The sequence below is a fragment of the Equus asinus genome, chromosome 5, assembly GCF_041296235.1.
Source record: "Equus asinus isolate D_3611 breed Donkey chromosome 5, EquAss-T2T_v2, whole genome shotgun sequence".
Lineage (NCBI taxonomy): Eukaryota > Metazoa > Chordata > Mammalia > Perissodactyla > Equidae > Equus > Equus asinus.
In genome coordinates, this window is record NC_091794.1 from 67,824,532 (window position 1) to 67,881,488 (window position 56,957).

The window sequence follows — 56,957 nt, forward strand, 5'->3', positions numbered from 1 at the left end:
GAAGGTTGAGGCCTGGGTAAAGGACGGTATGTTCTAAGGCTTCAGAGCTGGTAAGTGGCAGGGCTGGGAATGAAGCCCCAGTCCTCTGCTGTCTTGGCTCGAGTCCCCGAGCTGTAGCTTCTCCGAGCTGCAGGGAGACTGGCTGCCCGCCCGTCAACCTCCCTTGATGCCTCCCTGTCCAGAACCACGCCGCTGGGTGCCGGCTTCCAGACCACCGGCCGGCATCCTGCTCCAGAGACAGAGACTCAAGGGCATCGCTGCCTCCCAGGTGGCTCTTGTTCCTCACCCCTAACACCCAGAGACCACCAGGTGTTCACCGGGAGAGCCCCGGGGTTCTTGTCATTCACTGGGGTTTTATAAGCTAAGGAAAGAAATGAGAGAGAGAGGGAAACCAGATTCTAATTTCTCTCCAGCAACTGAGGTTTGCAGGTGGGTTCCCCATATCATCTTCGAGCCCCACAAAAGCCCACAAAGGCAGCATCTTCCCCTTTTGTTGGTCAAGAAATGATCCACGGAGAATTTCAACCCCTCCTCCGAGGGCACACTGTGACTCCTGGCAGCCCCGGGTTTGAGCGCACATCACCCTGACTCCAAACTTTATTTTTAAGAGCTGTGCGACCTTGAGCAATGCAGGTTTCTCATCTGTGACGCAGTGGACAATAATAAAAATTCATGTTGTGGAAAGACTCACAGAGTAAATAAATCAAAATAAATAAAATAACTCCTACCTGTCAGGATTGCCGTCAGGATCAAGCGAGTTAATATGGGAAAGTGCTTTGTAAACTGCAATACACCATACAAATTTTATCATTATTATTATTTCAAAAAATATGGCTGCCCCGATGAAATAAAACAGTCTGTGGCATATATTTATGACAACACGCCTGAGAAACAATTTCCCTTCTGATGGGTTGCCTCCCTATCATGTTATTAAAAGGTTAAGGAAAATGAACACTGGAGGATTACGATTAGGTCTTTCACACATGAAACCACAAAATCAATAGAGCCCGGTAATCTGTCCTGTGATATGGAGAAATATGCCGAGGGCCCGGACCCATTACTCAAGGAAACGTCAACAGGTATCGACACGGATCCCGGCAAGGCAGCCCTGGCGGAGGCCTGGCCACGGCCTCCCTCCCTCTAGCGCCCTCCGGGCAGCCAGACTGGCATCCCCAGACCGTGGAGCAGTGAGGGAGCTGCAGAGAGAGGAGCTCGTCCCTCTCCCGAAGTTCTGCAGAATTTCTGTTTCTGCAATTGGGTCAGAGCTGCTTGGAAAAAGCGACAGCCTGAGCAGAGCAAGGGGTGCCTGTGATCGCAGCTCTTTGTGGTCGATGTAAAGCCATCTTTGTAAACCTGCTGGGACTGTCCTTATGCTGGATGGCGTCATCACTGTCGCTCTCGGCCAGCGTTGAGAGGCAGCCAGCTCTCTTCCTGGACACCTGGGCCATTGAGGCCCAGGAGGAAAACTCAGAGCAGTGAGTTCTCCTCCAACGGCTTATTCTTTCCAGCTGGAAAAGGATGCCTGGAGATCTCAAGGAGAGAGTTCTGATAAGTGTTCTGGGACTTTGCAATCAAAAGTCTGAGACTTGGGGGCTGGCCTGGTGGCGCAGCGGTTAAGTGCACACATTCTGCTTCAGCGGCCCGAGGTTTGCCAGTTCAAATCCTGGATGCAGACATATGCACAGCTTGTCAAGCCATGCTGTGGCAGGTGTCCCACATATAAAGTATAGGAAGATGGGCACAGATGTTAGCTCAGGGCCAGCCTTCCTCAGCAAAAAGAGGAGGATTGGCAGCAGATGTTAGCTCAGGGCTAATCTTCCTCAAAAAAAGAAAACGAGTCTGAGACTTGGCTAAATCTAGGATTAAAGTCTGGCCCTAAGGTGCCCTAAAATAGAATGACCTTCTGATTAACCTTTATGGTTGCATGATTCGGCATCTGTGTGCCCCTCCTCCCACAGGCCTGGACATGGACAGGCCATCATGGATGATAGTGTGGCAATAGTTACAATAGGAAGAGCAGCTTCCTATGTTGAACACGGCCAGTGTGTCAGGCACCATGCAGGAAATGTACGCATGTTGCCTCTAATCCTGATAACTCTCATACAAGTACTGTCCTCTCTATAGTGTAAAGGATCAGAGAGGCAAAGAAACTTGCCCAGAGTCACGTGGCTAATAAGTGACAGAACTGAGATTCGAGCCCAGCCCGTTGTTCCTCTGGTGTCCCCACCCTTTGGCACTGCCTCTCAAAAGTGCAAAGCCTCAAACCAGAAGCAAGTGCTGTGCCTGGACTGTTAATGTCGAGCAGAACTGCCCTCCCACCGCACAGACAGCCTGATGGATGGCTCAGGGGCAGTGGAAGTCATGGGAGAAGGTGCCAAGAAGAAGCCGAGGCTCAGAGCAGCCTGGAGGGGCCAGGGCTAGTTCCAGAGGGCTTGGAAAGAGGCCCCGCCAGCAAGGGCTGCACAGGAAGGACAGGCAGACTTGGGGGCCCATTTAGTGCCCCTGAGAACCCACTCACAGGTGGTTCTTCTCCCAGCCTCTGAGGACACAGATCGTCAGATTTGGAGGTCTAGAGACCCCAGCCACTCACTCTGCAGGCATCTAAGCACAAGCCAGCTGGCAGCAGCCTCTCTGGGTCCTTGCACCCCATTTCTAGTAGCTGGGCTCTAGTCACCACCTACTTTCTGGACTTAAGGGAATCCAGGTGACTCTGGCCCAAACACCTGGACATAGGTTTGCCCTGCCTCAGCGAGGCTGCCTGGATCTGCATTGTCCCAGTGTCACATCCACAGGGAGTGTCGTACTTACTGTGCGGGTGGGAGCCTGAGACTCAGAAGGGAAATGTCACTTGCCGAAGGCCACACGCAGGTGGTATGCAGGTGGCAGGAGTGGGTCCTAAACCTTGTTCTCTAGTGTGGATCCCAGGGCTTTTCTCCCATTCCAGTCTGCCTCATAGAAGAATCTCAAAGATGGGGCCAAGCTCTAGGCTACATCTGGAAAAGGCCACCTCTCTGGCCCTTCTCATACTTGTTCAAGGAAGTCCTTGTGGTTCAGAGTCAAGGTCCTGACGACTGGAGTGAACCCCCACACTTGATGGAGAAGCAGAAGAAGAAAAACGGCTGATGCTTATAAAATGTGCTCATCATGCGCCATGAGTTGTTCTAAATATTTTGTGTATGTTAACTCATTAACCTTCACAAGAGCCCTGGGAGGTAGATGCAATTAGCCCCATTTTCCAGACAGGAAAACTGAAGTAGGAAGCATAGCTAGGAAGTGCCGAAGTCCCCTGCTGTAGACTGAATGTTTGTGTCCCCCCAAAATTCATATGTTGACATCTCATCCCCAGTGTGATGGCATTTGGAGGTGGGGCTTTGGGAGGTGACAGGTCATGAGGGCAGAGCCTTCATGAATGAGATTAGTGCCCTTATAGAGAGACCCCAGAGAGCTCCCTCACCCTTCCACCATGTGAAGACACATGAAGCTAGAAGACAGTGGCCTGTGAACCAGGAGGGAGTCCTCACCAGACACCGAGACTGCCGTCACCTCGATCTTGGACTTCCCGCCTCCGGAGTCGTGACAAATAAATTTCTGTTGTTGATAAGCCCCTCAGTCTGTGGTGTTTTTCTACAGCAGCCCAGATGGACCAAGACGCCCACTCCTGCAGCAGGCAGCAGGGCTGCAGAGTCTGCACACCCACTGCTCCGTGTTCCCCTCTCGGGAGACAAAGAATTCCCCCAACGTGGCTCCTGTAGAGAGACTGCAGTGTCAACTGCCAGGGTAGAGAACCTCCGAGAAGAGCAACTGCACGCCTTGGCAAATGTGGTTATTTAAATCATGGGTCCAGAGCTAATGGACTCACGTATTCAGGATAAGTAGAAACTTGCAAGGTAATATTTTGAATAAAAATCAAAACCATATTTACTTTCACATAAGACTGCTAAAATATCTTGTTTGTACATCAAACAATTAAAAAAAGTTTTCTTGGGTTGGTCAGCCGGTGTGATTTAGATGCCCAGAAGATTCAGCCTTGATGTTGACTCTGCTGTTTATCAACCCGCGCAGCGAGCCAAGCTCATAAGGCCAGGGTTTCCTTTCAGCAAATGCCACAAGGTTGGACACTGGCTGCACACAGACAGGTATTAATGGTCCCTTCTGCAAAGAGGGCTATTATTCTGGTATTGCCCACTCTGGGTGCCAAAAGTTTCAGATCAATGGGCAGATACAGGAGCCCTTCCAAGTCAGATGTCTAGCTGGAGGGAGGGTGTAAATTGCAAATTATGAAATTTAACAGCCAGACATATCAATAATGATGCCAATAGTTAACATTTATTGAGACCCTGCTACATAGGGCACTGTGCTAAACGCTTTCACAATCCCGAACAGAAAAGTTAAATAACTTGACACAAGGCCACATGGCCAGCGAGTGAAAGAGGCAGCTTTAGGACCAATGTTCTGACTGCAGAGCCTCTGCTCTCAACACGTATGCAAGGCGAGCCTAGTGTCAGGTGTCCCATGTACTACACAGCTAAGCAGAAACATGCACAACAAACTGTGGGGATGCTAGGGTGGGTGCTGACGTCTCCTCAGCTGAGGGGACAGCCTTGGTTCAGGGAGAACCAGGTCGCCAGCTTTGCTGTGCTGGTAAGATCTGCTGATCTTCTTCTGCATGTCCCTGCTCTTCTCCCTCGCGCTCCGCTTCCGGATTACATCTTTTCCATGTGTCCGGCTCTTAAAAGCTTTTGAAGGAAGACTTGGGTCTTGGCACCTGCCAGTTCTCCAAGTGCATGGGAAGCCCGAGTCCTGATGGGAGAATTGCTGCTTTTCCTGTGAGTCTGCAGACGACGTCTCCCTGCGGAGTGCTGGTACAGTGGCATGCCTATCTCCCTAAGCAGAAAGCTCCGCCTACCTCTGTGACCATCTTCTCCAGCAGCAGCAGCTAAAGGAAGGTACTTTCACCCTCTCTGGGGGAGAAGGAGCCTCTTCCTGATTTAAAAAACAAACCAACCAACCTCATTAAACAAGCCACTTCCTAGATGTGGTAGCTGGTTTCCAAAGATGGTTCCCAGTGAACCACACCTCGCCGTATGCATACCCTTACTTAGCGCCCTCCCACTCTGAGCCTGGGCTGGCCCTGTGACTCACTTTAACCAGTAGAATGTGATGGAAGCAACGCTGTGCTAGTTCCAGGCTAGAACATTAAGAAGGTCTGGCAGCTTCTGCTTTTATGCTCTTGGGAGACCTGAGCTGCCATGTAAGAAGTCCAGCTACCCTGGGGGAGAGACCTTGTGGAGAGGCCTTGTGGAGGGGCCACCTGGAGAGCAGGAGGCCCTGAGGAGGACTGAGGCCTCAGTCAAGCTGTCCTAGCCAGACCTGAGCTGTCCAGTTCCCAAGATGAGTCAACAAACGTGAATGGAGAAGCCATCTGGGATGTTGCAGCTCCAGCAGACATCATATGGAACAGAGATGACCACTCCTGCTGTGCCCTGTTCAAATTCCAGACCTACGGAACTGTGAGTAATCGTAAAATAATTGATGCCTTAAGCCACTCAATTTGGGGGCAGTTCTATATGGCAACATCGGATAATAGAAATGCTGTGTGATACTGCGTAACATAAGTAATTGCATCAGTGATTCCAAAGTCTGACTATTGAACCACTTCGCTCTTTGTTTTGGGCCTTCCAAGCACAGGGGAGGTTTCTCAGAGTTCCTTCTCACCCCCTGCCACCAGTCCAATGACATCAGGAAAGTGTGTGGTTTCACTGCTTAAAGTTACCCAAGTCAAAATTCTAGATACGCACGATCACTCGAGTTTATTTTCTCTATGAAACTGGAAGCTCCATGAGGGCAGGGAGCCTAGGGTGATATTTACTGCTGCACCCTCCACTTTAGCACAGATCTCGTGCACAGTAGACACTGAAAAAATATATATTTGAATGAGTAAATGAATTGGTGGGAAGAGTAGCTGAGGCAAACAGATTGAGCAATCGTTCATTTGCCAGGCTAAGAAGTTTGAACTTGATCCAGTAGTGAGAGAATGAACAGATGAACAAGGAGGCTTAAATTTCACCATTTGCCACAGTTAATCCACAAAATCAATGCAACTACATAATCCATTGAGTTGTTTAAAGTCCCCCAGGGAATTAGTTTCCTGGCACGTTGCCAGGAAGAATCCCATTTTCCCTCCTCGCATATTTCTAGTGTTCTTGGAAATATCTGAAATAGAAAATGAGTAGTCAATATTTTCTTTTTAAGAGTTGCCTGTACTTTAATATAAAAACATTTATGAAAATGTGTTGCTCTGAGTTGAACTTGGATGTTGCATTGCCTTTGCCAATGATGTCAATGGGCAACATGAGGTCAGTGGAATATCCTAAGACTTTACCAAGAAAGTGTTTAATAGGAAATATGCTGTACTGTGCTCCAGTATTAAACACGTAATTACGTACAGACACAGAACCACTGGGTGACCTATGAACCAGCCACCTTGGCCCACATATGGATCCTGGAGACACTACTGCTTCGTGATCAACTTTCAGAAGTTTCCTCCAGTTTGGGGGCCCCATTGAAAGCATAATTTGCATCACTGTTATGGCCCACCTGTCCTCTAGTGTTTCTTCTTTACTCCTTATCCTCACATACGCTGTTGAGTCCTCTCTGATCAGCACTCTGGTCAAGGACCAGAAGCCAACCAATGTGCCCTAAATCAGACCCTAAATCACTAGCACCAGTCCAGTTGTACCTAAAAGGGCTCTCTCCCTGGTCTCCCCAGTTGTATTTGGCAAGTGCATCCCAAGTGATGGCAGCAAAGCCTGCAGAGTCAGCTCTCCGCTCGGCAAGCTGGCCAACCCTCACCTGGCACCCTGCTGGCGCCTTCTGTCTCCCTGATCTTTACAGTGCTGACCTATCATCGTTAGTGCTGACCTCCTGTTCTTGGTACACTGCCTATGTTTTCCTGAACTATATGGCTTACACTCAGTGTCCTATGTCCGTTCCTCCCTAATTACAGCCGGGGAGAAATATGTATCTATACTTTATAGACCATATACCATAGAAGAAACAGGGCACCTGTGTGTGTCAATAGAGAAATACACATCCGGACTGACGTACAGAGACATACGTGATAGAGGACACAGAATTCCCATATCTGTCAACACAAAGGACAAGCAGAACCCTGAAATAGACAGTGAGCCTCCTCTGTTGAATAGATGCTGTCCTTCTGCCACCACCAGAGCTGGGTCATAGACATTGGCTGCTTACACGGTTGTTTTCAAGGTGGCTCCGTTCCAGTGAGTGCGAGCCAATCCCGTGAGGTGGGCAATGGGAATTGTGGGAAGGAGGGTGTACTCGTTCAGGTTATACTAGGCAACGCACCAGAAAAACTCCGAAAGGTCCGTGGCTTAACACAGTGGAAGACTGTTTCTTGCTGGTGCGCGGTCACATCTGCAGAGAGCGGGAGGATGCCGCCCTGTGCAGCCTTGCAGGAGCCCAGCTGCCTGCGGCCCTGCCCTCCTCAGCACTGCCTTCCCAGGCCTCCCACTGCCACATCCAGCTGGCAGACGGTGCGCAAGAGAAGGTGGGATTGCACACAGGAGGGTGAAACAGCGCCTGTCCTTCTCCCGATGTTCCAGGCGACTGTAGTCACAAGGCCAACTGTGATTGAGAGGGGCAGCAGGATCCACAGTGTGGCTGGGTGCCTCGGAGGAAGGGGTTGGGGATCCAGGAACAACTATTTTCTTTGCCACAAAAGAGTAGGACAATTAATTTTGCTGGCTTTCTTTTTTTTCTCCTTATTTTTCTCGTTGGGAACAGAGCTGTTTCCTTGTCTCATCTGGGTCTTATTTTTCCCCGGATAATCCTCCAAAAACCTCGCTGCCCACTCAGCCCACCCACACTTCTTTCTGGTCCAATTTTGAACCACGCCCCGGTAGTGATCACACCCCCGTGTGGACAAGGATTCCAGTTTGCAAAACCACCTCAGGCAATGCAGGAACCACAGCGGTCTGCTGAGGGCTCCGGTACCATCAGGCTCCCCCGGCTGCAAGGGGGAAGCCGCAACGACAGCCTTGGAGATCGGGGGTCTCAACACTGACTGGGACTCTGGAACAACAGGAGGGAGATAAAGCCTGCCCTCCGGGACCCAGGAGGGTGAGCCTGGAAGACAAGGAGCTTACCTCAAGGTGGACAAGCCTGTGCACTTTGACCCACAGGCCTGCGGGTGACCAAGAAGGAAGCGGGTGCTGTGCGGAGCAGCGCTGCTATGAACCACCCGAAGCTCGGCCCGGGGACTCCATGTCCGTCCTTAACAGAGACCCGTAATCTCAGCCATGGTGCTCCCGCCTCTGCGCAGAGCTGCGGGGTTTCCCAAGCCCTCCACAAACAGGATGGTATTTACTTCTCTCAACAACAGAAGACAGACACTATGTTGCCGCCCCCTCCCCCAACCCCGCGCCTACCACCGCCCTAGTTCAGGTGTTCAGCATCTCTCCAACGACTACTGTAACAGCGCCCAGCCGGCCTCTCCGCTCCTCTTTACCTCCCCCTAGTCCATTGTCTGCACTGCAGCAAGAGTAGTCTTGCACAAAGAAAGCTGCGCCCTTCCCGCCCCCGGAAGCCCTTCAGTGGCTGCCCTCGCACTTCGGATACCATCCACCTCATCAGCACAGCCACCGCGGGGCGATAAGCTCCTGCCTGCCTCTCCAGCTTCATCTCTTTCCACGACACACGCTGAACTCTAGGCTCCCGCTACGCTAAAGGGCTGACCGTTCCCCACAAACACTGTGAAGTTTCTCACCTTTGTATCTTGCTTTTGCTGGCCTCTCTCCCTGTACTGCCACAAGCCGCCCCTTTGGTTCTTTGGTTTGTTAATTCCTGCTCACCCCTTAAGGGCCAAACATCACTGAGAAACCTCTGCCAGTGACCACACACACCCATACACACACACTTGGCTGCACCCAAACTGAACTGAGCCGGTCTCCATCATGGTCCTCATCACACCGTACTGCCCTGACACGTTGCTGTGTCCACCCCTCTCACCAGGTTGCCAGCCCTGACAGGGAAGGTCTGTCACCTGTTCATCATTAGGCCAGCACCTAGCATCACGGCTGGCACTGAGTAGGCCGTCAGTAAAGGACCATTGCAGCATGATTTCAATGAGCCTGTGTTTCAGACTAAGGAAAGAAACTGTTGCTCAGAGGGCTTAAAGGATTTGTCCAGGATATAAACTAATAAATGGGAGAAATGAAATACTAATCTAGGTCTGTCTGACTGCCAAACACGTCAGACTACTCCGCGCTACCTTCAAAAGGACCACAGATAATTTTGTGAGCTGAAAAAGTTGTATCTCTTGAGGGAATTTTTTTTTGCTTTGTTTTGTTTCATTTTTATTCCTTTTGAACCTCAGGAACCAGAGGAAAGCTATGGACTTTCCCCCCAGAAGAACACACACACATACTAAATTTTGTATGTAGTGTAAGAGTATGTAAGTCAGAAGAGGGAAGCTGTGGCTGCAGTGACAAATACATCGTAAAATCACAATGAAAGTTTAATTCTCACTCATGTACAGCCCTTTGTGGGTCAGCAGGGGCTTTCCTCCATCCAGTGACTCAGGGGTGAGGGCTCCCTCCACCACAACACACTGTGACCTCAACACACGCTCCAGATCGCCAGCACAGGAGAAGAGAGAAATGGAGAGGCACACCGGCTTTCAACGGCTCCAGCGTGAAGGTGACGCATGTCTGTAGTAAACTGCAGAATGTGCACAAATTATTTCAAACTGTGTACACATACACCTGTGCAAAGTGACCCTGCCACTCGTCTCATCAACAGGCATTGTCTATGTCTCCATCTCTTGACTGTCAGCTTGGCCATTCAACAGGACATTAAATTATTAAATTGCTAAGAACTGTCCATGAAAAATATGTGTATTATTATGACTGCAGCCTGAGGAGGCCATTCTCCTGGCATGACCTCAGGTGAGCGGCACCTGAAACCACCAGGGGGCGCTATGAGGTTGGAATGCCAGGACACCTAGTGGAGTCCAGAACCAAAGAACCCCAGGACAGTGCATTGAGAAGCCTTTCTTGAGAAAGTGACATTAGGGTGAAACCTAAACGATGAGTTGTATTTGGCTAAGTGGCACATATTCTGGGCAGAGGGAACAGCATGCACAAAAATCTGGAGGTGAGAAAGCACAGGATTCATTCACATAACTGTTGTCTCGAAAATTTGCAGATTCCTCCACGTGTCCGTGAGGTCGAGAAGGTGGAAGGGGAGCCCTATCTTGTAAGGATGTGACTTCTCTTAAATGCAAGAAGACATGAGAGAGGACATGGATCATGTTTTGAAACACAATTTTCTGCTTGTTTACAAATGATTAACTAACTCGATCAATTGTGTCAAAGTTCAGGTCGCTGCATCCTCTGGGACAAAGGTGAGATGGCGCCTGGTGCTCGGGCTGATGACAGGTGGAATGCACCCAGGATGGGCTGACTACAGAGCCGGGTTTGGGGATCCGGGCACGGCTGACGCGAAGGGACTGCTGCCCGCTGTGACTTCTCAGCTGTCCCCTGGCTCTCTTCCCTCTTTGCATTTCCAGCCCCCTCTGGGACTCTGGCAGACAGGGCAGGGTGGGGAGCAGGCTGGCACTCAACACGACTCTAGCCCCTGTCAAGAGAGGTTCAGGGTAAGCCTGTATGTTTTATACATTCAAACCTCAAAACCACCTTATAGTAATGAATTATTACCCCCATTTTACAGATGAGAAAACAGAGTCTTAGGGAAATTAGGTAGGCTGTTGAGGAAGTCAAATCCAGTGTGTGTTCCAGCCCAGCCTCAGGGCGCCTGCCCCTCCGAGGCCCCTCAGCCACGCCCGGGACATCCACGGCAACAAGATGGTCATCCGCCCCGTTCAGGCGGCGCTGTGTGGGCTGCAGGCCGGTTTGGGAAACGCCGGGTCAGTGCGGTCTGGACCCTAACTTGCTGATTTTGAGGCGTCGGTGACGGCTTCGAGAGCCTGGCATTTGCGTCTTCTCCAGCTGGCGCTGGGCGGCTCGCCTCCCGCTCCTGCGCCCTGCGCCCTGGGCGCGGCACGGCGGGGACCTCCTCCAGGCCGGGGGAAGGGCGACACCGGCGGGCGTCCACGCGGGAGACGCCCGTCCCACGTCTGTCACGGGCAGTCCGGATTGCCTCCAGAGGAGGTGAGGTGGACACTGGCTCGGACCACGCCATTTCAAGAGAGCCTATGTGACATCTTCCTTTAATCCAGTTTATGGCGAGGCCACTGGAGATGAGGGAGCAATCAGAGCGCTCTTCAGAATAACGGGAGGACGAAGGGGTCGCGTTCTGCTGGGCTGGGATAAAACAAGCTGGACTCGCAGGCGTGAGTGGCACCTGCCTCTGCTGTGCCGCTCCCGGCGCAAAGGAAAGGCCCTGGTGGCCTCGGGCCTTGTCGGCGGGGGAGGCGGGCCGAGGTGCTGTACGAGCGAATACTGGAGGCAAACGGGGCTCCCCCAACGCCGACCATCGAGACCCTCCCCTTCCCCACAAGGTCCAGGAAGCCGCCTGCTCCCCCCAGGACCATGAAGTGTGTTATACGACATAAGTTAGCTAACAACAACACCACCTGTTTGCACAATTCCTCTCTTACAGTTACCATTTTTATAATGCCTACTTGTGAAAAGAAACATTTTCACATTTAGTATCTCATCTGACTCTCCCAACTCTGAGTGACAGGTAGCCATAGCCCTCCCAATTTTACATATGCTATTATTATCCCTGTTTTATAGATGAGGACACTCGGGCCCAGAGACGTTAGGAATTTGCCCTGGGTCACACAGCTGGTGAAATATCAGAGAGAATTTGAACTCAGGTAGACGGACTCTCGGGCTCTCCAGCCTCTTACTCAAAATCACACAGCTAGAAAGACACTGTGGATTCAAAGCTCAGCCTGTCTGACTCCAACGCCTACATTCCGTCAGGAATAATAGCCGGCATGTCTGAGTGCTCGACACGGGGCTGTTCGAAGCACTCTGCTTGTATTCACTTATTTAATCCGCACCATTTGTCAAGTGAGGAGACTGAAGCGTGGACGTGAAGTAACTTGCTCAAGGTCACAAAGCTAGTGAGCGGCAGAGAAAGGGTCTGAACCCAGGCCCTGGAGCCCACAGTCCTTGTTGCCTCACTAACACCTGTCCCCTCGGCCGCTCACCCAAACGTCTGCCACACGTGAATAAAAGCCAAGCTGCTGCAGACCTGGCCGTCGTTCTGGTTGGTTCCCAGAGTCACAGTGAGTCTTCTGTCCGTGCAAAGTCTAAGGAGCTTGCAGTCACTGGTGGCCTCTGTTTATTTTGCAGAACTGTTTGCTCTGTGGGGACAGAAGTTGAGGGCAGCCCTCCCTGCCAGGGGCTTTCACGGATCCAGCAGCCTCGGCCGGACCACCCGCCACTGAGAGAAGATGAGGACGTCCGAGAGCGGGGCTTGGAGGGCGCTGGCACAGCTGCTGCTTCTCTGGGCCGCTCTGGCTTGGCTCGGTTTGCCTGGCTCCAGGTAAGTGATGGTTGCAAACGATTTCCTGATCAATTGCATGACAGGGAATATGACGCCACGTAACGCCGACCGTCTCTTTGTTGCCTGCCTGTTGAATAAGGAACATCTCTTGAAGCCATTTGCATGTATCTGAAAAAATAATATCTACAGCTTTCTTCAAATTATTCAGGAACCAAGAGGCTGACTTCAACAAACGTTCCCGTAAGAAATGGGCATGTTTAGATGTATTTTTTCAAGCTGAGAAGGATTGGACACTTGTTCTGTATCCTGAACAGAGCCTCGTGTAACTCTTTATGCAAAAGAAGTTTTGCTATGTATGGAATAAAAGAGCCAGTTCCTATGGATGCCCTCCATAACCCAGAGTGACCCACTCTTCCTGCTCACCGACCCACATTCTTTCGGTTCCCAGGCTGTCTCCTTTCCTCCCTCTCTCTCACACATACACACACTCTAGATGTTCCCAGCAGGTAAATGCCAGCTGATTTATTTAATCATTTTTTATGTCCATCGATAGGGTACAAAATAGGCTAAAGAAAACACCTGAGTGGAAGCTCACACTTGAGCTCCAGTGAAGGAGGCGCCAGAGACTTGGCAGGATGTCGAGTGTCACCTTGATGACGAGACGGCCCTACCACGGGATGCTGAAGCGCTCCTGCATCCCAGACCTCCTTGTGAGCAATCCTACGGAAGAAGGACTGTCCATGCCGGCCCTCTTATTCATTCCATAAATGCTACCTGAGCACTACCTCTCCTTTATTGTGAGGGGCTCCTAGTACCCACTGGACACACCCCTTGATCTCCTCTCTGCTGAGCGCTCACCAGGTTGGGCATCACCCTGAGACCAGGATGAGTCTTCACTACCCAATGGGCACTCAGTAAATCATAGCTCTTATGATTATCAAGAATCTTAACTTGGCGCCAAGAAGAACCAAGCTGCCAAGGCCTTCCTTGTGTGTACTGTGTATACAGAGAAGGATTCAAGACCCAAGGAAATGCGTCTGGAATGGAGGGTTTAAGGGATCATAGCAACCCTACCCACAGCATTGACCCGTATGTGAGGCCCCTTGTCCCGCTCTGAGGGACACAAAGAGCTCATGTTCTCGTGGAGAAAGCTGACGTGTGAGCACATACTATGTGCACTGTTGCCAGAGAGGATTCAGCGGCAGGCAGGAAATGAGAGAGAGTGATCCACTCCGCTGGGCATCAGGGCTTCTAGAAGAGATGATGCTTGAGCTGAATCTTTACATATGAAAAGGCGTTTGCAAAGGGCCAAGGCGATGAAGGGTATTCCAGGCAGAGGGAGCAGGAGAGGCAGAGGCATGGAGATGTGAGAAGACCTGGCTTGTTCTGGAAACTGCAGGCCTCCCTTCAGCAAGCCTTGAGCACAGGCCACGGCGGGAGTTCCCAGGACAAGATAGACCAGGAGTAAGCAGGAGTCCGATCATGGCTGGGGTTGGGGGCACTAGAGTGCCAGCTGAGGAGCTCAAAGTTATCCTCTAGGCAACCGGGAGCCATTGAAGGGTTTTAAGCAAAGGAGCAACCTGCTCACCTTTACGTCTGAGGAGGTTTACTCTGAGGTCGGAGGTGGAGATGCGAGCAGGCGAGCAGAGTATAGGCTGGAAAGCTCGTTTGTCCTTCAGCCACATCGTGAGATGCGTGTTGTTTCTGATTCACACTGTGTAGAAAAGCAAACTGACCCTCAAAGAGGAGAGGAGGTTCGCTCCAGTTTATGAATCTCAAACCCTTGCTTGAAGCCAGGTTCAGTTCTCGGGTCTCTTACCCATGATTCCCTTGGGCAGTCCTGACTGCGGCACGTATTCGAATTCCACACACAAAGTGCAAGAAGAGCCTTCAGTTCTGGCACAGAAAATGCTGGGACGTCCTCAGTATTAGCTAAGGAAGGTTTTGTTTTTAGTTATTCCTAAATAACTATTTCAAATCAAATGAAATAATCATCACATGGCCATGAGACCTTTTATTTTTTTTATTCATTTCTACTCTGTGTCAGGCACTTCAATGCGTTTGCTCTGATCTGGATGTAAGTGCTATTGTTTACAGTTTTTCAGAGAGGAAACTGAGAATTGGAGAGAGAATGGAACTGTCACAAGGCTACTCAATATGTAACAGAATATGGGTACAAATCCAGTTTTGTTCTGGTTCCACAGCCCTTGCATCTCCCTGCATCTTCCTGCCTGGCACTAAGGCATTATCCCCGTCCACCTGCCTTGTGTATCTGATTTGCTGGACTCCCATGCCATTTCTCTATCTCCGGGCCACAGGTTTGTTGCCCTGAGATATTGCTTTAAATTTCCTGTCTACAACTGCAAATGACAGAGAGAAGAGAAATTGAAAATCTGCCACCCAGAAGCTGCCCCTTCTAGCAAAGAGGAAGGATGCTATTTGCAAAAGGATGCAGCTGCCTAACAAATTGTGTGTGACGAGAAAGTTGTTGTGTCAGGGCAATTCCCCAGAAAGCCAAAATATATTGACGCACCCCATCTATATAAGCTGATGGCTTGCAATTTACTGCTGACCTAATCCCGCCGCACCCGGTGGATCCATCTTTATTTTGATCAGAGACTCCTGTTAGAAAGAGAGTGGGAGACAGGGACCCAGTGAAATATATTCTAATGCTGGCAACAGCATTACATTCACGTCAAAGAAAGACACATCTTTGCCAGTCCTTATGTAGAGGGATAGGACTTGTAGAAGCGTTATTGCAATTGCAAATATAAATGTCCTTCAAAAAGAAAAAGAATAAATTGAATGCAATATACGTCCCATGGTGGAAAAATCTAGATAAAAGGAAAGAACTAGATCTCTTTATGAATCAATATGGCTAGGCCTCAGAAATACAGTGTTGATTAACAAAAGCAAGTTGAAGAATAATGTATACTATATAAGTCAAGCACACAAAAGCAATACTATATATTGCGTGTATATATATATATATGTAAAAATATTTATAAGACTGGAAGGACACACACTCATTCATGACAATAGTTTCCTCTGAAAAGGAGGAGAGGGAAATGGCATTGGGCTGATGTAAAATACTGATGTGAAATTTATAGGAATATTTTTTATTAAAAACAGACTTCAAAGAAAGCATACCAAAATATTAATAATTGCCAATCCTGGGTTGCGAGTGTATGGGTGTTCATTATCTTATTTCCCGTGCTTCTTAGGGCATCTTTAATTTTTCAAAATTAAAATCATACAGAGATTTTGAACGACAGAAGCCAAGTCAGTTGGTCAAAACGTCCATCTGGCGTGTTTCTGTGGAAATTCACAGGCACGAGAGGCACGTGCTGTATCTGTACATAGAGGCCCTGACTGAGCCTTTCCTTACTGGCTTCATGCGATTCCCAGGAATTAAAGATGACATGTAATGCTAGCCTTTCTTTCAGATTTGCATGTGTAGTCCTAATAAACCACACACATCTGATGTAATTTACAAACATACTATTAATTCAGCTGATTACTTCATTATTTTGCTGCCTCCATAATGAAAATTGCGTGCAAAAATGAGAGATCTGGTGGCTACAACTACTTTTTACCAAGTTCCTTCTATAAATGATCATCCTGCCCATTAACTGTCTTCCAGATCTCAGAGAGGAAAGTAATCGTGACTCTTAATAGTGTGTGTGTGCATTTCTTATCCACTCCTCTCAACCGCAGCCCTGAATTGGGTTGGTAGTTGCTAAAAATCACCATGTAACTGTTTCATAGTTGAAGCAGGAAGAAGATACCCTGCAGAGCTGTCAAATACATACTTTGGAGAAGCCAAATCACAGACAATATTGTTTTGTCAAACCAGGGCAAATTAGTAGATAAAAGCAGATTCTGAAGCTCCCCTGCTGGTGTGCAGCATCCTGCCTCAAGGAGCCATTTTAACGTATCCACCTGTGGTTTCCAAGAGAGGCTTTGACCTTTCGCTAAAGATCCAACTTTACTAGGCAATTGATTTTTGCTGCTCTCTGGGGCGGTCATGGAGATGGATTTCACTGTAGTTAATACTATCCTCTTTTTAGGACTTTTGCCAAGTGAGAATGTATTGTTAATAACCTTGTCTGGAGTGATGTACTATGTATTTGAGACGGTGGAAACGATGTGATGCTCTCTCTAATGACTCAGTCTTGGATGGAGAGATGAAAAGGCCTTGCATGGAGACGGAATGCCTGGTGGAGTGGATGCTGGCCCAGCTCCTCTTCCAGGCAGTGTGGGGCAGTGGACACAGCACAGTCCCTAGAGTCAAACGACCTCGGCCCAGACCCCTAGACCACCACCGCATGCCGCTGCGTGAGTCTCGGCCCTTCCCTCATCTGTCCAGGTGGCAGCGCTGCGTGGCTGCCGTCTAGCACTGCTGTGAGGATGAAATGAGGCGGCGCGGGTTCAACTCCTCACGCAGGGCTTGACATGTTCTGGGTACTCAGCAAATCTTGGTTCTCTTTCTCTTCTCTTCTCCTTTTTGCCTTGAAAAGGAACACAAATTACAAAGAACCTTACAGTGTTATACACTCTTTCAGATGGAAGAAAAATAAAAATCGTCATACACTCAGCTTATTATGCACATGACGGAACTGGAAGCCTGGACAGCTTCGATAAAATGCTCATTCATTCACTTTTACTGAATGTCCCACGGTGTGCTAGGAACTCAACAAAAGTGCCAACTTACCTTCTGTACGTGATGTATTTCAGGTCTCATGTTGTTTGACTGCTCTGCAGATGGGCCTCCACCTGCCTCTCCCTTCCCCTCCCACCCCTGGTCTCACCTCATCCCCCACTCACCTCTGTATACTCTCCATGCCCTGGACAGGCAGGGCACAGGCTCTCCTGCTCTGCTGGTGGTGTGACATCCCCCAAGGGTTGTCTTTGGTCTGTTCCCCTCTCAAGAGCAGTCTTACCTCCCTCATAGCTTTCCACGATCAGATCTGTAACTCCGGTGTGAATCTCTCTCCTGAGTTCCAAAGCTGTGTAGGGACTGCTTATGGAATGGCTCGACATAGGGGTTCTGTGGGCACCTGGAACTCAGCATACCCCAACCACATCTTCCCCCATAAGCTCCCTTGCTCCTGTGTTCCCCACCTGCCCACACTCTCAAACTGGAAACCAGCAACAACCTAAGCCTTTTCCTCTCTCTAACCCACACCCCATCTAATTACCCATCACTTTCTATCCCTTCCACCCGAGAAATGTCTCATAGGTCTGTCCTCCCCTCTCCCTTGGACACTGCCATAGTTCAGGCTCACATCACTCATAGGTACTGCTGCAAGAGCTGCCCACCAGCTTTTCCTGCCTCCAGGCTCTCCCCAGCCCTGTCCAGCCTCCACACAGCAGCCACGGTGATGTCCTAAAGCACGGCTCTGACCATGGAGCCTGCATGCTTAAAAACCTTGTCTACCAGATAAAGTCCCGAAGAGCTAAGACTTGAGACATGTTTCTCTTTTCCTAGTCAAAGACAAACTGTGAGTTCCAGAAGGCAGAACCTGTGTCTTATGTTTGTCTGTATTCCCTATAGCACAGTACCCTGAATGTGGTTAGTTGTCAGCAAATGTTTCATAGACTCTTGACCTGAGAGTCTTAAACACTGTATACTCCAAACCTTATTTTCCAGGGGATGAAACTGCAGCTTAGAGATGGGGAGTGAACTGCTTCAATCCTATATCCCGCTGTTGTGGGACACCCTGCATATCTATAGCACTTTAGAGTCCGTAAAGTGCTTTCACATATACTTTCTTACTTAATCCTAGAACTAGCCTTATGAGGTAGGCGTGACTCTCTCATTATAGAGGTGAGAAATGTGAGGCTCGTACAGGTTGAAAAACTGGACGAAGGTCACCCAGCTGCCGACGGCCTGTCTTCTGATCTGAGTGCGGTACTCTTGATCACAGCTAGCCATAAGGTCAGCACTTACTGGGGGTTCAGTACATGTTTGTTGGATGAACTGATCTATACTTGTTGATAAACTAATAGCCTTCCACAAGTCAGCAAATATTATAGGATGAATACTTAATTCCCTTCTGATACTTGACTCTCTTCTCTCATGATGACCTTTTAGAGGTGAAAAGCCACGCTCTCTCCAGTCAAATGCCGTCAATGAGAGCCTTGCCAAGCATAGACAGACGCGGAGCGTGGATGTCACACCAACGCCTATTGATTGTGAACTGTCCAGCTGGTCCTCCTGGACCACATGTGATCCCTGTCAGAAGAAAAGGGTAAGTGCCTGGCCCTGGGGGAGCCTGAAGCTTCTAGGAGCCCTAATTCTTAGCAAGATTGGCTGAGGCACCACCAATAGTGCCTGGCACTGGGTAGGACCTCAATAAGTCTTGGATGATTTAATCAATGAATTCTATTCCTTTGTGCCTCCCAGCAGCAATTAGATCCTTTCTTTGATTTTCCGTTTTTTCCCAAACATATGTGTCCTTGCTCATGTTAGCAGCTTCCTAATTAGGCTTCCTGCCTCCAACCTTGCTCCTTCAACCCATCTTTCCTGGTGCAACCAGAGGGAGCCATCAGCAATGCAAGTCTGACCTGTCTTTCCCCAGCTTGAAACCATTCAAAGTCTACCCATGGCCCTCCAGACTCATGGGATTCAAGGCCCCCCCGACCTAACCCTACATGTACACAAAACACCCCCACTCCAGCACACCGGACACTTGTGTTTCGCTGACCCTTACACTCTCCCTCTGTGCCTTTATTCATGCTGCTTTCTCAGGCGGGAGAGACCTGCCGCACTTCCTTGGCTGGCTAACACCTACCGGTAATTTAAAACTCTCCTCAGAGGCCATCTCATCTTAGAAGGCTTCTGGGCTTCTTAGCCCTACTTGCAGTTAGTAGACACCTTTTTATGAGCTGCAATAGCTCCCTATTCCTCCTGTATCCTAACATTGATCATTTACTTTCCCTTTTTTTTTTTTTTTTGGCAAGGAAGATTAGCCCTGTAGTAACATCTCTGCCAAACTTCCTCTATTTTGTAAGTGGGTCATCGCCATAGCGTGGCTTAATGAATGGTGTAGGTCTGCATCTGAGATCCGAGCCCGCAAACTTGGGTGGCTGAAGCGGAGTGCACTGGCCTTAACCACTGCACCTTGGGGCTGGCCCCCTACTTTTCTTTTATTATTTACCTTTCCATTAAACTGTGAGCTCTTCAAGGCTTATTCACTTCTATACCTTCAGTGCGTAGGCCTATTTCTGGCACATAATAGGTGCTCCATAAATACGTGTTGTTTGATCTCATTATATTCTCTGACATCTCTGCGAGGAAGGAGGAGAGTTGTTACTCTTTCCCTTAGGCAGATAGGTAAACAGAGACTCAGCAGGTAAATGATTTCTTGGGGTCACCTAGTAGCAAATACAGGCCTTAAACTCAGGCCACTGGCTTCTTGTCCAGCGTTCTGCCAATCAAAACACAGTCTCTGCAGTGTTAGTCCTTCAGGCTCCCTTGTCAGGAGGGCTGATTCAGGATCCCAGCTCTAGAACAGCACATGTGCCAGAGAAAAGAGAATGGTTGGCATTCCAGGGTTCCTTGGGAAACCAAACCAGCCATGGGCTAGGACACTAAAGAGGCTGTGGAAGTTGGCCCAGGACAATTACACACTTAATTGGATCAATGTGGAAAGCCAAGCAGGACCATTTAATTCCTAAAGTGGGCTTTATGCTAGCTTGTCAGCATTGATCCAGCTATCTGGATAACTGCTTCATCTGCACCATAACCTGGGAAGCCTCAGCATGAGCCATCCATCCATCCGGCCAGCCGGAGCTCTTCACTACACGCTTTCCCTCCGGTGGACATCATCACTGTCTGCAGGGTCACTGGCTGAGGATTCATCGAAACCTTCCACCTGGGATTGGGAGATGTCTGTCCTCCATCATTTCCATACTTCTCATGCCCGGTTTGTCCTTGGCTCCTGGGGCTAGTCTTCTGGCAGTCCTCTTTGCAGACCTTATCCTGTCCTGCTAACCTCTACCTTCCAGAAAGAAAGGCCCTCTGGAAACGTGAAGGAGCATGGGTGAATGGTTGTCTGTAGTTCTTTTTTGGATTTCCAGATGCCATACAAGCAATAACTATGGCTGGTTAACATGACATTCAGCAAAGGGGCTGCTATCCTGGTTTGGCCCCTTTTATTGTACCAAAGTCTTGACTGCAGCCAGCTTTTGGCAACCACCTAAATCTGATTACTTCCCTCCCCTATGGTGGCTTCTCAATGCCCCATGATAAAATGTTAAATCCAGCCTTCCTGAGGCCTGGAGGAGCCTGCCTTACTTGCTCTTGGCTACGTCTCCTCCAGCTCTTGCCTCTCTCTCCCGCTCGCACTGTCTCCAGCATGGTGAATTTCTTTTTGTTTCATGGAACAAAGCACATTCTCTCTGGTCTCTCAGCTTTGGCACAACAGTTTCCTCCACCCGGATTACTCTGCTGTTGCCTGTTCACGCCAGCTCTCCTTGTTTGCCTGACGTTTCTACTCATCCTGTGGGTCTCAGCTTACACGTCGCTTCACCATTTTCACGACTGGGGACTCCCTGTGAGTTTATAGAGCACTCTGTACCTTCTCTACCGGATCGCCCACCGCACTGTGCTGTCACTGCCCGGTGCCTGCCATCACCACCACCACCATCTGTGGCCTCCTTGAGGCCAGGCCAGAGGGCATGATTATGATTAAAAGCAAACAACAAGCAAGCATAAATAACACCTACCTTTTTCAACACTGGGTGGGTCAATCGATAGTTTGGAAATTCAATCAAAATTCTGAAATAAACAAACAGGAAGGGACAGAGAGAGAAATATTGACTGCTAAAAATTATCACTAATAAAAAAGAAAAACACGTACAAGAAATTGAGTGCCTACTATGTACCAGACAACATGATGAGATTTCATATATATATATCGTATGTATAATTGAAACTCCATAGCTGTACATTTAGGTAATTTATTATCCCCATTTTACAGATTTGGAAATGGAGATCACAAATGTTAACTAACTTGCCGAATGTCACAGAACTAGAAAGTATCGGAGTCAGTTGTGGCTCCAAAGTGCATGCTTTTTCATCTGTAAGATACCGAGTAAATGGCGATAATTGAACCAACCCGTTAAAGTAATCAAGCTGAGAAACTCGTTTTATGCTTACTACCTTCTGACTTCAAAGCCCATGCTTTTCCCACATTCAGCAAATCTTTACTGATCCCCGCAGACGCAGAGATCAGAGACAAGGTCCCTGTCCTCAGAGAGCACAAGTTCTAGTTGGAGAAACAGTCAGGCAAACAGCCAAATGCAACATGGAGCCTGAGGTGTATGTAATGGGGAAGCATAAGGGGCTGGGAGAGCAGCCATCAAACGATCAGATGCTGTCCTGGAGCCCAGATCCGGGCCTGGGGACCCATTTGCATACAGAATTGCTCAGTTCCATGGTCCCTGAGGCCCCACCCTTGGCTCACCTTGCTCCTCTCTGCTACAGTACAGACATGTCTCCTTGCTCCGGCCGTCTCAGTTCCACGGGGAGCCGTGCAACTTCTATGACAAGGAAGTCGAAGACTGTGTTACCAACAGGCCCTGCAGAAGTCAAGTGCGATGTGAAGGCTTTGTTTGTGCACAGACAGGTATAAAAGGTTACAGGAGTGGGAGGGAAAAGCTAGATGGCACATGATGCTGGGGGGCCTGGCCACTGCGTAGTCCTCAAGACCAAGGTCGTGTGTCAGACCAGGAGGCTGCCTTGTCCTTGAATTTTTGACCTCCCTTTACATGTATTATTTCATAAAAACAAGCCTAAAAGTAGGTGTTATTGTTATCCCCATTTTACAAATTAGGAAATTAAGATTTGGAGAAGTTACTTCCCCGAGATCATAGAGCAGGTAGGTGGAAGAGCTGCAATTAGGAATTTGGGGATTCAGATTACATTCACTGACATTAAGGACACCAAGAGGATGTGTGCTAGAATCAGAAATCCTGAGTGAAGTCTTATTTTGACTCTTTGACCTAGAAGAAGTCACTTGACCTTTCTGCATGTTGGTTCTCTCAACAGAAAATCGGAAGTGAGGTTAATACCTACAAGTGTGTTATAAGCATCAGGTGACACAATGGCCATGAGCACTCTTTGCAGACTGTGGGCTCTGCCGGCTCTCAGAGGCCTGAGGCTGAGTACAACGTGGCAAAGCCTCCAACAGTGAAATAGGGCGGCTAGCATCAGTCATCTCCGAAAAATCTTTGGAGAGATAGTCCCTGGCTTTTACATTTTTGCATCACCAAGTCCAGCATAAATACACCTAAAGCGTAATATAGTCAGTAAAACATTTCTGATTAAAGGAAGGAAGGAATAAAGGGACAGATGGATGGTCAGACAGAGGAAGGAAGGAAGGAGCACACGAATGAATAATCATCAGCTGCAGAACTAAGTAAACACTTGTCTTTTCAACTCATTCATGTAGCTAATTCAAGCTAACATATGCCTCTCCATTTCTTCAAGTCGCCAGCAAAAATAAGAATATTTTGCTTCAAATTATCTCGATGGGAGGTGCAGCTCTCTACATTCACCGTGCTTCAGGATATTGCAGGAAAGAGTTAGGGATTCTTAGAGCAATTTCTAGGGCTTATTGCAAATGCAAAATTCCATCCAATAAATCTGAAAGACTTTTTTACAGTGTGTCCACGGACTCATTATGGCCAGCGTTCCGTGATGCTGACCACAGCCATAATGGTTACTCGGGCAGGCTCTAGTTTAAACGCCTTGTAAGAAACAGTTTGAAGACCAGATTGTTATTCTTTTGCCTTTAACCCCTAAGAACTTTGGTTCAAGTGACCAGACACATGTCAGGAAACAGGGTCACCGGTCGCCTTATGGCTTTACCCCAAGAACATACAGATAAGAAAGGAAACCAAGTCAGCGGGGCAAAGAGTTTAAAGGAAGCCAAAGTGCTGTGAATAAGTTTAAACATACAGTCCAAATATTTCTATCGTCTAAAAATAGTCCAAGTAGCTATGGTGCTGAAGACAGTGTGGTTTAGTGGGAAGAATTTGTGATTAGACACTTATAGGTTCCAATCCTGCTGCAAATATTTATTAGCAATGTGGATGTCGCCCACAAAACACGAACTGTAGGAATAACAGCACTTATCCGCACCTACCGTGAGTCAGTGCTGTGCTATTTGCTCACTTAAAGCCCCAACAACCCTGGGGGGCAGGTATGCTGACTTGCCCATTTTACAGATGAGTAAATTGAGGCGGGGTGGGTAACATATGGAAGGGCACACAGTTAGTACTGCTTACACGACCCACCAAACCCACCTCGTCTCCCCAGCCTCAGGGAGCCGAGTGCAGACTTCCCTGCTGCCTGGCCACCTGACCCCTCCCTGTGAGGCACTTCCTCTTTCCCCACCCTTAATAATCTCCCCTCAAAGCTTCCAGAAATGCAACACTGGCCTCTCTGCTGATGCCGTTACCGATCACCTGGGGACATGAGGACTAATTGTTCCAGAGCATTAAAGGCAGCAAAGTGTCTGGCGCACAGTAGGTGCTCACGCGATGTCAGTTCCCCTCTGGACAGCCACGTGACTGTGGGCCACACCCTTTCTCCGTCCAGGGAGGTGTATAAACCGCAGACTTCTCTGCAACGGGGACAACGACTGTGGAGACCAGTCAGATGAGGCAAACTGTAGGAGGATTTATAAAAAATGCCAGCATGAAATGGACCAATACTGGGCAATTGGCCGTCTGGCCACTGGGTAAGTTACCGTCTTCCCATTGTGTGGATGGGAAGGCACAACACTGCATGTAATTCTGGAGAAGAGAGAGGAAGGGAGCTGATAGAAGCAGCGTTCCTTCTTTTTTCCTTCCTGGAAAAAGACTGTAGTGTCAGTGGATGCTTGAGGCTGCTCTCTGAGGACGCTTCCAAGGAGCCTGAGGAGCATGTCCCCTAGGGAGATACGGGCCACACGGGGTGGGGTTAGGAACCCCAGGGACAAGCTGTGCATGGAGACCACACAGGCTCCGGGCGAGGGCTGGGGTGAATGTTTATCTCACACCTGCTGTGTGACTGTGTGAGGCGCTTTCTCAGCTCACCTCGCTCAACTTGCGAGGGGGGTTCCATCTTTTTTTGCATAGCTAGGGCCCAGCAGAGGGCCTGGTCCAGAGGAGAGGCTCCTAAGTAATTAGAGAAGGAACGGATTTCTGGGATGGGCCTGCGGTCGATCTGTGTTTCAAGCTTCTGGGGATCTCTGAGTTGGTCCAGTCCTCTGGTGAGGTCAGAGAGCAAGGTCAGAAGAGGCGGGACTGGCCTGGCGTTTGTCCTGCTTGCCTGCCACCTTCTGCAGTTTCTCAGCCTCCAGGAGGGGGAGTGCGGACCCCTCATATGCAGTAGAAACCGTCCTGCATGACGCAGAGTGGGGAGGACAGTGACCATGAATGGAAGTCACCTTCTTCCTAAACAAAGATCACATTTCAATCCTGAAAGGCTGTCATTAGACAGAGAGACCCCTCCTGCAGCAAGGCCTCCCGTCAGGACCACCTTATGAGCTAGTTATTATAATCCCCACCTCCTGAATAAGGAAATCGAGGCCAGGAAAAGTCACGAGAGTTCCTGGGGTCACACAGCTCGGGAGGGTGACAGAGCGGACATTCGGAGCCAGTGGTAGAGTCCGCTGCACCCTGGAGGAGGGTCAGAAGGACAGCTCCCTGGCTGCGGGACCTCGGGCGGGCCACCTCTCCATGAGGGGCTTTCACCTCGTGGTCTGTAGAGGAAGTGGATAACACCCCTCTGTGAAGGTCTGTGAGGACTGAAGAAGCCAGGGTGATTGTAATCGGCTCGTGCAGTGGGAAGAATGCAGACTCGCTTCATGAACCAGACCCTCAGACTTCCGAATCCTGGCCTACCAGTTGCGGCTGGCCGTGAGACCTGGGGCAGGTCAATCACCCTCTCTGTCCCTCACTTTCCTCATCTGCAAAATGGTATAATAGCAATACCTATCTCATAAGGTTCTTCCTCACAAGGGTGAAATGAGCCAACAGGTGTAAATTAATTAGAACAGTGCCCCACAGAGTAAGCACCACATTATATTTGTTAAATAAAATAAATAAATATGCACTATTATGATACCTGGAACTCTGTCTTGGGAAAGAGAGCCTAAGACAATTCTGTTAGGAACAGAGCTGAGGCCGTGGGGCGGAAGCTGCAAGGAGCCAGAACTCCTTCCACAGAGCCTTCCGTGGAAGAGGAGTCGGGATGGAGGCCGACCCGGGGGAGGTGAGGGTGCTGTCCAATGAGAGGCTGCATCCATCCTCTCTAAATGGACATAATGGTCTCCACTGCCCAGGGCTTTGGGGACACTAAATAAGGCAGTGCTTAGAGCCACCCACTGCTGTGTCTGTTTCCAGTTAGACCCACAGGAAACGATGACTGTTTTAGTGCCTTGTGATAGGGTCACACAGAATTTCAGAAGGAATCCACCACCCTCTCGAAGCACACACTCTAGTGGGGGCAACAGACCCATAAATAACAGCACACATTTGTCACCGACCAAGCAGTGTTCTGCACACCCAACACGTACGTTCTCGTGTAACCCTCTCAACAACCCTGTGAGGGAGGTGCTTTCCTTGTCCCCGTTTACAGATGAGGAGACCGAGGTACCGAGAGGTTAACTGGTTTGCCCGAGGTCACGTAACTAATAAATGGCAGAACAGGGATTTGACCCCAGGCGTCTGACTCCAGAGCCCGTGTTCTTACCTGTTATGCTAGACCATTCTTGTCAGGCAAGTGTAATAGTACAGAACAATAAATGCACAAGGGGGTGAGCACGGGGTCTTACGAGGGCCTCTAACCCAGCTTGGTACAAGGATCAGCGGAGCCTTCCCACAAGGCAGCAACAGAGCTCATCTTGAAAGATAAGAAAGAGATAAGACTGTGAATGGCTGGAAGGGTGTTCTGGGCACAGGGAACAGCACTAAAACAAAGAGAAGGAGCAGAGCAGGTTGGAGGAAGAGCAGGACCTGCAGATGGCTGCAGACTGGGTACAGTGTGGCTGGGAGCAGCCAGGGACAAAGCTGGAAAGCTGGTTCCATCCCATATCAAGGGCCTTGAATACTGTGCCAGGGAATTTTGGTTTCAATTAGTAGATCTACCAGTCGAGATCACACACCTGGATTACCCTAACTTGCCTCCTCTGTGTGCCTCCCCTACAGGATAAATTTGTTTACAAACCGTTTGGAGGGCCCGGTTCTTGATCACAGGTATTACGGTGGTGCATGCTCCCCTCATTACATACTGAACACGAGGTTTAGGAAGCCATACAACGTGGAAAGCTACAGCCCACAGGTACGTCACAGCCAGGATGCCACTGCAGGGCAGTGGAGGGAGCACTCGCTAGGAGCCAGCTAGCGCAGTTGAGGGCCGGCCCTGCTCGCTGTGGGTGCTCACATGCATCACGCTTTCCCTTTGAGCTTCACTTCTTCAAGTGTGAAATGGGTGGTTCCTTCCTGGAGCCTCAGTGGTGAGGCCGGCATGCTGTGTCTACTAAGAGCAGTAGTTGCAGTGGCAGTGATCATACTAACAGTAATTTCACTCGCTACCACGAAGAGAGCCAGCCCGGGGATCTGCTGGTTCAGACGGGGCGCTCTCACACCGAAGCCCGGGTTCGTTTCCCAGTCAGGGAAGCACACCAACGACTGCCGGGTGTATACTGTGGCGGCTGTGTGTTGCTGGGATGCTGAAAGCTCTGCCACGTGTATTTCAAAGTTTCAGTGGACCTTCCAGACTAGACAGGCTAGGAGGAAGGACCTGGCCACCCACTTCTGAAAAAATTGGCCATGAAAACCCGGTGAACAGCAGCGGAGTGCTGTCTGTTGCAGTGCTGGAAGGGGAGAGGCTGGCGCACAAACACCCAGCCGATTCCACTCTGCTGGATGCGGGCGCCAGGGGTCGGAATCGACTGGACGGCACCAACCACAAACCATGAAGATAGACGTGTGCTTAGGACCTGGAGTCTCAGAGGCTCGGGGGCTCTGCCATTTCCCATCTGTGTGATCCCACGTGTCCCTGTCTTTAAATCGGGGGTCATCGTGGTTCCGCCCCGCAGGGAGAGGATTAGGTAACAGGTGTAAATGCTTCGTGCACACAACACCTGGTTAGTGGTGAGTCCTCAGGAAATGTTAACTCTGGTTGTTACCAAGTCCTGGCCTGTTAGAACCATAATGGTTCAAAGGATAAGTTAGAAAATGCCCTCCTGATAGAAGCCTGTGCTTTGCTTAACACGCAGCCCTAAAGCCAGCCTCACAGAGAGGGCTCAGGACAGACGATGCTACCGCGTGACACGTACCCTTGGGACCGAGGCAGACGCCGTTCCAGGCCCGGCTCTGCACAGCCTGCCGTGTCACCTTAGGCTGAGTTCCCTGTCCACTCTGCCTCAGTTTCCTCATCTGTAAAGTGAAGGCGCTGGACTCGGTCAGCTGGATGGTAGCTCCCACTTCTAAATCTGTGCAGCCCTCAAGGCTGGTGCTGCCTCCTCTCGTCTCCTCCTCTTGCCACCCTGCTCCAACCCTGCACAGACTTGTTGGCCAGAAAAGAAGAAAGGGGCTCAGGAGAAACAGGCTCTCCCGGCCCGGGCCCACCAGCTGCAGCCGCTCTGGCGCAGGTGATTGGCCTTCCCACGGCCGGTGCTGAATGCTGTGCCAGTGATTACCGTATAAACTCAACCCTCAGAACAAGCCCAGTGCGAGGAGGCATCTCCATTTTACACGTGAAGAAACTGAGGCTTAGAGAGGTGAAGTCATCTCTCCAAGGTCAGACGACTAAAACTGGTGTTCCGCCCCAGGCCGCTCTCAGAGTCACTCTGCTCCCCTTCCTTCCTCAGCAGCTGGGGTGTTATGGGAACTGCAGGCATCCAGAGCCACTGGGAGTGAGGTGGAGACGATTCAGGTCTGGTCACTCCCGGGACACCGAGGCAGCACCCTTGGCAGCTCCCCGTGCACAGGACGATGAGCACTGACTTTTGAGGCAACAGCTCTCCTCTGTAGCCTGCCTCTCTGCCCCCAGTCCACCCTCCAGTTCCACTGCCCTTCTGTCCTAGAATGATCTGAGGCTCGCTGCCTCCTCTGCTGGCCCATCTTTGGATGAAGTCCAAATTTCAGAGGCGATCCCAGAGCCTCAGCATTGCGAGCCAGCACATCCTCTCATGTGCCCTCCCTTCCCCTCGCTCTTGCGCCTCTGAGTCAAGCGTACTAGAGTCCCTGCAGCCTCTGCAATTCATCCTACTTTTTCCCGCCTTTGTGCCTTCGCCTCCGCGCCTTTGCTTCCGCTGAGCCCACAGCCCCGAATGCTCTCCCCTACGTCTGCCAGTTGGAATCCAAATCAAGCACCCACCTCTGAGTACCGCCCCGCAGTATTGAGCACCTCTGTCTCTCCCAGTGGATCAGGAGCCCTGGGTGGGGACGCAGTTGGCCCTGAGTTTTCTGCATTCAGAGCACCTCATCAAGAGCCCAGCATGTGCACAGCGGATGTCTGTTGACTTGGACTCAGCTGATCTAAGTCAAATGAAGTAAGAAACGTTTTCTCTTTTCTTCCTTTAGACCCAAGGCAAATATGAATTTGCGCTGACAGAATATGAGTCGTACTCAGATTTTGAACATAATGTCACAGAGACAGCAACTAGTATGTCTCATTTCAGCTTTGGTTTTAAAAAACCTGGAATATTTGAACTTGGCATTAGTTCAGCAAGTGGTAATGCCAAGCATTTTATTAGCAGAACCAAACGATTCTCTCACACTGTAAGTACCCTTTCCTTCCACTGCTCTTTAATTTCTATGTATTCGTTTGAATTTTCATGCCCACAGATGGTCTGTATTCTGCATCGCTACTAGTCCCAGCAACCAGTCATATTTCTGTTGTTTTGAAAAGCTTTTCATAAAAAATAACTTGGTCTTACATTAACTCACTTTTTAGAAAGACCAGGCGGTGGTGGTCTTCCATAATTATTTTCTCTCATTTTCTAATAAGCTTCTTTCCTTAGTTTCCATTAAGCTTGAGATTGTAGCCTTTCCAGACAAACCATCTCTGGAGATTTTCACCCCCAGCAATTTGACTTCCATCCTAAGCATTCAGCTGAAATTCCCCTCTGAACGCCACCCAAGACTCGTCTCTGACTTCTTGGGGCGTCTGGTGGAGCTGACCACACCACCACCGCCTGTTTCTCCTGCTTTCTTTCTGCTCTTATCCGTTTCCTGCCTGGGTTCTAATATCCCCACCTGTACTTTATTTAACTTGTGGACATCTTCTCTTCTTACTCTCTAGCCACCCCGGGCAGCCTCTTCTGCTCGCCTCCCCTCACCTCTGCAAGGACAAGCCAAGCCCTTCGTCACTGCTTCTGACCTTTCTGTTCAGCTCTGACCGGCACCACCCACCTTCCCGGCCTCATTACCTGGATGCCTTGCTGACACTCCAAAGCAAGTTCTGCCCCTAAATTTTCTGTGTTAAATAGCAGTTTTGTTCCTTCTACTTCTCCAGGCTGAGAGTTTCAGAATGGTGCTTGGCTCTCTTTCCTCTTCATTTCCACATTCATTGGCCACCAAATCCTTCAGTATAATTCTCCACCCTTCTTAATCTAACTCTGATTACATCTTAACCAGCCCAGGCCCTTTCATCTCTTGCTCGGCCCCCCTAAAGTGTCTCCTGTATCCAACTTACCCCTTCAAATTTATGGGCTGCCAGAAAAATGTTTCTGGGGTACTAATCTATTCATATCATCTGCTCCCTCGCCCCCGTAAGGTGATGGTGAAAGCCGGTGACTTAGAAGAGGTGGGATCGGACTGGGAAGTGAGGGGATGTGATATTGGCAAACAGGTGACAGGCAGACGTGAGGAACCTTGAATGCCAGAGTGAGGAAGGTGCATTTCGTTCTCTAGTCGCTGGGAGTTTTCAACATGGATGTGATGTGATAGAAAATTAGTCCAAGGCAAACATGGAGGAGGTCAAGATGTCTACGGTGATTCATATGAGAAAAAAGAGATGGTGAGGGCCTCAGACAGGTCTCTGCTGCTGCAAATGGGTAGCAAACATTAGTTAGACTGTCATTGTCTTTCCCTATTCTCCCTTACCATCTAGGCTGTGAGCTCCTCGGGGGCAGAGGCTGTTTCTTTCATCTTTAGATTTAGGATGGCGCTTAGTAGGTGCTCAAGACTGAAAGACTGTGATGAAGGATTGGACTGATTAAAAGGAACTTACCTTGTGAGGGGAGAAAACAAAGAGTCTCATCCATTTGCTCACTCCGTTTCACCTTCCTCCCTCCTTACACAGCCAGTTATATAGAGGGCTTACGTTGTGCTAGGCCCTTCGCTAGAGACTTGAGGCCTAAAGACAAATATAACATGGTTCTTGCCTTCAAGCTCACAGTCTAATGGGAGAGGTAAACGTGTATGCAGATAGCTTACTCTTAATTTTGCATATTGGTTGTAATACAGCATGCTATCCACTATAAAGGAAATATAAGCAAAGTGCAATGCAACCCTGGAAAATGCAGTGTGTGTCTCAGAAATTCAGGGATGGTAGCAAATAGGCAGCACAGCTAAGCGGGAATTTAAAATATAAGTAGGTGTGTGTCAGGCAGAAAAGTGGGGGAAGAGCATTTCAGGCAGAAGGAACAGCATGAGCAAAATTGTTTTACGAAAGAGAACGGCAGATGTGGGTAACAGCGAGAAGGTGACGAGTGCTGATGTACAGTGTGGACGGCGGGAAATGGTAAGTTATGGGGAGGAGTACTTCAGGGTTGTAGACATTGACACAGAGAGACCATGGGGGACAGATTGTGAAGTTCTTATGTGCACAGTAAGGGAGTTGATTTTATCCTGGAGGCAGTAGAGAGTCAGTTCAGGGTGTGTTTTAAGCTTAGAGGGGCATTCTAATAATACCATCAGAGTTTTCGGCCGTCGACTCTGATTGGAGCATTGAAGGCAGGCTGGAGGAAGAAGGGTGATCAGTGGGGAAGCTCCTATTATAACCCAAGCAGGAGATGAAACCTAAAATATTTAGAAAACTCATGAACAGAGCACCTCGTGACTGCTTAGGTTGGAAGGGCGAGGGAGCAGGAAGAGGCATGAGTCTTGGGGCAGGACTAGCACGGGCGAGAGCAAGGCAGGAACCTGAGGGGCCTGGCGGTGGGCACGGCCGGAGCTGGCATGGCTTCATAGAGCTGATAGGTCAAGCTGGCAGGAAGTTTTAAGATTGGGGCAGAATGCACCTTCCGCACGTTTCCCCCCTCCGCCTCTTCCTTTGCCGACATCCTGGTGGAGGAACCTCTCCCCTCAGATCATCCGAATCCTCCTGCGTGCTTGCGCCTCATCAGTATCACTGTGTTTCAGTCCGCCTCACCCAACAGGGGTCACCAAACTTTTTCTGTAAAGGGCCAGAGAGTAAATATTTTAGGCTTCATAGGGCCATACGATCTCTGTCGTAACTACTCAGTTCTGCCATGTAGTGGGAGAGCAGCTATGGACATTAACAAATGGGCCTGGCTGCATTCCAGTAAAACTTTAGCCACAAACCAGGCACCAGATGTGGTGTGCGGGCTGTAGTTGAGTCTTGCCATGAACGGCAATGTCCAGCCTTCCTGAAGCCCCAATTTTACTCTTTCCTGAGTGGATTTTCCTTAGAGTTTAAGAAGCACAGACGAAGAGGTTGCCTTTGTAGGTCAGCAAACCCTGCCCCTCATCAGAGCTGCCCCCTGCGCACCGGCTGCTCCTTGCCGTGTCTGTTTCTGGTTACCCACCCTTCTCGTTCCTTATGTGTTGCTGTAGTGGGGTGAGTTAAGAGCAAGCTCTTCCAAGCCGAAAAGGACATCAGAATATTTATGAGACATGAGGGCTTGTCAAAGAGGCCGTCTTCCCTGAAGCATCCTAAAGGAATCATAAGAGTGCTGACCCCAGGCCACGACATTGGATGGTATTTGTAAAGTTCATCTTCTCGTTCCAGATTCCTAACTTTAAAGGTCTGGTTTTCCCATGTTGGTATTTCATTTAGAAAAGCACATTTCTGCACGCGCGTTCTGACCTTGAAGTGGCCCATTACAAGCTGAAACCCAGAAGCCTCATGCTGCATTACGAATTCCTTCAGAGAGTCAAGCAGCTGCCCCTGGAGTACGGCTACGGGGAGTACCGGGACCTCTTCCGCGACTTCGGGACCCACTACATCACCGAGGCCGTGCTCGGCGGCATTTATGAGTACACTCTCATTATGAACAAAGAGGCCATGGAGAGAGCAGGTACTGCCCGCGGGACTGTGGCCTCCCTGGTGGGGCACGTGAGCTCCGGGAGTCGCTGGGCCCACTTTACTCTCTCTAGACAATGGCATCCCGTCTCACGGCTCTAAATGCTGTCAACATGCAGGGGACTCCCAATGCATGCACCCACCCTGGACCTCTTCTCCACGCCCCAGAGCTTACGGCCAAATGCCTCCTTTATATCTCCACTTGAATGTCTTACGACCATCGCAAACTTAACATGTCTCCAAAGAGAACTTTTGCTTTTCTTCCTCAAATGTGTTTCTTCCACAGGCATCCACATCTCAGAATGGTTCCACCCATCCAACCAGTGGCTCAAGCCAAAAGTCTAGAAGTCAACCTCGATTATTTTTCTTTCCTTCTAATCTATTAGCAAGTTCCATCAGCTCTGTTCTCAAATTGTATTTTCTCTCTCTCTTTACTGTTACCACCTTATGCTCACCTCAGGACCAGTGTTTTGCAAAATTTAATGTGAATGCGAATTATCTTTGAATCTTGTAAGAGAGAGATTCTCGTTCAGTAAGTTTGCAGTGAGACACAAGATTCCACATTTCTGACAAGCTCTGAGGTGATGCCAATGTTGCTGGTCATAGTTCACACTTTAAGTGGCCAGGTCGCAGGTTATGACCATAGCCTCCAAACCAGAACCCGCCTCCCACTCTTCCTCTGCAGTCTACTCTCCATACGGAGATTCCAGGTCTTTCCAAGTGCAGTCAGGTACGAGTCTAAGGGGTGAACCCTGCTTCTCAATCCAGTATTCTTTCCTACATCACGACATTTGTCAGCTTAAGGGACCTGCCCTGGGTCACACGGTTTGCTGTGGCGGAGCCAGGCGTTGGTTGTCAGTCTAGTGAACTTGCAAGAGGACCCATGGTACATAATGTAAATTTATGTCAGCGTGGCCCCAGTCTTGCCAAGATCGAGGGTGCCTTCCTCCATACCAGTAGTTTCAAAAATAGTTTTCTCAGTTCCTCAGACTGCTTCCTATGAACGGGCTCTGTGATCAGCTAAGTGGGGAAAGCATGATAGATCCCACTTCTGGAGTCCCGCAAACACTGCCGTGAAATGACTTTGCCGCTTCTGCTACAACACTGCTCACACTTACTTGGCCACAGAAGCTCTTTTCTTGTAATACTTACTATTACAAGAATTGTAAGAGATGTTCTCATAGATTCATGTTTCAAGGAACATGCTTTGGGGACAACTGACCTACAGGAATGTTACTAGACAAGCTCAGTCATCACAGTCGCTCTCCTCTCCTTGTACTGGCCTCAGTGCTACGAAAAGGTGCTTACAAGTCCCACCTGAGATTCCAGCAGGCCCAGGAGAGAAGGATGCCTTGGGGAGAGCTAGGGAGGAACCAGTGGCAAAGGATCCAAAAATGTTGAAGAAATAAGGGAAGTTGGCTTCTTCCCTTTGCCAGGTCCTATACCCGACACTCCGCCTTCATCATCTCAATTAATCAATCAACAAACTCTTTCTCCTGTAGCAGAGAATGGAGAGGGTGGGTGAGGGAAGGTGGACAGATCACTGGATCAGCGCCTCGAGCCTTGATGAGGAGCCGCAGTTTTAGAAAACAGCTCTGAGCGCTCTCCCTCTTTGGAGGGCAGCAGACCCCTTGGAATCTTTGAGGTGGCTGGAAGGGGCGGTTGACACTGCTCTCTTACGAGGTCTCTGCCCTGAAGCTGCCTGCATTTCTTGTCATCAAGCTGCTCACCCATTCATTTGAGTCTGAGTCCCTGCGGAGCCCCAGGACATCCAGGAAGGGCCGGGCCTTTGGAGTCAATCACAGAAAAGGGACAGGACAAATTACCTTCAGGTCCTGAGCCTCTTCCTTTGCTTTCAGATTACTCTCTCAAGGATGTCCTTGCCTGTGCCAAAAATGATTTTAAGATTGGTGCTGCCGTCACAATGGTCTATGTCAAGCTGGGTGTGTCGGTGGACAAATGCCAGCGTATTCTGAAGGAAATCGAAGGTGAGTGGCGGGGACGTGTGACTTCTATGCTTCTCAGCTTGGATCCAATCTTTCTTTAAGCTAAAGACTGGATATTCCAAGGCATTTCGATTGAAATAATAGTAATTCATTCAATCAAAATTTACTCCTACTATGTGATGAGTATACAAAAGTGAATAAAATTGTATTCCTACCATCATGGTGCTCCCATGCAGGAGGCAGACAATGAAAGAAGCAATGGCAAGGCAGTGATAAGCACCAAACGCCAGTGTGGAGCATCAGGGCGGCTTCCTAAGGGAGGGATTGTTTGAATTGCCTCTGGAGGAGTAAAGTGTCAAGGTTGTGTTTTAGGCAGAAAATAAAAAGATCTAACAACGGAAATTTACTTCAGGGTCTGGGAGTTGGCCTGGCTAGTGGTGGGATCTGGGGTCGGGGGCAGGGGGAGGAGGTGGGGAGGCAGGTAAGGAAGCTAGTCCTTACCTAAGCCAATGGCAATACAGAAAAGCAGGCAAAGCCACAAAGTGTGAAGCAGGGCCCACGAGGCAGGAGAGACCAGGAGGTGGGTATTGAAGCCAGGAGGTAGAGCCAAGTGTCTGGGATCAGGGAACTTGGAGGCCACGCAAGGGAGCTGGGAATCCACACAGCCCCCGGAGTTGGAGAGAGGCTGATCCGCGGCGCTCAATCCCCGAGCCTCTGCGCCCCGAGCAGCTCTCCTTCCTCTGCTCTGCTTGCTAAGCTTGTGCCTGGATGATCTGTGAAGAAAGAGGTCCATAGCTGAAACAAAACAAAATAAAACAACAGCAACAAAAACTAACTGGTGGTCTAGAACCATCTCTTGCACTGTTACCGATGTGTGGTTGATGTTGTTTGTTCATTTGGTGGGACTGGGTTGAAAGATGCGTCTTACACAGGGAAGCGTGCATAAAATGTAGGTGCTGTTTAAAAAGGCTTTGTAAAGGAAGCTCCCACTGGTCACTAGGTAGAAGCTTGCCAGCACCTCAGAAGCCCTTGCAATCACAACTCCACCTTCTTTTTTGGAGATAACACCATCCTGACGTCTGCGTTAAACACATCCTTCCTTTCTCAGTAGTTTTACCACCCACAGGTATCATTAACCAATATGGCTTAGTGTTGCTTGTTTTTGAACTTTTACGGATGAAATGTAATCTTTTCTGTTCTGTTTTTTTTTCATTCCACATCCTGTTTTTGTGTAATTCATTTCCATTGCTGCATAGTATTTTATTGTATGAATGTAACACTTGTCTTTTTCCATTCTACCGTTGAATTTGCGTTATTTCCTATTTCAAGGGATTATCAGCAATGCTTCTGTGAACATTCTCGCACCGTCATCTGGTGCACATGTGCAAGTGTTTCTCCAGGGAATACCCAAGGAGTGGAACTGTTGGGTTATAGAGTATGTACTTTTGCTAGGCTAGACAATGCCAAGCTGTTTGCTAAAATGGTTGTACCAATCCACGCTCCTACCAACAGTATACAAGACTCCTTTATGATGCCCAGGTGTTGCAGGCTCAGAGCTGAGTGGTCACTTCACACCAGTTCCTTTGGCATGGGGCACACAGACGAATTAGAGTGAGAATAACTCACAGATATGATTGAAGGCTTTCTAGCAAACTCCGTGAGAAGTCAAAATAATGATCACTTTAGAGTAGACAGTCTTCAGAGGGTATCTATCACATGCAGAGCCCAGGCTTTACAAATGTTCCCACCTTTGACATCCACACAAGGAAGTGATAGAGCTTACAGCTTGGCCAGGGTAGTTGGGTAAATTCTTTCACCCCTAGTGCCTAAGATTTCTTATCTGCAAAGTAAGGATTATATAGTCCTCTTTCATAGTGAAGATTAAGTGAGATAATACTCATACAAAACTTAGATTAGGACTGACACGTAAATCATCAATAATCCCGCTACCTATCTATCAATCTACTTACCTATCTGTGATTTATCAATTTATCCCTGTGTATGTATGTGTGTATGGATGGATGGATATATCTACCTACCAATCTATTTACCATCTATGGTCTATCAGTCTATCTGTAGGTATGTATGAATCTATCTATCTGTTTATTAGCTCTCTATCTTCCATAGACTCATTTAGTGACTGGCATTTATAGGTGCTCAATAAATATCCTTTCCTTGTCCTGCCCCCAGCTTGTGTCATATATGACCGGGTGAGCCTCTTGCACCATGACTCCCTGGCTGGAAGGGACATGTCTTGTCTAACAGCATCCCCAGGGTAAGCTCAGTGAATATTATGATAACCAGGTTGTTGGTTGGGTTGTAGTAAACTCCAGAGTGAGAAAGTCAATCCTCTGACATGCTGGATCTCTGTCCTTTCCAGAAAGAAACAAGAGAAACACCATGGTGGATGACTTGGTGGTCCTTGTGAGAGGAGGGGCAAGTGAGTACATCACCGCCCTGGCATACAAGCAGCTGCCGACAGCAGACCTGATGCAGGAGTGGGGAGACGCGGTGCAGTACAACCCAGACATCATCAAGATTAAGGTACAGCTGGGCAGCTGCTCAACCCACCCTTTCCTCTATTCAGAAAACAGCTTACGAGGGGCTACTATGAGCCAGGGGATGGCACACAGAGCTCAATAAGACCCAGACCCTAATCTGGAGGCACATACCTTATAGTGGAATATATATCTGGAGTGAACTGCTTACAATATACTGTTCCACACCAGCTAGAAACCCCTGACTCCCTCTCACTTGGGCCCCCAAGTCACTAAAGGAAATGAAACATCGGCTTCTAATTCCAGGCTTCTTCAATTTGTATTGTTTCCGTTTCATCAGAAGATCACTCATTCAGTTATTTGTTCATTTAAACATTCGTTCATTCAACCAACAAACAGTTGCTAAGTTCCTGTAATGTAATAGGAGCCAAGGCCCTGGAGGAAAGCAGGGGAAGATGCAAGGATGAAAAATACAGTCTCTGCTGAACAGTAAGATACAGACAGGCATGACGGTCTTACAGGACAGGATAGTACACCCTGCTAGTCACTAACATGTTTGGGGCACCTATTATATTCATGACAGTCTGCCAGGGGCTTCAGGAATGTTATTTCATCTAATTCTCCAGAGGCTGCAAAATTAAGTCTGCTTACCTTCATTTGGTGGCTGATTAAAATCAAGGTCACAGAGGTCGCATCCATCTGTGGCTGCTCAAGAGCCTCTGTTAGGTCCAGACCTGAGACTTTGACCTCTTCCCTCTCCTCCTGACTTTCCTGTGGGTGTGGTGAATAACAAATAATGATCCCCACCACCTGTCACCCAAACAAGAGAAGTTCTGCAACCTTAAACTAAAAAGACATTTGCTAGGACAGGACTGTCATACCCATCAGCAGTGGTAGGTCCTTGCCTGTGGGGACTTCAGCTTGGTATCCATGTCGCATCTTGCACTGTCTTCTTCTTGCCGTTGTCTGTGCAGTCATTGATGGTCCAGGGTCCACCCCCTGGAGATTTACTCTTGCAGCCAAGGAGGGGAGTTGAGGGGCTGGAGCTCTGATGGGAGGCGCTGCAGTTCCCAATGCTGGCAATTTCCCATAGTATCTTTTTTTGTGTGCCAAATGCATAGTTGCTGTAGAGCAGGAAGGCTGCCATTAAGATCCTTTCTTCTGCCACTTATTTAGTAGTGACACTTAGTATATAGTTGCTGGCAAGCATCCAGAAAGATGAAGTCAGCCACAGGTTGCAGGTAGCTCCAGAGAAATCTGGAATTGGCTGAGGGCATGGTGACATTGGTTGGTATCACATTTGGGCATGGGAGAGAACAGAGTCCAGGGGAAAATAGATCCCTGGTACTTACTTTTTATTTATATCTTACCTAAGTCTCTTTTTTTGTTAACTGAGAGTCAATGGATTGCCCAGGTTGCCTATCTAAATAGGTTGGATGTACCAGCCTGGGCATCGGGAATGTCAAGTGCCACGCATATGACGTGATATGGGATCTGGGGGCAGAGTGTGTGAGTGTGTGTGAGAGAGAGGGCATGTTAGCATGCTAAGCATCTCAAAGAGGGCTGCACACCACCTCAGAGCACTTTACTGAAGGCACGAGGCTTCCCAGTACACGTAGGGTAGAGTGGAAAGTCACACCCACTCTCAGTGTCGTGCTATGAAGGGCTGTGTGGGCTGAAAGGGGCAAGACATCAGAGAATGAGGGGCGTTTTCAGGAGTAGGGGAGGCAGGATTGTTGAAGGTTTTTATGCACTTTCCCTGAAAGTCCGTAACCTGGGTTGGACACATACATTGTGTATGTCTCACTCTTGCTGGCAAGGGAAAACGGCAGATGCCTTCACAATATCTCAGAACCATTCTTCTCTGCAAAGTCAGCTTACCAGGTGGCTGGAGTGGCGACTGCTTTCCAGGACAGCAGAACCCACTAGATAAGCAATGCCTACACAGAGTGTTGGCCAAGGCTTATGTACATAAACCAGTCTTGAAGATCAAGATCTGAAAACATGATTCCTACAGAAGGCAGGTGGGCAGGGAAGGAGGCCCCAGAAGAGCCCATTCACACTGTTTACTGGCAAACTTTAGACACAGAGAGAGAGTTCTTTTGTCAAATAAGAGTTAAGAAAAAGCAATGGACAAATAAAGAGAATTTTGAAAACAAAAGATTGAAATTACATTCAAGATGCAGAAACAAGCATATGTCTAAAACCAGAAGTAAATTTTAGAATGCATTTACTTTGAGATTATAATAAAATTCAAGAAAATGAGGAATTTATGAAATAAAAAATAGAAGCTGAGATGTTTAGACACTAATCAAATGAAAAGGAAAGTGGCGGAATATATGAAACCAAAAGCACAGTAGCAGAATTAAAACTTACATTGACAACTATAAAGAACAGAATTGACGCTGCAGAAAACTGAGTCAGTGATGTGGAAGGTACTATAAAAATGTTCTTGTAATGCAAAAGCAAAAGACAAAGAGATTAAAACAATGACAGAAAAGAAATGTGATGGACAGAGAGTACAGAAGTGGAAATGTACAACTCAGAGACCTCTTCCTGAGAAAGAGACGAGATTAAACGTGAAGATGCATTAATCAAGCACGTAATAAGGGTAACACTCCTGAGCTGATGATGCAGAATGAACAGCTGAGTGAAAAGTTGGCAAAAGTACTGAAAACGAAACAATACTGAAACACATCCTGGTGAATTTCTGTTTTACTTTTAGGAAAGAATATATCCTACAAAACTAAAAGTCGTTCTGGCCTTAGAATTCTTTGCAACACTAAATGCCTCAAGACAATGAAGGGACAACCACAAAGTCTTGAAGAAAAAGCCCAGTGAAATGGCCATTAGTGGATGAAAAATCCCAAAGACATTCTGAGATATTAACGAGGTCACATAAAGTGTTGCCAGATTTAGCAAAGGAAACTGCAAGATGTCTGGTTAAATCGGAATTTCAGATAAATAAGGACTAATTTTTTAATATAAGCATCTCCCAAACATTTCATGGGATATACTTACACTAAAAAATTATTTGTGGTTTATCTGAAATTTGGTTTTAACTGGTTATTCTGTATTTGCTGGCAACCCTAGTCACGAAGTCTATCAGCTGTGTACATTTCTGCAACAGTCAGGGTGGTAGGCTGTGGTCCGGGACCCGGGCTGATGGAGAAGTCATTGCGCAGAGCCTGGGCATTGCCTGCCGCAGAATGGAAAAAACAGAGTAGTGCATGGTGCTCACACAGAGGTCAGGGAAGCCTATGGTTTGCTGCAGTGAAACAACCCCTAAACCTCAGCGACTTAGTACAACAAAAATTTCTCTCTCAATCACACAATGTGTCCCAAGTGTATTGGTGAGAGGGCTTTTACAATGCCACCCCGGGACCCAGGCGAGGGAGGATGTATCTTGTCATGTGCTCCCAAGATGAGCACAGCAGTGGGGAGGGAATGGGGAGTCACCTCCCTCGGCTCCAGAAGCTTCAGCCTGGAAGGGACACTCCCTCTGCTCACCTTTCCCTGCTCAGAACATGTCACGTGGCAAGCCTGCCCTTAAGGACAGCGGGGGAGTTGCAGCCCTCCCACGTACGCAGAAGGAAAAGAAGCTGATGTGTTTGGTAGGCAGTGATAATGACCATCACACCTTTCTAAATCAACTTACCCCAAGATTCTCTGGAAGCAAATTCTCTGGCCAAGAGAAGGTTCATGGTACAGACATGGTGGTGGCACCGCCTGGTGAGATGATGTTGGGCGTGGACTGCTGGATCTCACCCCCAAGATGAACTCGGAACTTCAAAAAGGGAAGCTGTGAATATATAATTAAATGGCAGATAACCCATCCGCAAAATAATTTTGCCACAAATGAAATCCTTAATGTGTAAGGAATGATGCAATTTATAAGAAAGACACATCTCAAAGGAAAATAGGCAGTGAATAGGATGAATAGTGAAGAACTCAGACAGTGAATAAGGATGTAAAATTTCGAACTTCTCTAGGAATGAAAAATGAAAATTAAAATAACCAGGCACTATTATTTTTTACCTATCAAATTGAAAATGATTAAAAATCTATAACATTCCATGAAATTGAGAGCAACGAGATGGGCACTTTTATAAAATGAGATGGGACTATAAATTGGTACAATACTTTAAGAAAAGAACGTAACCATATATATCCAAAACCTTGAGAATGGTTATAGCTTTTGATCCAGTAACCTCAAATGCAAGAATTGAGTAAAGAAATAACTTAAAAGTTGGTAAAGATGTATGTGTAAAAACATGCCTTGTTTTATATTATTTGTAGTAGCAAAAGAGAAAATAAAGGAAACAATCAAAAGATTCACTAATGGGAAGAGTTGAATAGACTGTCGTTCATCCCTGCTCCAGGACACTACACAGCCATAAGAGATCATTTTATCAAGGAATAGAGAATGGCATGGAAGAATGCTCATAATATGACGTTAAGTGAAAAAAGTAGAATATAAAAATGCGCTTTTCTTATGCCACCAATTTGCTGTGCATATCTGTCCATCTGCCTCTCCAAAAATATATACTGAAAGGATACAAACCACAATGGTAACAGTTCAGATCCGTTTCCGCTACTTATTGTGTGACTCTGGTCAACCTACTTTTCTGTGCCTCAGGCTTTTCATCTGTAGAATGGGGATACAGAAGACTACCTAGCTGGTAATATTGTTGTGCAGCTTAACTTAGGTAATGTTTGCATTCACTTCAGCGCCTAATCAATGCTTGCTATGACAACAGTGATTTGTTCTCATTAAGAACGGCCATCACCAGGGTCCATTACAGAGGACGGCATGGACTTTAATAGAGAGCACCAATATCTCCTTGCAACAATATGAGAAATAAAATTTTCACAAGGGCAAGTGTGCTGAGCATCCAATGATCAATGTGAGTAGTTGGGACTGTGTATTTGGGGGAGAAATGAGGAAGAAAGAGGGAGGGAGGAGTTGAGGGGGAAAGGAAGGAAGAAGAGAAGAAAAGAGATCAAAAGACAGGGAAAAGGGACCAGCAAGCCAAAAACACAGATAAATGAGCCAAGTTAAGTTAAAAAGGGAACCGGAAAGTCCTGAGGACTTGCTGCTCAATTCCAAGGCCAACCGTAGTCTGCAAGATTTGGAGAACCCTGGCAGAGTGGTTGGAAATGGGAACAATCAAGCCATTTTTGTCAATAATGGACATAAACTAGCAGTGAAAGCAAAGACTTGGGGTTAGAATCCTGGCAATACTCTTTTATGAGTTCCCCGACTTTGTTCAAGTTACTTATCCTCACCTGAAATGGGGTTCATAATTGCTGCCCTATGACGATGAAGTGGGATCATATTTGCAAATGGCCCCCACAGCTCCTGGCGCACAGGATATGTGGCAGGTATATTCCAGTTTTGCTGCTGACTTGCTCTCTCTCCTGGAGCAAATCTCAGTGCTGGTGGGAAAATACCTGGTGGCTAAAGGCAGCCTTTCAAGGTGTTCGGGCAGGGGACGCAGATCGTTGGAGGAGCCCATCACTGGCGTGCAGCAAACCCCCGCTTCCCTCGCAGCCCGCCCCCGTGGGTGGCCAGCAGGCTGGACGGTTCTGCAAACAGCCTCTGGATCAATTCATTGACCACAAAACGGTGAGACAATGGGACCACCAAGGGGCCTTGCTTTGCCCACTGGAGTGAAGGTCAGCGTCAGGTGCATTAAGAAATGGAAGCAATTTTCTTCCCACTGGAGGCTTCTATTAGGCATGATTGCCTGCATTTAGACAGACCCTAAACTCTCCAGGTCTGGATTAGGGAGGATCACAAACAAAAGCTGGAGAGGAACCTGGCCCTGGAGCTGAAACAAGAGCCAAGAGGCTCTAAACATGTGTGTTTTTGTGGGGTGTTTTTTGGCTTTGAACATTTTTAACCACCTCTCTGGGCTTCGCCTCTGTTTTTTTCTAGCCCACAAACACCATCACATCCATCTGTGGCTTCCCCTTCTCAAACACTGCTGTGCCCACGGAGCCACCAGCGTGGCCCTCTCTGCTTCTGTGTTTCTGCTCCCCATACCCTCTCCTCCATGCAGCTGCCACTGCCCTGCTGAGGCCTCACATCCCACCTCATTCATCCCTACACTGCCATCAGGGGTTCTCCCTAGGCTCCCGTGGGTCCCCAGAGACACCGAGCTGAGCGGTGTATAGTCCTGATCTCCAGGAGCTTGCAGTCTAATTAGAGGGGGAAGAAAAGAGACTTCAACACACAAAAATGTAATGACCACAAAGGAGTCAAGAGATAATTTGTGTCGGATGGGTAGTACAGACGATATTCTGAGTGTTTCCTGGCAGGAAGGTGTTCTGTGAGCCTTGGAGGTCGGGAGAGGCTTCCTGCTGGTGGCTCTTGCGTGACATGAATGATTTTGACAGGTTTGGAGCGGAGAGTGGTGTAGGGACAATGCTCCTATAATGCTTTCAAAGAGCTACTTGAAAATCACCTCCTCTCCCCTCCAAAGACAGATCAGCCACCTGCTCCGCTCTCCCCATCACGACCTTCCGCCGGCACCTGGCTGCCTGTGAGAGCCCGTTAGAGCGCCCGTCTCCATCTGCGGAGGCTGGGGTTCCTGAGACCAGGGGTTTTATCCGAGTCGGTACTCGTGCTCCATGCCTGGCACTTAGGAGTACTCAGCGAGTGTTTGTTGACCTGAACTTGAATGAGCTTATTTGTGGATTTTGGGTGGGGTGGGACACAGAGAGGATGGGGCATGCATCTACAAGGTGTGACAGACATTTACTTCCATACGAATCCGCTGGTGGTCCCCGGGCGTCGACACCTCGCCGACACCTGTGGAGCCTTGCTTCATGCTCCTGCTTGATGAACGCTGTCTGTTGAAATAAATGCCTTTCCTCCTGCCCAGGCAGAACCTCTGTATGAACTGGTGACAGCCGCAGACTTTGCCTACTCCAGCACAGTGAGGCAGAACATGAAGCAGGCCCTGGAGGAGTTCCAGAAGGAAGTCAGCTCCTGCCATTGTGCTCCCTGCCGAGGGAACGGAGTCCCTGTCCTGAAAGGTGCTGATTCTGGACAGCTGGCGTCCCTCGTGGAAGCCGTCATCTGGAGGGGCTGGCTGTGGGGCCTGGGCACGTTATCAAACCCACAGCCCCTCCAGAGTATCTCGAGAAGAGTTTCTGGGCAGTCCTAGGCCTCTGCCCCGGCCCTGGGGCTGTCTTCATTCTCTGAGGGGAAGAAAGAGCGCCCCGGCCCTGTGGAGCCTCTGAAGCTGAGCTCCTCCGCCCTGGTTGTGCCTTAGAGCCACCTGAGTCCGGATCCCTAACGCGAGGCTCTCTGGAGGAGGCCCCGCCCCAGGTAGTTCTGATCCGCCGCCAGGTGTGACTCGCTGTCACTGAAACGCCCGCTGCCTGGAGCACAGAGAGGTGGCACCGGAGCAAGGAGGCCCCGCACTCAGGCGAAGCGCAAGGTTCCTCTGAGGCGGCAGAGCTCAGCCCAGGCTCACGAGAGGGTCACCCCTGGCGTTTGTCATAGACACGGAGCCCTGGGCCTCGGCCCAAAGTCAGTCAAGTGCATCCCTGGGATGGACCTTAGAAAAGCCCACCAGCGGATTCCGCTGTAGGGCGAGGACGGGGAGGCTCTGCGGCTGGACTCCCTGGCAGATAGGACCCGTGGTTCGCTGAGCTTGTAGACTAGTGGGACAGGGAGACTTGAGCAAAGAGTTACGCTGGGGTGTACAGGTGTTAATCTCCCAAGACGTCAGGATGCAGGCCACTAGCACATGCTATTCTGGCCATCGGGGTACCCAGGTTCCAGCCGCAGAGGACACCGTGGGTGACAGCAGCATTAAACTAAGGACAGGAGCAGGCTGAGACTGTGTGGTCTCCACCAAGGAGTGGGGGTGGGCTCAGGGAGTCTCTCCTGGTCAGAGAAGGGGCCCAGGCTGAGCAGGAGAAACTCTTTGTGCATCTCCTGAGAGTCCGGGGCAAGAAGATTGGGAGTGGCGGCATGGATGGGCCACTAGAACTTGATTGCTAACTTCAGGGGTCACATCCAGGACCACTGCTGTGGGCAGGACAAACTTGGGAGAGGCTGGGACCCGAGATCTGATGCTCCTGTGGTGATGAGCGAGCAAAACTCTAAGGAAGAGTCTAATCCAGCAAGACGCCAAAACAGGGATCAGGAGCAGCTTGTCACAACAGATCCCAGCCTGGGGAGCCAGCTGCGGTCAGGGCAGAACCCCCGTGGATGGAGCAAGCTCAACAGAGGGGACTCCAGAGCCGATCTGTTCTCAGGGAGAAAGAACTGGCTCAAGAAAGGATGAGACATCTAAGGATAGTGAGTTCCCCATCACTAGAGGTATTCAAGCAAAAGCTAGACAGTTACTTCTGGTGAAACTGAGAATCAGTGACCATTGGCCCCAGCGACCTCAGTAATGTAGCTTTTGACCCTGAAAACTTATAAGGCTAGATCAGATGTCAGCTAATGAGTAATTTTCCTCAACAACTCCATATAATTCCCCATGAACACCCTTTCATGAACAAAGGATCCTCAAGAAAGGAGTAGGTATTCTTGGCACTGAACCTTCTTATTTCAAACCACTCAACTAAACGTTTGCCCGATTCTAACCTACTAGGAAAGCGGCGATGTGGAGGGCTGCCTCCGCGAGTTCTGGGCTTCGCATGGTGTCATTCACTCTCTCTGCATTGCCTTCTCAGAGTCACGCTGTGAATGCATCTGTCCTGTCGGATTCCGAGGCCCAGGCTGTGAGGTCACCGATCGGAAAAGTAAGGAGTCTCTGAGAGTCGGCTGGGAAAGGGTACTCTGGGGAAGTCCAGAGAACGTTCAAAGGGGCAAGAGCAAGGAGGGGGTGCAGGGGAGGGAGCTGGACGCTCTGAAACTCGAGGCCCATCCTGGCTCCCGGCTTTATATTCGTTATTTTCACAAACGGAGAGTGCTTCATGTTGCAGGACTCCTGATGCCTGGCGCTTGCTTCTTGTCTTTGGAAAGCTTAGCTTCTTTTTTTTTATTTCGTGAACTCTTATTCATCCCTCAAAATCCAGCACAGATGCCCCTCCTTCTGCAACAATTCTTCTAATCCCCCAAGTAGAACGAGTTAATTCCTCCTCCTGGCTCCTGTAGAACTTTGGTCCTATGCCTATTCTAGCTCTTAGCACATCATATTTTGGGCCGTGTGTGTGTGTCTCCCCTGCGTCTGTGAGCGGGGACCATATTTTATTTATCGCTGTGTCCCCACAGCCTGGCACCGTTGCTGCTCAGTGACGTGTTGAATTAACAGATGAAAGATTAGACTCTCGTTGAGATGCCATCCAGCTCTGTCTTTTGGTTGGTTTACTCTAAGAGCTCTCAACCCTCACTCTGCCTCCCTTTCTTTTCCTTTCTGTGACTTTTTAGTAATACCATTAAAAAAGGAAATGGCACATCCAATAAAAACAACAATGTATTAGGTACTTTACTGTGTACCAGGCACCTTGCTGAGTGCGTGGACACAGCTTGGGTTCAAATTCCATCTCCATCATTTAATAGCTGTGACCTTGAGCAACTTCCTTGACTTCTTTGTGCCTCAGTTTCCTCCTCTGTGAAATGGAGATGATGATGTTAACTACCTCACGGACTTGTCTTCAGTTTCTCATGATGCATATAAAGCACCTAGAATGGTGCCCAACACATTGTAAGAGCAAAATAAATACTGGTTAGTTTGTTTTAGAGCAAAATAAAGAGTGTTACTTTGTATTTGACACATATTAACTCATTTAATCCTCACAGTAACCTCAAGAAGTAGATATCATCGCCATGCCCGTTTTCTAGATGGAAAAACTGAGGTTCAGTGGGTCGCTCACTAACCCGCCTGGTGGTCACACAGCGAGTGCGCACAGGTTCAGGTCCAGGGTCCGGGGACACTGCGTTCCCCGTGCCTGCCCGCACTGCTCCCTGCCCGGGAGGTGCTCAGGGCTGGCTTCCCGCCTCTGTTCCTGTCCTGCGTGTGTCTCAGCAGCTGCGCATGCTCTCCCCGTGAGTGTGCAGGCACACAGCCGCAGACTTCCGCCTGCAGGAGGAGACCGGAACCCTCCTCCTGCAGCCTTCCCACTGCACGAGTCGGGAGCGCCCAGAGATGTCGAGTAGTGCATCCCGAGTTACGCTGCCACTTAGTGACTCAGCCAGACACACATGATCATGATGGACGTAATTAATTATTTGCCAATCTCATCAACAACCAAAAACTCCTCCAGGGAGAAACAAAGGTCCCCGGGGGCGGGGAGCACAGTGTGTGTTATCACCCTGTCTGAAATACACGGCGCTCACACTCAGTAACGGAGCTCCTGTTTCACACCTTGCGAAGACATAGCCCATCCAGCGTCCTATAGCTGGGAAGTGTCTAAGCTGGAAACCATTCATTCATTCATTCATTCAATGAATATTTACTAAGGACCTCCTATGTGCCAGCTTAGGTGCTGGGATTCAGTGGTGAGCAAATCACATACTGTTGCTGTCATCACAGAGCTTACTCTTTAGATAGAAAGACCACTATCATTTGAATTGTCCCAGAAATACATGTAAAGTTTCAGTTGTAGCAACTGCTATGAAATGCCCCGAGGGTTTAAAATATGGAGAATAGATGGGGAGTTAGGGGTCAGAGAAGTTTTCCCTGAGGAAATAACACTTAAACTGAGACCTGAAGGGTGAATAGGATTGACCAGATGAATAGAGGAAGAAAGAATATTCTGGGCCAGGGGGAACTGCATGTGCAAAGGCCCTGTGGTGGAAGGGAGCATGGCAAGCACGATGACCTGGAAGGAGGACAGTTGACCGGAGTGGCGAGACTGGATATTGGGATTCCCAAAGGCTCTTGGCTTATATATCCCACCCCACCTGTAGGGCACCAGAGTACAATAAGAGCTAATTAATAGTCATTGGCCTTCTTTCTTATAGATGTCCCCATTGATGGGAAATGGAATTGCTGGTCAAACTGGTCTCCATGTTCTGGAGGACGTAAAACAAGACAAAGGCAGTGCAACAATCCACCTCCTCAAAACGGGGGCAGCCCCTGCTGGGGTCCCGCCGCAGAAACACTCAGCTGTTAAGGAAGGGAGAGCTTCCAGCAGATGACACGCCTGTGGACTGCGAGCGGGAGAGCTCTGAGCCCGGGAGCTCAGGCCGGCTCACTCCCACACCAGCTCCCGCCTGCAGCTGGCCCAAGGGTGGAGGGCAGCGCCATCAGGATGTTTAAAATAAAGATGTTATTTGTAAAACACACATTGATTTGAGCGAATAGTTAACAATAATTCTAGGCTCCTCGAGGGCTTAAGCGTCTTGGCAATCCTCGCTTTACTCATCTCTCCGATGTTATTCCACTCACGTTAAGGACCAGCCGGGAACTTGTGTTGGGAGTTATTCACACTGAAGCCCTACTTCCCCGCAGCGACTGGCACACGGCAGGTGCCCAGGAACGAAGCCATGACTATGTGTATTGAGATGTTTCTCCCCTGAGGAGTGCACTGTCGCGTTCCACGGCTGTGGCAGTTAGTATCTATTGAAGGATTACTGTGTGCCGGCCGTGGTGCTCGGCGTGTTAATTCACCCCATCCTCGTGCAGCCTTATAAGGCGGATGCTGCGTCAGTCTCACGAGAAGCTGGGCACCTGGAGCTCAGGACGCTGAGTGACTTGTCCAGGGTCACACGGCTGGGAAGGGGCAGAGCTGCGTGTCGCACCTGGGCCCTCGGGCTCCAGGGTTTCAACTTCACCTATCATATGCTTCTTTCCTCTCAATAAGCGGGCGCTTGATTAACAAAGGACTTTTTATGAAATAAAATGTAGAAGAAAGTGCTGACGGCGGGGTGTGCTGTCGACAAGTCCCCGCCCACTGCGTCCCCAGGAGAGTGGATCCTCGGTCCTCAGCTCCCTCGATGCTGAGCACAGGGAGGGGCTGGTTGTGTATGTTGGAAGCAGGAGTTCTGGGGCACAGCTGAATTGTAACGTGAGTGCTGCCCAGAGACGACCCTGAGCTGGAGACAAGAGCCCGGGAACCTGATCACTGAATGAGAGTTAAAAAAGACAGAAGAAAGCTAAAGAAAACAAAAGAGGAGGGGTGGTGGTGGCTGGAAGAGGAAGCACTTGAACGGCCAAGTTCAAGGGGACGGCGGAGGGCAGTGTGCCCTCCCCAGCTCTGGGCAGTCTACCGTGCTCACCTGTGCTTTTGAGCAAATCCCATTTTGGAGAGGGAGGTGTTTGAAGAGGAGAATAAAAACGCGGTCCTAAAAACCAAAATATTTCTTTTAGGTTGAGTCAAGTGATCATGGAAGCTTTATCGCTGTCATTCATTCCATCACACTAAAACACCCCTTAATATTTTCTCTGTTCGTGGCTGCTTCCTGTCTGATTGCAGAACTTCATATAATTTGTTGAAATCAAATTGCTGGGGGGAGAAAACCAGTTGGTTGACAATGAATTGGTTCATCCTCTTCATTTTCAACCAATTTGTTCTCAGCCACATCATCTGCTTCAAGTTGGCCCCTGGGCTTGGCGCTGGGGCCTCAGCCTTAGCAGGTCCACAACACAAAAGCATCGGTCACCACTGCCCACCAGTCTGGCCCAACAAGCCGTCCTGGAATGGAGTCGATGGAACAACCACAGGGAGGAGCTGATTCTTACTGCTCCAGGGTGTGGCGGCAGGCGTGGGGGATCCGTCTGCCTTGCTGCGTCCCTGTGTCCCCGCCATCGAGCTGACGGCTCTGGGCCTTGTTTGCCTTAATATTATTGCTTTGCTGTCTGCTGTTATTTCAACAGGCTAATCCAATAATGTTTTATCTCTTTCATTATACCGAGGCCGTATAATCTTCTTGAGTTATAATCTATCTTCTTTTAAGATTCCCCAGAGACAGGGACGAGCAGTTCTGTCTTTGCTTGATGGGAGGGTCCCACGAAGCCGACACCGGCACGTTGAAGCCAGCGCCGCCAAATTAAATTCCGAATCGCAATCACAGCCCCCGCTTCTAATGGGAAATTTGAGTTGATTATGGAGATGACAGCCCGGGTTCACATTTATTGCATTTAGCAGAAATTGTTTATCCTATTAAATATGGTCTTGAAGGAGAGACAATTGAATTGCGGAGCACCGGTGAATACCCGGGTGACGCCCAGGCACTACTAAACTGTGTCGTGATTATATTCTTATTTGTGGGCTGAACTTCCCCTCGTGGCTCTTTTTGCAAGCAAATGCATTTAGGAGGAGGCTGAGACATAATGTAAGAATTAAACAAAATAAATGCAAACTGTGCTTTTGGAAAATCTTGGCAACCATAGCTCGCACCGGTGTATGCGTGCAGGAGCTGCCGTGTGCGTGGGGCCCAGGCCGCGCCGTGTAGACGGGGAGCGGTCCTGGAAGCTTGAACCCAGCACAAGATACCTGGATGTGGAAGAGTTTTGCATCCAACAGCAAGAAGCAAGACTCTCTGAAATGCTGTGAGCTCCGCCGTGCACTTGATGTCCGGGCTGGGGGAGGTGGGGGGCCCTGTGTCTTTGCTGCCTCCCTGTGTGACCTTGGGCTAATAACATAACTTCTGTGGAAATTATAATTATTATAATTATTTTAACAATAGTGATAGTAATAATAGCTGCCAATTATAGAATGCTCTTCAGTTTATGAAGTCTTTTAACCTACATTATCTCATTTAATCTTTCTCTGCATTTGATGGGGTAGATATTAATACAATCACCAGGTGACACATAGAGAAAGCTTCAAAGAGAAAGCTGATCCTTAAAATGAATGGGCTGACGCTGGAAATCGAGGTGGGTGCAGAGGGAGGGTGGAAGACAGAGCACCTGCTGGCAGGGAATCCAGAGGAAAATGCCATCTCTGTTTTAAAGAAGAGGACTCTGGCCTGCTCCCAGACACTTATGAAAAAAGCCCCAGGCAGAGAGTGGGCCTGGAGCAGAAAGCATTTGGGACATCGGCCAGTTTTCCCCAGGGATCTTTATGGTTAGCATCTTGATAGAGAAATAGTTTGTTTCACAGTTTGAAGATGTCCTTAGTGACAGTGTGTCTACCCACCAGGGTTTCCAGGCTTTGCAGATATTGTATTTCCATTTACCTGTTTACCATCTCCTATTCTTCCTCAATATGGTGTCCGTGAAGGCAGGGCGGGTGTCAGTCTGCTGTGCTTTTATAGCCCGAGGACCCACCCCAGAGCGTGGCACAAGCAGGCAACAGCAAATATGTGTTGCAAGAGTGAATGAGCTAACGAAGAGGGATGTGAGCGTGGCCAAGGGCAGGCCCCTCCCAGGCTGGTGAGAAATGTTCATGAATTGGCGGCACATGATGGCGGCCTCGAGAAATTTGGGACACAGCAACCCCTGAGACGGGGGCAGCCCACACTGCAGTGCCAAGGGATGCAGCTTCCGCCAGCTCCGTGGGCAACTTTGCAAAAGAAAGTGAAACGAAAGTGGTGGAAAGATGGCTGGTGTCAGGTGATGGTACTTTAGGGGTGTTGGTGACACCCTGGGAACCACCAGAAATCTTCAGGGAAACTTTACAGAGGAAGGCAGAGAAACTCTGCAGGCACTGGCCGGGGTAGACCTGAGAAGCACGTCACAGGTTGATGAAGAAGCCCCAGAGCGTTAAAAGGCCTGCTAGTGTGCGGCAGATTAAGACACGAATGAAGGGCAACTTAAAAAAGGTGGTTGTCCCACATTCTGCCTCCACCTCGTTCTCTCATCTACAGATTTGTTTCAAACCTGGAATGCCCACTGGACACCCCACAGCCACACACTGGAGCAGTTCACTCAGTCCCCGGGAGACCTGTTTATTGACTGTTGTCATGAAATCAGATGTTTATCTATGGTGTTTCCTCTTTGAGTTGTCTTTCTTCAGTGTCAGGCCAGATTCCAACACTGGGGTATTCAGGACTTGGGGGTGGGTTTTTGGAGATCCTGGGGGTCACGGCACAACGTCTCAGGCGGGACTGGAAACACAGCTGAAGAGAGGAGCGCGTGCTCCGTGCCAGACTGCCTGCACTGCGGACACTGCCTGGCTCTGCGACTAGCCTTGTGGCCTCATGCAGGTTACAGACCCAACTGTACCCCCGTTTCCTCGTCTAAGATGGGGATGGGGGCACTAGCAGCCTCTGCGGTTGTGAGCATCGTAGGAACTACTGTACTCAAGAGAGGGCCTGAGACAAAGTCCACACTCCCTGGTAGCTATATCATTGGCATCATTGTTTCTGGGGATTCTCAAAACAACAAGGACTATGGTTTGTTGATTTTCAAGTCATTTAAAACTGCTTTAAGGACACTTCAGTGCAAAACCCACTACAACACATGAGAACAAAAAAGACACAAAATAGCTTAGCTCCTAGGCAATGTCTCACTAAAGGACATGGAGCGCTTTTATATGCCAAGCTCTGGGTTATTAAGGGAAAATGTAACAGCATAATAACTAATATTTGCAGAGGGCATTACCAGTTACAAAGAACTTTCACGAGCCTAATCCAGCTTAATCCTCTCAATGCCTGCAAGAGGAAGGATTTATTATCTTCCCTTGACAGGTGATGGACGGAGCCTCGGAGACGCTGAGCCATCTGCCCAAGACCACACAGCTCGAGAGCAGCAGAATGGTCTCAGTCCGAGGGTGGCTGCTTCCATGCTCCCATCTTCCCACCGCAGCAGAAACAGATCCAGCTTCACCGTACGGCGGCCGTCTGCGCCTGCGTGGCAGAGGCAGGGAGAGGCCCCTTCGCCAGAATCCCTGCTGGGGGGAACCACAGCCTTTCACAGGGCTTTGGGGCGGACAGACAGAGGCAGAAGGCCCAAGGCCACCACTTCCTAGCTGAGCGACCTCGAGTAAGTCGCTTACGTTCTCTGTGCCTCAGTGTCCCCATCAGAATATGGGGCCAATACTCCCAAGGAGTGAATGATATGACATATGCAAAGGGACAGCTGTCACCCCAAAGTGCCTGGCCCGTGGCAGATGCTCCACCGCCTTTCCATTTTTGTGTGCTGGACAAACCACCCCTGCCAGCATCTGCCTCCTTCTGAGCATGCACATTGCATTTTACAGAAAGGAAAAGGAGAAGAAATAGGGGTTGCTTTTGCAGTGGGGAACTCTTGGAGGATTGTCAAAGGGAGTCAAGTGGCTGGTCTGACATTCACCCCTGTGCAGGAGGCTTCTCCGGAGCCCGGGCGCTCCCATTATCGGTGCCTGCTTCCACCAGTTATCTCGCGTCTACACCTTGCAACCCCGGGTGTTCCTTCATCCATCACTGGCCATTGTCTGGTGTCCACTCCTCCTTCCCCACCACCTCCTGCCAGACAGGGCTCCTTGTTAATAAGCCAGTTTGTTCATATCCTGAAAACTATCTGATTCTAGTCCCTTTTATCCCAAACACCATCCATCCATCAACTGCTGACTCCACATGCTTGGTCAGGAAAATGGGAATGGGGAGGGAGGCAAATACTGGATAAAACTTCTTAGCTGCTCGCTCTAAGGAAAGAGGATGGATAAATAAATCCGTCAGATACGTATGACGCCCCCGGACAACGGAGGCCATTCGTTAAAACCAGGTTAGGATGGGGGATTTATCTCACATTTTAAGCTGTTAATAAAGAAGGGAAATATGTTTTCCTTTCTCTCTCCCAGCAGAGGGAGGAAACCCCCTCCCAAGGCCACGAATGCAGAATTTTTAACTTGATTTCAGGGCCTTTCCTTCACGAAGGGGGATTTTTAGTACAATGAGCTCACAGGGTCTGCAAACAGATATAAAGATGGAATGGTGCCCTGACATCAGATCAGAGAGAACCTTGTGAATCCAGCTGAAAGTACTTGGGCTTTATGACAATGGCTGTGGGCTGTGGAACCACCAGGCGCACCTGAGGCGAGCAGGCAAGTGGCTGGGACCAGCACTCTGTGGAAATCTTCCCAGGACCAAGCACCGGCTGCCCCCAGGTAAGGTCCAGTGACCAAACCAAAAGCCAGTCCCCAGCCTGAGAAGGGCCAGTACCCACACCCAAGGAGCTGAGCAGTAACCGCCCCCACCCCGCCGTGTGGTTTGCCCGCTCTGTGGCTTTGCGATGCTTTTTCCTCTGCATCGTGCTGCCCCTCCTTCAACTCTCTGCATAACTCCTGCTCATTGCCTGGACCCCACAGGCCATGCTCTCCTCCTCCAGGCTGTCTTCTCTGCTCCCCAGCCGAGCTAGCTCCCACAGCGCCCTGGGCTTCCTGTGCATCCTTCACAGGCTTCTGCCAGCAGACCGCACATTCTTCCATGGCCGGACCATGGCTGATTCACTTCGTACCTAAAGCATCTGTCTCGGGGACTGGCCAGAGCTCGCCGGAGCACTTCGCCCATTTCCCAAGAGAAGGGGCAGCAGCCTCAACTGTCTTTGTGGGCGAGCAGTGCGCTTTGCTTGCCAATGCGCGTCACGTCGCTTCCTCGCCGTGCCCCTGGCCTCTCTCTGCCACCGCTCATCTCTGCAGTGTGGTGTTTGAAGCCTACCCTCTCCCTCGGTCTGTTGTCTGCACCCTAAAGGTACGTGGGTCAGAGGAGAGTCATTGGGTGCTGATCTCTACATCTTCCTCTATCTCAAGGAAGGAAAAAAGGGAAAAGCCTCTCCTTATTGCTTTCATTCTGTTGTTAATTTACTTTTCAAAAGACACCTTGTCAACCTCAAGATTGTATCTTTAAACCATGCGTTTACGTCCCCTACCTCTAAAATCTTCGATTATCTGTCTCCTGAAGGAACTGAGGGCGTGTGACCAGGTTTCTGCCCTGCGCTGAGTGAGAGCCAGCTGTTCTGGAAGGAACAGCGCTGACTGGGGAGGGCGCTGCTTCTGAAACTGGCTGCCGCTGCCATCTCATTTCTACCCCAACCCCGGGCCGCAGCCTCGGGGGCTGGGACAGACCTGGCCTTGGGTCTCGGGCGCAGACGACAGGAAGATGACCTTGTTCAGCAGGCGATTCTGGCTCACAGGCGACCCAGGCCTGTGCCTAATCGCAGCGTCTCGCCTTGCCCCTGGATTAGTACACTTACTCCTAAGGAGCCTCCTTGCCTCTGGTTTCTTCCCTCTTCCTCGGGCCCCACGCACAACCCTACGAGTCCTTCCACTGGCAGACAGCGCAGAGCAAGGGTGGGGGAGCACGTGCTTGACACACTGCATTCAAACCCTGGCCGGCCTGCCAGCTCTGTGACCCATGAGGCTCAGCCTTGCCGAGACTCAGTTTCCTTAGCAATAAAATCTAAAACAAATCTTAAGAGGTCTTTGATAAGACTAGATAATAGCACAGCTAAGCCTTCCTGGGGCTGCCCTTTTGTTTTGCTACACACCCCATTCCCCAAGAACATGTGATAACTCCTTGACTCTCAAAGGTTCTCAACCTTGGCTGCACTGGAATCACCTGGGGAGCTTTTTGTTTGTTTGTTTTTTGGTGAGGAAGATTGGCCCTGAGCTAACATATGTGTTTAGCTTATTTTGTATGTGGGATGATGCCACAGCCTGGCTTGATGAATGGTATAGGTCTGCGCCCAGGATCCAAACCTGTGAACCCCGAGCTGCCAAAGTGGAGTGTGCTAAACTTAACCACTGCACCACCAGGCCAGCCCCCTGGGGAGCTTTTAAAACTACTCCTGTCTGGCTCCCACCTCTGGAGGTTTGGATTTAATGCTTCTAGGGTGCGGTCTCTGGACATCAGGGTTTTTAAAACTCTCCAGGTGATTCTAATGTGCAACCAAGACTGAGAACTACCGCTTTCAGATCAGGCTTGAACGTCCTCTGCAAGGCGGCCAGTTGGCCTGGCCGGTCTGGCCTCCTGTCACTTTCTAGCACGTAACTACCGCTCTCCAGTAAATAATGAAGGGAAGTGAATTATTAATGTAAATTAACTTAAAAAGTAAAAAGTAAATTAAAGACAGGACAAGAAGAAATAAAGGAATCTTCTTTTTCCTTCTTCCAGATAGAAGATCTGAAGAGTTCAGAAATAAACTTCTAAACTATAAGCTTTAATTAATACTGGTAACAATAACAATAAGGGCGATGCTAATAATTTTGTGTGAGACAGGCATTGTGCTGAGTAATTTATGTAACTTATTTTATTTACATTCATCCTCTTCCGAACGCCCCATTCCCAATGCGTATACACTACGCACACCCCCAATATTCCTTCTCGCCTTCAAGCTTTGTTACATGCTGGATCTCTGTCTTAAGGGTCTCCTCCTTTACCTAGTTCAAAAATCCTTCAAGGCCTGGGTCAAGCCCTATTCTGTGTAGAAAATTCGCGCACACAAAGCAAGGTCAATCTGTCTCCCTCCTGGCCTCCTTTGGCACTTATTTTGTGTGCCGCATATTTTGTACTAACTCAGCAATTAACTTCCTGTGTCCTTAAAACCCCTTCTAATTGTCTCATGTGTATATGTCTTATTATTACCCTAAAAAGACTGAGGATTTCAGAAGGATAGAGAGCACCCATATATAGGTCAGTCAACAGACGTTTCTCGTGCTGACGGGGAATGCAGATTCCGCCTTCTAGGAGTTCACAATCTGTGGGAGAAACTTAGAGGGGAACAGAAAAGTCAGTGCAACACAACACGTTCTCTCTCTGAGGCCTGACTGGGGTGCTGTGGGGAGACCGAGGTAGGCTGGTGGGGTTGGCTCTCCCACAGGTGGGGCAGGCAAGGTGCACCTGTCCCCACTGGCGGCCCCTCCAGACCCGTGCTCCACTCTGGGAGGCTGACCAATATGGAC

At 49.1% G+C, this 56,957-nt stretch overlaps 1 protein-coding gene across 1 annotated transcript; it reads left to right on the forward strand.

The window, feature by feature from the left end:
- Positions 1–12,272: 12,272 nt before the first annotated feature.
- C8B (complement C8 beta chain) lies at positions 12,273–50,455 on the forward strand. Its single transcript, XM_014844679.3, has 12 exons — positions 12,273–12,543; positions 18,602–18,758; positions 21,998–22,139; positions 24,116–24,257; positions 26,710–26,842; positions 29,092–29,289; positions 32,534–32,774; positions 34,639–34,767; positions 37,106–37,269; positions 44,114–44,267; positions 45,924–45,992; positions 48,157–50,455. The coding sequence occupies exons 1-12, from the start codon at positions 12,452–12,454 to the stop codon at positions 48,306–48,308; spliced, it is 1,773 nt and encodes a 590-aa protein (XP_014700165.3). The 5' UTR covers positions 12,273–12,451; the 3' UTR covers positions 48,309–50,455.
- Positions 50,456–56,957: the final 6,502 nt, after the last annotated feature.

What these genes read in the sequence shown, in the direction of transcription:
- C8B (XM_014844679.3), top strand. Translation starts at nt 12,452, where the DNA reads ATGAGGACGTCCGAGAGCGGGGCTTGGAGGGCGCTGGCACAGCTGCTG. An exon ending in CCAAACGATTCTCTCACACT is followed by an intron (nt 29,290 to 32,533) that starts GTAAGTACCCTT and finishes TATTTCATTTAG; the next exon opens with AAAAGCACATTTCTGCACGC. An exon ending in AGAGGCCATGGAGAGAGCAG is followed by an intron (nt 32,775 to 34,638) that starts GTACTGCCCGCG and finishes CTTTGCTTTCAG; the next exon opens with ATTACTCTCTCAAGGATGTC.